The sequence below is a fragment of the Anabrus simplex genome, chromosome 8, assembly GCF_040414725.1.
Source record: "Anabrus simplex isolate iqAnaSimp1 chromosome 8, ASM4041472v1, whole genome shotgun sequence".
NCBI lineage: Eukaryota > Metazoa > Arthropoda > Insecta > Orthoptera > Tettigoniidae > Anabrus > Anabrus simplex.
In genome coordinates, this window is record NC_090272.1 from 113,100,975 (window position 1) to 113,173,063 (window position 72,089).

Below are 72,089 nucleotides of genomic sequence, written 5' to 3' on the forward strand. Positions count from 1 at the left end.
AAGATGTTACGGAAGTGGCCAGGAGACAAGAAAATCAGCAGTTTATATATCCTCGCGGAAAATTCGAGACGTTTCAAGAATGTGAACCCACACCCCCCTCAACTTTATTGGCTAGCGTCAAGCAACATATCCATATCGGAGAAGACACACATTATTGGTTAAAAATTAATTAAAGAAATTCGGGATTGGCTAAATTCAAAACAAGCGGAAAGAGAAGGGTTATACTGCCAACCCAAAAAATGACTGAAAGAAATTTAACAAAGGACAAACTTATGAACACAAAATTTCTCAAAAAACAGTTCCTTCACTTCGCACCAGGGTGCGCTATTGTAGTTCTTAAGTGGTGCCATCTAGAAGAGAATGTTCACACTTCTCACTACAGAGAAAACAAATATAAATCGAAAAAGACACAGTTCAGAACTCTTCAAAATTTACAATAGCGACATCTTCTGAGAAACTTTAGAATTAACATGGTTGTTAAAGTTCAGGCTTCCTCCAGTAGAGGAGTTTCAACTGGCGCAATGTTTGAATTAGCGGCGTGGAGGTGTATCGCCCGGTACAATTATTATTATTATTATTATTATTATTATTATTATTATTATTATTATTATTATTATTATTATTATTAGTATTATTATTATTATTATTATTATTATTATTATTATTATTATTATTATTATTATTATTATTATTATTATTATTATTATTATTATTATTATTATACGTAGTAGTAGTACGGCCGTAGCCGTGTTGAAACACCGGATCCTGTGAGATCTCCGAAGTTAAGCAACATTGGGGGTGGCCAGGAGTTGGATGTGTTGCCACGTGCTGTTGGTGGTGGTAAGGGAATGGAGAAGCGGAAAGGAACTGGCCACCCTACCGCACGTAAACTCCGGCTCAGGAACACCACTGCGGAGGTTCGGACCTGCCTTCGGGCAGAATACACCCTTACCTTACTTAGTAATTGTAGTAGTAGTAGTTGTTGTTGTAGTAGTAGTAGTAGTAGTATTGCTACGGTGTTCATACCTTCATACGAGTAACACATCTGAAATATTGAATATTGTGTTTAGTTCTGTAAATAATATGATTTCAAAGAAACACGCCACAGTTGTACACTATGCACCAAATCAAACTACTGGAAATGGATATTTAACTTCAATAAGCATACACACAACTCGTATTTAACGTTTTAATTTTCTGCTCACTAACGTTCTCTATAAGAAAACGTATTCCAAATGCTTTCCGTTAGCTCCACACGATTCTCATAACGTTCACGCTGAAACATGTTTAGCAAATATTTACGAAGTTCACGCACGCTCCGATATTTTCTTGCAATATCACAGTTTTTTCCATCGGATTCTCCGAAAAAAATAGACTCCTTGAACATATCTTATACGTACGCAACGGGAGGTGTAAGGTCAGATGAATATGATCGATAAGGAAAATTCTTTTCACAGGGAATGGTGCGTTCAATAAAAGGTTGCTGGAAAAAAAATGGGTGTGATTCTGGCAAAGCGTCAGGTAGCTCCATCTTGGTGGAACCATTAATAATATCCGACTCTGATGTCTCTTCTGGTTTCGTATTTGCAGCACAGAACTGTTCGTAAGATATATTAACTTTCACTGTTAAATCAGGAGTTCCACAAGGCCCCATGCTGTTTCCCTTATTTGTAAACGACATTGCCAATGAAATTCAGTTCTCAAAAGCTGATGATTTTAAAATACATAAATCCATTTCAAGTGTACATGAATGTTTAGAACTCCAATCTGATTTAAACGGAACATGGAACTGAATGGCCAAATGGAGAAAAAATTTGAAGGCTTCCCTTCAATACCAATAAATGTAGGAGAATCTTTTCCTTTCAACGAGAGAAAAGAAAACAAATTTCACGTACTCAGTCAATGATGCCGAACAGGAACAAATAAATACATTAATGATTTAGAAATAATGTTAACTACCTGTCCGCCTCTGTGGTTTAGTGGTTAGTGTAGTTATCTGCCACCCTTGAAGGCTCGGGTTCGATTCCCGGCTCTGTCACGAAATTTGAAAAGTGGTACGAGGGCTGGAACGGGATCCATTCAGCCTCGGGAGGTCAACTGAGTAGAAGGGGGATCGATTCTCACCTGAGCCACCCTCGAAATGATTTTCCGTGATTTCTCCACCCAGCAAATGCCGAGGTGGTAGCTAACTTAGGACCATGGCCGCTGCCTTCCCTCTTCCTTGTCTATCCCTTACGATCTTCCCATCCCCCCAGAAGCCCCTGTTCAGCATATCAGGTGAGGTCGCCTGGGTGAGGTTTTGGTCCTCCACCCCAGTTGTATCATCCAACCTAAGTCTCACACTCTAGGACAATGCCCTTGAGGCAGTAGAGGTGTGATCCCTCGTTAAGTATGAGAGAAAAACCAGGCCTGGAGGGTAAACGGGTAAACGGATTAAGAAAGAAAGAAAGAAAGAAAGAAAGGATTAACTACCTATTAGTCATTTAACTTTCACTTCTCACATAGAAAATATTGTGAATAAAGCATACATGAATCTTGGATTTATAATTAACTAGCACGTGTCCGCGGGTTTGACCGCGTTTATTAATTCAACCGTTAGATGTTTCCAAACTATTCATTTAAAAACAAATTAAAACATTATACTGTATTATTAACTCACATCGTTTTGACGTAAATTGCATGCATTACATTATTTTATTTTTATATATTGTTACTTTCAATGCTTAAGATACTGGGTATGACTTTCATGACGTCAACCTAATCAGATGAGTTAATGAGATGAAATGAATGACATGATGTATGATAGTAAGAATGAAGAGGATGAAAGCCGGCGCCGGCCGGCACATAGCCCACTCCTCTCGAATAGCTCAGGACATTACGTCCCCATCCGACTGACGAATCACCATCAACAGCGTCATATGCCCTCACCATACAAGACCAAAAACCATTTCTTACGCCATGGACGTAAAATGGATCCTTGTGTTCTCTACCTATCTTATGTATGTACGTCGCCTAGCGACAGCGACTCTGTGCATTTAATCTTGGTGACAGCACGTTGGATTGTCATATTCCAATATACGTTTTCCGATAGTTTTTCGTTCATAACTCACCAACGAAAGCGAAAATGAAAATTCCGGCTTCGAGTGCATTTGGAGCCCCTTCCATCTACCTATGTTCAAAATTTCAGATCTATGCGTGCTGTAGATTTTGCTGGGCATCGCGCACACGCAAAACACAGACAGACAGACAGACAGACAGACAGACAGACAGACAGACAGACAGACAGACAGACAGACAGACAGACAGACAGACAGACAGACAGACAGACAGACAGACAGACAGACAGACAGACAGACAGACAGACACTTCCTTTTATTATTATAGATTAGAAATTCTTATGTCCTAAATAATAAGCCATTATATCGTTTGTATTTTGCATTAGTTCAATCAAATTTAGAATACGCCTCCATTATTTGGAATCCATCAACAAAGTTACACAGAGATTTGTTTGAAAGGGTCCAGAAAAAGTTCTTGGAATACATATATTTCAGACAAACGGCAAAATATCTCAAATATTTATGTACCGAAGAGTACACCTGCCCCGTTCATTTAAATAAAGCGCCTTGAAGAATGAAGTCTTAAAGGTAAAGGTTCCAACAACTAGTGCAAGTAGTTCAAACTGTTTTCTACAGATGTTTCTACTAAAAAACTATGTCTGGTGCGAGAAGTAATTATTAAAATGACTTAAGTAATTTGGTTTCCCCATGTTTCACAAACTGAGTTGATTATGTTTTGTTTTGATGTTCAAAGGTTTACTACACTTTTGTCTCTGCCCGCCGACTTGAAATATTTACCAATAGGAAATTTTGCATATGTATTTTTTAGCCAATAGTCTCCATCTTGTATCTATTTGATTACCCAATAAAAATTGGGGTGTATCGGGCCTTAGAGTAGAGCTCTCTAGAACCTTCCTCTCGGGTATAAAAGCTGGATCTTTTTCGATCTACTTTTTCTTATTCATCGCTCCAGTATAGTGTGAGGTTGTGAGGGGAGGCGGGGGTTGCTGCTTTCATCGTCCATCTTCTCAAGGTAATGGCAGAACTTTAAACTAACTAATAATCTTTGGCCGCTAGATCAAGGGGAAGGTTTCCGATCTTTAACTATGTAACTTTAATTTTCTGACATGTAAATTCCCCAGTACCATGTAAATTTCAAACTAGTCAAAAGAACTTAGCTGAAATCAGGGAATAGGAAGTGAGGTACTCTCTCGAATTCCCTTTCAACTTGATTTTGAGGTGACTATGACTTTGTACCGTTTCATATCTGTAACTTAAATGTTCTCCATCTAGTCACTTCAGTAGTATAGGCTTAGACTCTGTAACTTCGGGCCAGAAGCCCAAATAAGGGTTTTAAATTTTTAAATCATATTTCAAGGAGTGCAAGTATCCGCCTCCACATCATTTTGATTTGGGGCCAGTAAATGAACCTGTTGTTTTTTTCCACAAACGCCCGGTAGAATGGGTATTCGATACTCCTGTAAAATTAAAGTTCGTTCCTTTATGTTAAGACGTTAGACTGTTGAGCATATTGCTTAAATTTGTGAATGTAGGTTGTGCCTTCATAGGCCTGGAAATTTCTGGAAATGTATTCCTAAGTGAAAATTGTATAGAGCGAAGACGCTCCTCCCATTAATGTAAGGGTTGAATGGTGCTTTTGGAAGGCTGTAATGTCATAAGGTTCGGGGAGTAGTCTCCTAGATAAATTAGTGGAGAAAAGGTGCTCTTTTAGGACTGCATGTTTGAATACTATATTCCTACTAGTGGTGTAAAAGGAACTGGGAGATCTGTCTCCTTGACTGTTTTTTGGAAAGGAGCCGCAGTGAGAGTGTATAATTAGGGAGCTTAAAGCTCACACTTGTTAATTAATTGTTACTCGATTTTCTAGGTTGTTACCCAATCTTGTAAACTTTGTACCTGAATTGTACAGTTGAGATTTTGAAAAGATACCAAAAGATAGTAGAGGAAGAAATATGGCTCTAATTTTAAAATTAATCTTCTCATTGTCTCTTATTGACCCATTCATGCTCGCACGTTCCACACAATCACGGTAACAATTTATTATAGCATGATTACAGAATTTGGGTTTGAAAGGCTAAATACCAGGATAAAATGTCAGTTAACGATGTTTCTCCATAAGCTTGTTAACAATAACAAAGATGATATGAACTAACTTGGCAACTTCTATTAGACGCACCTAGAAAACCGGCAGGTAAATTCAAGAACTTGTTTCTCTTACCGGAGTTAATACAAACAATCATACACATTCTCTTCTATATCGAATGATGTCACTTTATAAAAAATTATATCCTCTGAATATTGATTTATTTCAAGATAAAATATCTAACTTCTTGAAATCTTGCAGGCATTTTTACAGGTTAATTAGGTTAACTATGCGTTGTTTTCTGTTTTTGTTTATATTATTCTATCTATTGTGTTAAGGTGGGGAGGCCAAAATTCCGTCCCCGCATCTAATTACGTCCTCCCTAGGGATTTCCAGTTTGCACGGTTGGTACCTATGTTTAGCCGCGCGAACACGCGTAGCGTCATCGCTTGTCTTGTGAGAGTTGGTTGTGTACGCCACGTTTAATTTCCGTGTACAAGGACTCGTTTTCCATGCTGAACTGAGTCAGTGCAGCATTCAAATTAAGAGCCTATTATTCCTAGAGTGAGCACTGATATGAAATACTGGACTGCATTTCAGTTGTGTGGTGTAGTTCCTGGCGTGTAATCGCTACAGTGAGGTTGTTGGCGTGAGTTACTGCAGCAGCCATTATAATAAATCAGGAAATGTTCTTAATTTCGTCCCCTTCATTTCATTTGTTATTTATGAAGTTTATTGTTATTTTCAGATGGGAAAACTCAAGCAATGGTATAAGGAGGCTATGAAAAAGGCTATTAAGGCAGTGAGGCACCAGATAATGGGTTACAAAAGTGCAAGTAAAGCGTTTGACATCCCACGAACAATGCTGAAGGACTATGTTAAGAAGAATACCAAGAGAACATTTTTCATAAATGGCCTTCAAGTAATTCATTATAGCGAAAGTGTTTGGTAAGGTTATAAAGGAAAAATATACTGAAATTAATTGTAGATTACTTTACATAAATTTAGTGGGGGGCGAAATTACGAACACATTTTTGGTAGTTTCGTTCTTTTAGTCAAATATTGACTACCTTGCGTTATAACAGTTTCATTCTAACTTGCCCGATAGTGAAGAACATATTCAGTAATACACAATTAAAGCAATTTTTACCTTGTCTAAAATATTTCTGAATTTCTACAAGTCCAAATCTGCTAAGGGGACGAAATATGAACCCCCTACTTTACTGTATCGTAACAGATTTAATCATTTTTTGTCTGTCTGTTTTGCTTTTGTATCCAGTTTGCTATTTTATTTTTTTTATTTTTGTAATTATGAGCTAATATTGTAATTCGACTAATTTCTGTATATTTGCATTAAGTAAATAAAATAAAATAAATAAATAAATAAATAAATAAATAAATAAATAAATAAATAAGTGTCACGTACGATGTTCCGTGCAAAATGAAATGTCCGCAAGTCCCGCATATGTTATAGTAAGATTTCTATACTGATCCTGATTAACATTCAGAGGATGTCCAAAATCGTCTTCCACAAAATACGGGCCCAGAACAATTTTTGCAGTTACGGCTTGTGCGAGAACTTCACTACCGTACTGTTTGTTTTTTCACATACTGTAAGTCGCTACCTACAGTAATTTGCTCAAAATTTAAGAAGCTTCAGTTAAAGAGCGACTGCTTAGTTGCAATTGTAAAGATATGCTCAGTTCTCCCGAAAGAGTGTGGGTTCGATTCCCACCAGAAAATTTTAGAAATGAGTTTTTCTGCTTTCGGAGAGGCACACAGCCCCGGATTCCCTAAACCTAAACCAAAAATGAGCACCATGTTAATTCCTAGAGGCAAAGGCGATCGGGCATAGAGCGAAGCGCTCTATCCTACTGTTTACCGAGGTCACTGACAGTCACTCCTCCAAAGACCTTTCGAGTCCTGTGTGGTGATGACTTTGCTTTAGATTCAAGTAAAAAGTTCTTTCTTTTTTTTTTTGCTAGTTGCTTTACGTCGCACCGACACAGATAGGTCTTATTGCGACGACGGGACAGGGAAAGGATAGGAGTGGGAAGGAAGCGGCCGTGGCCTTAATTAAGGTACAGCCCCAGCATTTGCCTGGTGTGAAAATGGGAAACCACGGAAAACCATTTTCAGGGCTACCGACAGTGGGGTTCGAACCTACTATCTCCCGAATACTGGATACTGGATTAAAAAGTTCAATCAGCTATAAGTTGTGTGTAAATCTATATGTGTTGTAAATAAAATGTAAAGTATTTTACTATTTGTTTTACGACGCACCGACACAGGCAGGACTTATGAAAAAAGAAAGGGCAAGGACTGCGGAAGATGCGGCCCATTTGCTTGGCAGGGCTGCCGGCAGTGGGGTTCAAACCGAGTGTCTTCCGAATGCAAGTTGGTAACTAAGTGATCCAAATCGCGTAGCCAACACGGTCGGTAAATGTAAAACTAGTATTGAATATTTTTTTTACCGCCCAATTTGGTGTAAATTGCAGTGTTAAGGTACTGGAAATATTTAAGTTGACTGTGAATTCTGATGCCATTATGTTGGAATCGTTATGCTACACTAATTGTAATGGAATACTTAACATTATAAGTAGCAAAATTTGTTTGGGCGACTATTTTGTAGTTATGTTGCGCTACATGCAAGGGAACATCAATTTTCTGTGGGAATGGTTATTATTATTATTATTTTGTTACACTGCACATAAGGAATTTTTAATTTTCATGTTTATTTTTTATTCTTACTCTTCTGTCATCATGTAATTTCTTGTTTTCTTTTGAATTCTCATTACACGTTCTGTTCATGTACTTGTTACTTGTTATAAAACTGCTGTACCGAGCGAGTTGGCTGTGCAGTTAGGGTCGCGCAGCTGTGAACTTGTATTTGGGAGATAGTGGGTTCTAACCCCACTGTCAGCAGCTCTGAAGGTGGTTTTCCGTGGTTTCCCATGTTCATACCGGGAAATGCTGGAGCTGTACCTTAATTAAGGCCACGGCCGCTTCCTTCTAACTCCTAGCCCTTTCTCATCCTTCCATTGTTGAAACACCTTCGATGTGTTAGTGCGACGTTAAACAAGTAGCAAAAGAAAAAGTAACTAGAGCGCAGATCGTTCCTGAGGGTCAAGACCTTCATCAGACCTCTACAGAGGCCACACAACATCAATCAATCAATCAATCAATCAATCAATCAATCAATCAATCAATCAATCAATCAATCAATCAATCAATCAATCAATCAATCAATCAATCAATCAATCAATCAATCAATCAATCAATCAATCAATCAATCAATCAATCAATCAATCAATCAATCAATCAATCGACTTTGTTTGTTTGTTCGTCCAATCCTTGTCCCGTTTATTTTCGGGATTGGGTATGAAGTATTGTACAGGGTGTCCGAGAAGTCCCCGTACCCCTTGTTTCATACGTTTCATATTATAGTGGAGTAGTTTCATATAAAAACTATGAATCCAAGGAATCTGCATGTGCACTATCATGCCTTACACAGAGTTCTGTCCGTCTCCAAGTTCTCACTGACATCTTGCGGAGCATCTCAGGAGTTATGGAACGAAAGGCTTCCTCCACACTTTGGCGCAATTCTTCATTAGTCGTGTACCAACGTTGAGCCACATGAGACTTGATTATTCCCCATAATAAGTTGTCTGGCGTGATAAGGTTCGGGCTTCGTGGTGGCCACTTCAACAGGGCTGGAGATGTTGGTGAGTCACGGCCAATCCAGCGGCCTTGAAATATTGTTCATCAAGGAATTCGCGCACCTGAATAGGAAAATGTGCTGGAGCCCCATCCTGCATTAACCCATGATTCCCTTGTCTTGAAGCTGAGGTATTAAGCAAGATTCTAACATATGCAAATAAGATTTTCCAATCACATACCCATCAAAGAATATGGTCTGCAGAAGTGTTGTGATGATATCCCGGCCCATACCATAACATGAGGGGGGTTCCTTTCCAACTCTTACACATAATGAGGATTTTCCGTAGACCAGAAAACCACATTTATCCGCACATTCATCAGAAAATAACCCTCTTGGGCGTGACACGTTAGTTGGGAATTGTGCCAACAAAGCACGGCAGGCTGCAACTCATTGTCAGATAATTCATTCACATGCATCGGCCTAAATCATTTCATTTTCAAATCTCTTTTAATGTGGTCATGCATTGTTGACCGCGATACTTGAAGTTCAGCTGCTCTTTTGCGAATGGATTTCAATGGAGACTGCTCGAGCGACGGCGGCACACGTATGAAACTAGGGGTACGGGGACTTCTCGGTGAATCTTCATAGTACGTTTTTACGACCGGATCCCTTCCTGACGTCAGCCTCATCCGAGGAGTTTATAAGATGAAATGAATGACGTGATATATGATAGTAAGAAGGGAGAGGGTGCAAGTGCCGGCACATAGCTTACTCTTGTTGAAAATCACAAAGGGTTCTTCTGAATGCATAACGTCCCCATCCGATGGACGCCATCAATTGCGTCATACGCCCTCATTACATATGAACACTGTGCAGAGAGATTTGGAACTGAATCTAGGCTTTTGGTATGCGGTCAAGACTTAGTGATTAAAAATTGTGTACCTCTTCTTTTATTTTTTTCTACAAGTTACTTTACGTCGCACCGACACAGATAGGTCTTATGGCGACGATGGGATAGAAAAGGCTAGTAGTGGGAAGGAAGCGACCGTGGGCATTGCTAAGGTACAGTCCCATGGTGTGAAAATGGGGAAACCACGGAGACCATCTTCAGGGCTGCCGAGAGTGGGGTTCGAACCCACTACCTCTTCTACCCTGCCGACTACCATTCTGATGATATTTCTTTTTCCACCAATGGGACTTGAACCGAACTAATTGTGATGGTGGTTGTCATTGTTTTACAAGCTGTAGAGCTGCGTGGTGATTAGTCCCTATTAATCATGATGGTAATGAGGTAAGGGTTATTCTGCCCGAAGGCAGGTCCGAACCTCCGCAGAGGTATTCCTGAGCCGGAGTTTACGTACGGAAGGGTGGCCAGGTCCTTTCCGCTCCTCCATTCCCTTACCCCCCACCAACAGCGCGTGGCAACCCATCCAACTCCTGACCACGCCCAATGTTGCTTAACTTCGGAGATCTCACGGGATCCGGTGTTTCAACACGGCTACGGCCGTTGGCATGGTAATGAAGATTATTTTATTATTTAATCCGTTTACTTCCAGGGTTGTTTTTGCCCCAGGACTCAGCGAGGGATTTAATCGGGGAGACAGCTGGGGAAGAAGACCAGTTTCTCGCCCAGGCGGTACCACCTGCTATGCTGCACAGGGGCCTTTTGGGGGATGGGAGGATTGAAAGGGAAGGAAGCGGCCATGGTCTCTAGTTATGTACCATCCCGGCATTTGCCTGGAGAAGAAGTGGGACACCACGGAAAACCACTTCGGTGATGGCTGAGGTGAGAATCGAACCCCCTCTACTCAGTTGACATCCTGAGGCTGAGTGGACCCCGTTCCAGTCCTCGTACCACATTTCAAATTTCGTAGCAGAACCGGGAATCGAACCCGGGTCTCCGTGTGTGGCAGCTAATCACACTAACCACTACACCACACAGGCAGACGGCAATGAAGATGACTATTGAAATGAGAAGAAAGACTTGAAGGATTGATCACTTGGAGATTTTATTTCTACAAGTTGTTTTACGTCGCACTGACACAGATAGGATTTATGATGACGATGGGACAGAAAAAGGCTACGAGTGGGAAGGAAGTGGCCGTGGCCATAATTAAGGTACAGCCCCAGCATTAGTGGAAAAAGGGGAAACCACGGAAAACCATCTTCAGGGCTGCCGACAGTGGGGCTCGAACCCATTATCTCCCGAATACTGGATACTGCCCGCATTTAAGCGACTGCAGCTATCAAGCTCGGTAAACTCGCAGAATTAAGGGGGAAAAAGGAATCATACAGTGAGGAAAGCGTGTGTTGAATGCGTTGATATCGTCGAGCAGGAAAAAAAAAATTCCTATGACCTACAATGGTCTAGGTCCCTCATAGCATGTTGACGTGTGCCTTGTCTCTTCTGCTGCCACTCATCCTCGTTAGATGGCATTTTTGGTGCAATTACGAAAACTAACCCGTCAACTAGTTGGAAAATAAAACACAGTTTCCATGACTGACCATATCACATATGCATATAACTTATTCCAATATTTGTATGTCTCCCGGAAACCAGGGTAGGTATCGTTACTAACTACCTTGTTTCTTATAATCGGCTGTGTTAGAAATGTTTTGTTTTTTGAGGAGTTTTCCTGGTTTGATTATTCCTCTCCATTAAGCTCCATTCCTTCCAAACACATGTTTTCTATCATTCTCGATAAGAACACATTACTTATGTAATTATTTATTGATGTTAGAAACTGAAGAATGTAATTAATTACCCTGCCTAAAGGTTGAGGTGTCTGTTTCACTGACGGACGGACTGACTGACTGAGTATAACTGTTATTGGGGGCGGGGCAATCCCCTCCTCATTTCTCCTCTGAGTTCCAGCCCACGTCAAGCCCAGAATTTATTATTTAAGTGCGTGATACTTAATGAAAAAATTTGATTCACTTCGTTGACGGTCAATAACACGGATTGAAACAGCTGTCCCATGGATTATAAGCAGCTGCACAGGTAATATTATTATATTTAAAATAATCGTGAGACTGAATAATACGAGCATATCGGCTAGGCTGAAGTTGTGGTATCGTTGATATTTAAATCTATTTAACCATTTCGGACCCGGATTTTACATCAGGAAAAGTTTTCTTTGAAAAAATATTACCTTCTGAGTGGATACAAAACAAGCAACAACAGTAAAGAAGGTATTTTCTTAATTATTATTGTTGATATTATCTTACCTGCTATTATAAATATATAAAATAAGAGTTATGCCTCTACATTGCTCAGAATTTAAAAAGAAAGGCGTTTCTCTGTCGGTCGTGTCCACTTTTTAATTCTCCGTCAGGTCTGTCTGTCTGTCTGTCTGTCTGTCTGTCTGTCTGTCTGTCTGTCTGTCTGTCTGTCTGTCTGTCTGTCTGTCTGTCTGTCTGTCTGTCTGTCTGTCTGTCTGTCTGTTTGTCTGTACGGGCATCACGAGAAAATGGCTCAAGAGAATTTAATGAAAATCGCTATGTAAAGTCGGGGATGAGGCAATATAATCTAGGCTGTAAATCATTTTATTCACGCTGAGTGTTATGGTAGTTTAGGCCTAAAATTTAATTCTTAAATATTTATGTTATTAGTGGTCCTATACTACATAACTAAAGTTATACCAAATTAAATTTCTGATTATTTATGTCATACATTTTTACCGTACCGGCTATGATAACAGAGATATTTATTAATTCAATTTTTGTTGCATGTCCATATCAACGCCAAAGCACGAGAAAATGGGGAATAGAACTTAATGAAAATCAGTATATAAATTCAGGGAATAAGGTACTACAGTCTAGGCTATAAATAATTTTTATTCGCGTTGGGTGAAATGGTAGTTGAGGGGAAGCTGCATATTTTTTTTTAACATGAAATAAAATGGCGTATGGCTTTTAGTGCCGGGAATGTCCGAGGACATGTTCGGCTCGCCAAGTGCAGGTCTTTTGATTTGACTCCCGTAGGTGACCTGCGCGTCGTGATGAGGATGAAATGATGATGAAGACGACACATACACCCAGCCCTCGTGCCAGCGAAATTAACCAATGATGGTTAAAATTCTCGTCCCTGCCGGGAATCGAACCCGGGCCCCCTGTGACCAAAGACCAGCACGCTAGCCGGACTTTATTTTATAAATACCTATGTTATTGGTCCTATCGAATTATATTACATAACAAAAGTTGTAGAGAACACAAGTTCCAATCATTTATTTCTTATACAGTTTTACCATACCGACTATGATAATAGAATTCATGAACATGGACTTTTGTTGTTTAGTCCATATCAACGCCAAGCATCGCTAACATGAAAATATTGTTTAACAGTGTTAATAGGCGATGGTTTTTTTCATGATTGTCTTGAGGTGTAAAACTGCGCGGCAATCGGTCAGTAAAAGACAAAAAAAGACACCTCCGTACAGGCCATGAAGGCCTTTGGAGGAGTGGAAGGTAAAGGCTTCCACCATTGTTAACCGCGGCACGTGATGGGGTAGAGTGGTTAGCTCTACGCCCGTCATCGGTCAGTATCGACAAGGAAAAATGTGAAGATGATTACAAAAAATGAGAAAAAAGCGTAAAAAAACGATCGCTAGCAGAATAAGACGAGGGGCAGTCATGAAGGAAGGACTGCCTTTATATTAGATGCTGTAATATCCCAGAGTGGGGAAAAAAACTGTGAAGGCCTATAATATCGAAAGCTCATGAAACAGATCAACAATTGTTGACCATTGTTCTGATATTATTTTTCTCTTCAGCTGCCACTCATCCCCGATAGATGGGATTACTGCTGCGTCCCGAATATATATATTGCTATTTGCTTTACGTCGCACAGACACAGATATGTCTTATGGCGACGATGGGATAGGAAAAGTCTAGGAAGTGGAAGGAAGCGTCCGTGGCCTTAATTAAGATACAGCCCCGGCATTTGCCTGGTGTGAAGATGGGAAACCACGGGAAACCATCTTCAGGGCTGCCGACAGTGGGGCTCGAACCCACTATCTCCCTATTACTGGATACTGGCCGCACTTAAGCGACTACAGCTATCGAGCTCGGTCTTCCCGAATAAAACAGCATGTCTGAATATTGGCAGAAAGTAGCTGGGGAGTTAGATAACTTTGCACATGATTCCCCCGTCAAAGACGTTTACTGCACCCAGTATTGTATATTATTTCTGTTGTATGAATAAAAACCTACAACTTGTTTTCCAGTCAATGACCGGGTCAGGAATGCAATGAACGAAGCCCCCATCTTGCGGCGAGGATAGGAATTGTACCGGCTGCCGAAGCCTGTCGCACTCCTCTAGGGCAATGATTAATGACTGACAGATGAAATGAAATGGTAGTGGAGAGTGTTGCTGGAATGAAAGATGACAGGGAAAACCGGAGTACCCGGTGAAAAGCCTGTCCCCACCTCCGCTTTGTCCAGCACAGATCTCACATCGAGTGACCGGGATTTAACTACTGAACCCAGCGGTGACAGGCTGACGCGCTGCCGTCTGAACCACGGAGGCTACTATTTCTGTTGTAACGATCCCTTAATATACAGAAAACTGTGTCAGCCCGTATGAATGAGGTGTTAATCGAAAAGTTTTCATTCTATTTTCATGAATAATAATAATAATCATTTGAGCTATAAAATACAAATAGAAGGAGAGGGAGAACTTCCGAAAATATTTTCTTGTCTTTTGTACCACCTTCGGGGAATTACCCGAAACCGATTGTTCGAAAGATGCTCAAAAGTATATTTTGAGCCCAAATCTGAGGTTGGTACTTTACGCTTTCGGGAGATACGGCCCTATATGTTCAGTGGAATATTGAAAAAGTCATTATTACTCGGTTTAAAAAAATCCAAACTGAATGACATACTTACCACGACAGAGCGAATGTCGTTTTTGGATTCAGCGCACCGAAATACATGGGGATTCACTTAGAAAAATTCCTGGGTTTCACCAATCCGGCCAAAAATCGGGCGGTATTTTCGAATACTTATTACTTTGGTTGTTTATTACTTCAGAAATGCTCATCCCATTTCGACAATCTTAGTGTCACTTCGAAGCCCTATTCTTTTTATTTATGGCAATGCAAAATACTCAAAAATAGGTCAATTTCCGACAAGGAAAGTATAATACGAATCAGAGAGAGAGACAAAAACACGTTTTTGTTGTGAAACCAATACCCCATTCGTGTTTCGCGTATGAAAGAATAGCGGAGAACCAAATTTGAGACTTTTAAATAATTACTGATTTTAATGTCAAAAGAACACAAAATGTTTCAATCGGTTTCATAGTGCGATTTTCTCCGGTTTTTATCTATGAGCGAAAAAAGAAAAAAAGAAATTTCGGTTCTCATCGCTGTTGCGCGAACCGTAGCGATGAAATTCTCAGTCGTATCAGAAAACTGATACAAAGTGGGAGCTTTGGTTTTTCGAGATGATCATTTAAAAAATACAAAAGTGGCCAAGTGCGAAAGCTTCCCCAATGTTTACTAGTAAGATGCAATAAAACTGTAACTGTCTTGACTATTTTTAACCATTTATGATTTGTGCAGAAGGTAACTTGCATTCAAGATACCTGTACATTTTTTAATATGAAAAAGTCTATTTACTCCCAAAATGAACAGGACTAGGACTACCTCCCCTGGTAGGCTACATGTTCAGGTAGTCTTGTGAACGAGTTTTTTGTGCTTTCCCTTTAAAGCAGTCCTAAAGGAGAGATTCGGATAAATATGCAATGTGTAGGCAAATTGGAAATATGACGCATTTTTGAGAATTATTTTCTAAATAATTGGTCAAAAATTTTCGTGCATTTATTGCTAGCTTGGTGCAGCCCTTGTAAAGCGAATCCTCCGATGAGCGTGTGCCGTGTATAGGACACTAAGCGTTTGTATGATAGAGGGTTGTGCTGCGTGAGGTGTACGAGTTACAGGAATGTGGGGGACAGGAAAACCAGCTAGTCCCCGACCCAGGGCAATTAACTATAAAAAATTAAAATCCTTCGGCCCGACAGGGAGCCGAACCGGGGTGACAAGGACCGGAGACAAAGACGCTGACCACTCATCTATGGAGCCCTATATTATCAAGATAGCATATACTGGAGTAAACTTAAATATTATTTATGCTATATTTAGTTAATATTTTAAAACAGCAATGCAATTTACTTTTTAAATTTATTCAGTTCAATGTAATTGTAATAGAAAATCCACAGCCTATTTCCAGTCATTCGATCAGGTCAGGAATGGAATGAATTAAACCCCCATCAAGCGGCGAGGATAGGAATTGTGCCGGCTGCCGAAGACTGCCGCACTCCTCTATGGCAATGATTAATGAATGACAGATGAAATGATATTCGAGAGTATTGCTGGAATAAAATATGACAGGGAAAACCGGAGAACCCGAAGAAAAACCTGTCCCGCCTCCGCTTTGTCCAGCACAAATCTCACATGGAGTGACTGGGATTTGAACCACGGAACCCAGCTATGAGAGGCCGGCGCAATGTGATTATAATACTTCGGCTAAATCTCCAGTAGTCTGGAAACGAAGTCAAACACATGTTCTTCTTCTTTTTATTATTATTACTACAGTAACGAGGTTGTAAAAATAATGGTCACATCTGTTCATATGGTTGTGACCATGTTTATGACGTTATGTTTTAAACCGATATTTCGCACGCATTGTTAACGTGCGTAGGAACGTCTGTCATGATGTTCAGATCAAAGAAATGCTTTCATTTTTGTCATTGTTTGCTATTTTAGGTCATTTTTAAGATTCTGTGTTATTTTCAGATTCCTTTCTTCGTTGACAAGATACTTTTATGCCATTTTGCTTTCACATTGATAAATTTCAATATAACTGCAACTTTGAATTGGACGACGTCGAAAGGCGTAACATTCACTTAGAACACTGAGACATTATCTTTGTACACCCCTTAACGCTGTTTTGAAAAACTCACGTTCCTCAAGTGACGAGATGCTGGAACTTATCTTCCTATCTATCTGTTCAGTGAAGTGTCTCGTAGCCGTCGACAACCTACTGTCCAAATTCCGATTCAACACCGGCACCTCGGGGATGGGACCCATATTGTCCCGTCCCACACTTGGGCCGACTCTGATCTCCAACTCCGGCTGTCCTATGGCATCATCCGACTCGCCGACGGCATTTTTCCATAACGGCGCGTCCCCTAGGCGCATCGTCACCACACCGTCTTCGGAACACACTGCCTCAGCTATATGCTTTTTTTAAAAATGCTATTTATTCGGGGCGTCGACCTAAGATCTTTTGCTCCTACTTTTCACAATCTGTTGTGAACCTGGGTGTATTTGGAAATGGCGGAAGTGTAAAGTGTTGAATGTGAGGAAAGGAAGATTAAGGACAACACAAACACCCAGTCCGCAGACCAGGGATAGTAATCATTTACAATTAAAATCCCCTGACCCGGCCGGGAATCGAACCTGGGGCCGCGGGTGACAGGCGGATGCCTTGCCCCCCACACCGCGGGGTCGGACCAGCTATATACTATGGCGCTCCCTAAACCGACTTACTCGCTTGGTCGATTTTGATTTGGGCTTGTTGGTTCCCAGGTTTGCGCCTCTTTGCAGTTTGATACGTTCTCGGAGTTCTTTTGCCCGTTTGCTTTACATGTACGTGGACATTTCTCCACCAAGTCATTGAAACTCTGCATTTTTCACATTTGTCGTCTGAAATTTTGGTTATCCATTAGTAAATACAACATGCTTAACAATCCTTGTGTTTTGGTCCATTAGCTTGAAAATGATGCCTTCCAAATTATCTTACCCGTTCCAAAAGTACAATGACACTCATACTCTGAAACAAAGAAAAGCTTCATGAAAATCTGGAGGAAACTACTATACTACAGCGCATAAGATATCTGATATAATATACAAAGTAAGTGCATATTTTGCTTCCTAAACACTAAAGTAAAGAAATACGAAAAAAGGAAAATTATATTATTATTATTATTATTATTATTATTATTATTATTATTATTATTATCTTCGTAGTAGTACTTATAATGTCATGTAATGTTGAGTACTTGAAATTTTTCACATTAAAAAAGTTTTAGTCTCATGTCACAACTGTAGGCGAAAAATATTTCTAAAGTAGGGCGTGAGATGGGATGACTTAAGGTAAGACCGAACGCCAAAATCTGAAAAAAAATGACTCTTCAACTTTGGAGTTCATTTTCTTGAAACTAAAAAAATCTCAATAAATGTTCCTTTTTCTTCAAAAAAAAATGACTTTTTCGTTTATTGACTAATGTTACAATTTGGAATTTAATGAACATTTTGGTGTATCATTCATATGCAAATTCGTCCTAGAAGTATTCTTAATTATTTTTAAAATTTACATCTACACTGCATGGATTTTCGTTTCATGTTGCACCGATTGGTATAGTCATTGATATATCAGGAATTTCTTGACCTAGAAGGCTGTGGTTTGGCTCATTTTAAAGCTCCGGAAGTTTGCTATACTGTTGTGCTCTAAGATGTCTGCCTACCGTTGTTTACAAACAAATAATTGGCGATAAAGTTGTATGTTTATTGAATCCTTCTTGTGGTTTCACATTTTTTTCAGTTTTTAATAATATCATCTGTATTAGGATTTGTGGGATATAATAAATTAATGTTCGTGGACTCAGATGCCTTAAATCATGGGAATTCAGGCAGACTTATGGTTCTTGAAGAACTGGGAGTAGGAAAGCATACAGCATCTGGATTGAAAGTGCTTGAATGGTTAAGGGTGCAAAAAGCAGAATTTGCGGCAAATGTGGCAACAAAAGAAGCAAGAAAGAAGGAAAAAGGAGCAGGTTAGCCAGTGATGAGTCAGATTATGGTACTGGATACTTCTAATTTGTCTAGGAAAACGTATGGAGTAACTTTTAAGATACTTTTTTCACTCTTCAACTTTGGAGTTCATTTTCTTGAAACTAAAAAAATCTCAATAAATGTTCCTTTTTCTTCAAAACTATACAATGTATAACCATGAAATTTTGACAGGTACTTAATGTGTATACAATACAGCTGGGCATCTACAATCAGATCATTGCGACTAATACCTTGAGAGTTATGCCTCATTGTTCATGATATTTTTAATTAGAATATATCTTTTCAAACAAAAATTCATTTCTCCCACATTTATTGAACCACAGTTCCGATTGTAGATCTCAGCATCTAGTAAGAGTTGAGGAATATACTGTAAAAATTTCATGCATTTATCTTTACCAGTTTCTCAGAAAAAGGAACATAAATTATACATAACATTGGCGAGATAGGGCATTCGGTCTTACCTTAAACTGGAAGCCACGGCTGAGTACTATTACTGCTATATTACTAAGATATTTGTGGAGAACGATTTCGGATGCGAGTGTGGCCTAACACACAGACGTTGCGGCAGTTCTGCAACAATATACGATGACATCATTTGTTTTATATTTACGTTTATCGACTTCCGTTTGTTAATGAACATTTTTTTGTTTTTTATTGGCTTTGCCTTGCATCGGCTCAGACAGATCTTACGGCAAGAGTAAGATAGAAGAGGACTAGGGTTAGGAAGTGACCATGGCCTTATTCGAGATACAGCCCAAGCATTTGCCTCGTGTGAAAATGGAAAGCAAAGCAAAGTCATCTCCGAACAGGCCATGAGGGCCCTTGGAGTGGTGGAAGGTAAAAGCTTCCACTATTGATAACCTCGGCACTTGCTGGGGTAGAGTGGTTAGCTCTGCGGCCGGCCGCCTTTGCCCCCAGGAATTAACCTGGTACTCATATTTGGTGTAGGCTGAGTGAACCTCAGGGCCATGTGCACCTCCGGAAGTGGAAATCTCGTTTCTTAAAATTTTACGACTTCCTGACGGGGATTCGAACGCACGTCCTTACGGGCGAACCGACCACGCCTTTACCGCCTCGGCCAGGGAGCGCCTCATGTGAAAATGGGAGGCCACGAAAAAAACAACTTCAGGGCTGCGAACATTGGTGTTCGAAACAACTCTCTCCTGAATGCAAGCTGACCCGAATCGCGCAGCCGCTGGGCATTTCAGTCGGTCAACAGGTGATAAGTTTGAAAATCAATTTCGAATGGCGGGGATGGGGGGTGGGAAGTTAAAAAACATACGAGAAAGCCATTCCACTTGGAGATCGGGGAAGCACAATGTTGTCATCATTGAAAACACCACACAACATCTACTTCACACGTTAATGGAAACTATTGTTCGATTATATTTCACCGTTGGGTGTTGTGGAAAATATACTGTATGCCCCTGAATAGTAAAATGTTTTATAGGAAACAGGAGTAACGTTTCCGGGCGTACAGCAAACCACTCTACCCCATTAGGTGTAGAGGTTACGGGTAGTGGAAGTATTTTTACCTTTCACCCCTCCAAGGGCCTTCATGGCCTGCATGGGGATGGCTGTTTTTTGTAACATCTCACAAAGTGATCAGCATTAGAGTTCACGAAATTATTAAAGAAGTCTTTAAAAATTACGTTATGAGCAGCGAATGAAGAACGAGTTTGGTCAAATTTCACTCCATCTAATCAAAAATGAATTTCTTCAGTGTGGTTAACCATTGAGGACAGCTCTGTCTGTGAATCAGTGTCAAAGAGTCAGTCTTCGGATCACACGATTGCAGGTTCGGATTTTTGAAGGACTAAAAAATTGCCACTCGACAATGCATGTCGTCCGGCTCCATGGCAAAATGGTTAGCGTGCTGGCCTTTGGTTCAAGGGGTCCCGGGTTCGATTCCTAGCCCGGCCGGCTCGGGTATTTCAATCTTAAATGGTTGATTCGGATGACACGGTGGCTGGGTATGTGTGCCATCTTCAGCATTATAATTCATCATCCTCCTAGACGCGCAGGTCGCCTATAAGGTGTCAACCCGAAAGAGCTGCACCAGGCCTCAGCGGCATTATTATTATTATTATTATTATTATTATTATTATTGTACCGGGCGGTACACCTCCACGCCGCTAATTCAAACTTTGCGCCAGTTGAAACTCCCCTACTGGAGGAAGTCTGAACTTTACTTAAGGTGTTAATTTTCACGTTTCTCAGAAGATGTCACTACTTGGAAATTTTATAGTTTCTGAACTGGGTCGTTTTCGACGTATTTTTGTTTTTCCGGTAGTAAGAAGTGTGAACTTTCTCTTCTAGAGGACACTACTGAAGAACTACAATGGTGCACCCTAGTGCGAACTGAAAGAACTGTTTTTTGGAGAAATTTTTATTTCAAAAGTTTGTTTCTTGTTAAATTTCTTTCTGTTATTGTTTAAGTTGGATGTATAACCCTTTCTTTCCCCTTGTTTTGAATTTAGCCAATCCCGAATTTCCGTAATTAATTTATAACCAATCAGGTGTATCTTCTCCAAAGGGGATATGTTGCTTAACCCTAGCCAATAAAGTTTTTGTGGGAGGGTGTTCTCATTCCTCAAACGCCTCGAACTTTCCGCGGGAGTATATAAACTGCTGATTTTAGGGTCTCCGGGCCACTTCAGTACTATCTTTCAGTGTGTAAAGTACATAGCAGGGGGCGGGAAGCGCCTCTTTCTTCGGGCAGCCGTTCAACAACAAGGTAATGGCCGTTTAAGAACTTCTTTTCTTGCTAGCTCAGCAGTTTAACTCTCGGGGCGGGTTCGAAACCTTTCACCATGTAACTTTCCTCTAAAATGTAAAGACACTTAGTTTCAATTCTATCTTTTTAAACTAAAAATTTGGGATAGAGAGTGCTTAACCCTCTTGAACTCCCACGCATATTGTTTTGAGGTGAACTTATTTTTCACAACCGATTCTTCCTTAACGTAATGTAAATTGTTTCTTTCTAAAGTCACCTCTTTAGTATGGGATTAGCCCTTGCATTAGCGGCCTAGAGCCAGTTTAGGTTTTAAACAAATGTATTAGGAGTGCTGATTGCCTCCTCTCAAATTGGTATTTTTAAGGCCATGTAATTAACCTTTTCTCTCTTAATAGGCCTCAGTAGGTTGGGTATTTTACCCCTGTTTTTGTGTCCGTGGAGGACAACTTGAAAGTGGAGTTTGGTGTGGCCTTTGATAGGCTTAAGGTTTGAGAGCGAGTGGCTCTTTCTTGAAAATTGAGGGTTGTATGCCTCGAGGAGGGTTTACTGTGTAATTTTGGAGCAAGTGCTCCTGGGCATGAATGGGGTTTTCTGCCCCTCTGTGAAAACTTATTCTGGAGTAAAGTTGGGCTAATTGCCCAAGAATTGTGAGTTCGGGGCTCGAAGCCCAAATCCTGTAAATACTGTAATTGTACTTTTGTTGCCTTGCTACTCTGTACCTGCCATTCTTGTTATTTCTGAATTTTGAAAAGAAAATTTTACCTTGTTAATTTTTAAATTAACTTTAATTTCGTAGCCTGAGACCTGTTCACCCCCGCACCTTCTTTCACCTCTGCTGTTCCACAGATACCTCGGAACAATTATTATTATTATTATTATTATTATTATTATTATTATTAGCATATAAAAGATGTCTGGTGACACATTTGGTATTTAATCGTTAAAATTAAACTCAGTCAAAGATCAGGCAATATTGTGCCGGTTTACTTTGCCAATTAGTAGAGTAGAACGGACGTCGAAAATGGCCCGAAGGCAGCCTAAATAGCGTGAAATTAAAATACCGGAACACCAAGCGAGTTGGCCGTGCGGTTAGAGCGGCGCAGCTGTGAGCTTGCATTCGGGAGATTGTGGGTTCAAACTCCACTGTCGGCAGCCCTGAAGATGGTTTTCCGTGGTTTCCCATTTTCACACCAGGCAAATTCTGGGGCTGTACCTTAGTTAATACCACGGCCGCTTTCCTTACACTCCAAGCCCTTTCCTATCCCATTGTCGCCATAAGACCTATCTGTGTCGGTGCGACGAGAAGCAACTCATAAGAATTACCTGGCCGCGGTAGCTCAGGCCGTACGATGATTATTGTTGGAGATGGGAATTATAGGCACGAAGGGATAGACAAGGAACGGGAAAGGAAGCGGCCGTGGCTTTAGGATAGGTACCATCCCTGGAAGAGAAGTGGGAAACCACAGAAAACCACTTCGTGGACGGCTGAGGTGCGAATCGAACCCCCCTCTACTCAGCTGACCTTCCAAGGCTGAGTGGACCACGTCCCAGCCCACGTACCACTTTTTCAAATTTCGTGGACTTTCGAGGTGAATGCGTTTTATATAGCGGGATGTCATTTGAACAAGGCGAAATACACCTGTCACAATTACACTGGCAGTAGTTGTGATTAGTTGTGTTTACAAATGTCACAATGTTATTTCCACCAATTAAAAATATACTCGCACAACTGAAGAAACATTCGACAGTACTCTATTTACGTACACAATATACAAGCGGAACACGAATATAAAAAATAACCCATACAAGCAAAACACGAAGATAGGAATTAAACAGTATATACAAGTGAAACAGGAGATTGAAAATAAAATTATACAAGCGGAACACGAAAATAAAAATTTGGGATGTTTAAGTTTCAAATGTCTTGTCATTTTGCCGGTTGAAGATCCCTTTGCAGACAAAATAGAAGAACATACATAGCATTTCACTCTGTCCGGTTTTATTCTAGTAAACATGTCGTAAACAGGTCTCCGGTGCGACAATATTCAAAGTTTACCGTCTTTCATACGGTATTAAGATTCAATGAAAACACTCGTACAAAACAGAACACACGTACCGAAGGCCAGTTGCCGAACTCACGGAACTAAGAGGATACGATGGAACACTGGAACACTCGAGCACATCGCGGCACACCGCCAGTATCGACAGTCACCTAGTGGGCGAAGGGCAGTGCATAGTGACGCTTCTGACGGGATAGCGAGTCACTGTCTCGGGTCTCGCTTGAGAATGTTTCGGAACAACTGACGCTCCGTGTTCCGGAACAGCGGAACATAACTGTGCAGCGGCACAGTGTGCCGAAACAGGGATATAGTGGCCAACCCTACGAGGAAGTCCTGTATATTAATGAGGGTGGTCACGGTACAACCGAGTGATGACGTCACAACTGCTGCGCTCGGCACTGCTCCGTCCCCACCACTAGCTCTCACTGCCCTGTTTGGAGCTCCTGTATGTTCCACATGTGTTTGGATACTCCCAGCACTGAAAGTCATACGCCAATTAAATAAATAAATAAATAAATAAATAAATAAATAAATAAATAAATAAATAAATAAATAAATCTACGATTAGTAAAATACCCAGTTGCTGATCGACATTCGCGTTCGTCGCACGCGATCCCGTCCAGTGAGCCCCAGGCTCCAAACAAGCATTCACGTTTCCATTACGTGGAGAGCTTGTTTGTTTGATGTCGCTGGCGAGATTTCCCTTCCATTAAGAGAAACGGGGCGAGCAATGGTCTAATAGATTTTCGCCTTGAAGCGTTTAGGTATCAGCCGATCACAGAAGACTCCGGTTACTTCACGCCATTTCACGTTTGATGCGTTGAAACCTACTACGGAGGTACTTAAACTTTGTGGTTTTCTTGAGTTCATTTTGATCAATGTCATTCGTCTGGCTCCACTCTCCATAGACTCCGTTTTATGAGCATTAAGCTTCATTCCGCAGGTGTCGAGACGGATCTTCCACTGCAGCACATGCTGCTGCAGTTCTGTGCGATTCTCGGTTGCAGGAAGAGCATCGTCTGCATACAAAATCAACCATGGATGAGGGGACTGAAGGAGCACAACCCTGACACTAATTTTGAGGTGAATTATTATTTATTTATTTAATCCGTATACCCTCCAGGGTTTGTTTCTCCCGGACTCAGCGGGGGATCCCACCTCTGCCGCATCAAGGACAGTGTTCTAGAGTGTGAGACATTTGGGCAGGAGGACCAGCACCTCGCCTGGGTGGTCTCATCTGCTACGCTGAACAGGGGACTTGCGGGCACGGTTGTCAGATACCTGAAACCAAAATACGGGACAGATATACGATTGAGGAAATCAACGGGCTTGTATTCTACAAGTTATAAACTTCGTTTCAAAATGATATGCGTATTATTATGTTGACATCATAGTGCAGTCTATTAATGCATGCCTTTAACACTTAGACACAGACTGAAACTTACAGTACCGAGCAAGTTGTCCATGCGGTTTGGGTCATGTAGCTATGAGCTTGTATTCGGGTGACGATGGGTTCGAACCCCACCGTACCGTGCGGTTAGAGGCGTGCAGCTCTGAGCTTGTATCCGGGAGGTTGTGGGTTCGAACTCCACTGTCAGCAGCCCGAAAGATGGTTTTCCGTGGTTTCCTCATTTTCACACCAGGCAAATGCTGGAGCTGTAGCCTGTCTTAAGGCCACGGTCGATTTCAGTCCTAGCCTTTTTCCATCCCATCGTCACCGCAAGACCTGCCTCTGTCGAGGCGACGTAAAACAAATACGAAAAAACTAGTTTATTTAGTTAGTTTACCAGTTCTTTCCATTTCAATCCATTTTCATTTCTCTGAAGTGATATTAAGAGTTTTTTGTCATTATTAGCAATTTCATAAACATCTCTGCAAGATATTGGAAAAAATTTACAGAAATGAACAGCTCAGACCTAATCAAGTCAACAGAACATAATATTTTTCACAGCTGACAATTTCACAAGGACATTCGTTGGTCTCGGACTACCTCATCTATTACGCGTCTTATTAGTCAGGATGGACAACCCGAAAACTGCAAACAATAAAAAACAAGGGTTAAAATCTACGAACTCACACCAGATAAGGAAACCAAGGAGTGAAGAAATCTATCCTCTCTGAAAGAAAGAAAGAAAAAGAAAAGCTCTTGGTACTTATCAGAGATGGAAACTCTGGCGTATTTCTCTCGAGGTTCAAAATACGGGACAATTGCCGTCCCAGAGAGGAACGGGAAGGAAGCAGAAGTGGCCTTAAGACAGGTAACATCAATGGAGGAGAAATGTGAAACCACAGGAAACCACTTCGTGGACGGCTGAGGTGGGAATCAAAACCCCCCTCTACTCAGTTGACCTCTCGAGGCTGAGTGGACCACGTTTCAGCCCTCGTACCATTTCCCAAATCTCGCGGACTTTCGAGGTGAGTGCGTTTTATAAAGCGGGATGTCAGTTCGAAAAGTTCAGCGAGACGAAAGTGGGGAATATTTTAAAACATTATAAAATACAAACCCCACACAGTACAGTTCAGTTTGCGTAGTGTACACTCGTGTAAACCGATTTAACTGAAATAAAAGTAATGTTATGCAATATACAGTGCAGTATGCAGGGTGATTCAGCTAAATTGTCTACTTCAAATATCTTATGATCCGTTAAAGATATAGACATTCTCTTTTCAAATTATTAAATTGTACGAATAGACTCATAAAATACTATCGTGTCCATCTTGATCACATTCGTAATTACCGAGAAACCGGTAGCAACATTGGTTTTTTAAATGGGACTATACAGTATAAAGAGGCTCATAAAATCAGGGCAGTATCCCCATAAAAAGAATTCACTTTTTTCACTTCCTTTCACACTTCCCCTTAATTCGATGTTCCAGAAAAAATACTTGTTTCTTTATTAGTAAAGGATCTTCTAAATACCAATTAACACGACCGCAAAATCTTCAGTTTTTGAGATATTTGTCCTCATAAAAGGAATTCAACTCCTTTTCACCCTTGTCCCCCAAGATGATTTCCACCCCCAACCCCAAATGCGTTTTTCTTTGTTTTTAAAGGAGGTCCAAATGCCAATATTCACGTCTGTAACAACTTTAGTTTTTATTAGATGTAAGTATATTCATACAATTAATTCAATTAATTTTTCAATTCTTTCACTCCTCTTCTTTGGATATTCCGAAATCAAAGGAATACGTGTTTCTTTACTTTTAAAGCAGATTCCAAATACTAATTTTCATGTCTGCAACATCCTTCGTTTTTGAGATAATAGTATCTTCATACAAATAATTCAACTAATTTTCCATTTCCCCCCGCCCCCTTTAAGTGGATTTCCGAAAACAAAACAATATGTATTTATTTTTAAATGAGATTCCAAATATCAAATTTCACGTCTGTCACATCTTCAGTTTTTTTAGATATCAGTATCCTAATAATAATTCAACCCCGTTTTCAGTCATTTTTACCCCACACACAAGTGGTTTATACGAAACAAAAAATACGTTTCTTTATTTTTAGTAGGGATAAAACTTACCATTTTCCACTTCTCTAACATGTTAAGTTTTTGAGATATACTGTAGACATGCTCATTTTAAAATTTCAACCCCTTTTTAGTTCCCCTTAGGTGGAGTTTCCGAAAACAAATCACCTATGTGTCTTTACTTTTACAGGGGATTCCAAATACCAATTTTTACGTCTGTAACATTTACGTTTCTGAGATATACTGTGCCCTACAGGGCTCTATGGTTCCGGCCAGGCGAACACCGGTCACGAACCACGAGCACAGTAGAGAAAAAACTCCCACAATTGTGAGCTAGTGCACATAGTCTTACCTGAACACATATCCACGCTCGGCCGCACAGTCGCGCACATCTCAGGGATAACAAGGGTAAACAAAGGGCAAAATTACGATAAAACCATAGGATATGTGACTAATCAGGTAAGAATCAGCTAAAATAAAATAATAAAAAATACGAAAAACCAAGCTGCATTCATAAAAAATAACAAAAAGAATTTATTACAAAATTTCTCAAATCCAAAAGAATGTACACAAAGAAATCGAATATCTGATATGTTCAAAATTGATCATGTCGAGGGCCTCCATCTCCCAACACCATCGGTCTGCCAGACTGGAACAAGGGTTGAACAACAGAATAAGACTCAACAGGAAGATAAGATCACTATCTGTGCAAAATGGGGGACAATCAAAAGCAATCTCCCATGCGTAAACGTTGCATCGCACGACCTCGAACTCGTACCCTTCCATAATCAAAGCTATACAGTATAAGACCTGGACAGGATGAAAGCTCACCGTCCAACCCAATAAAGGTATCCACACATATCAATAACAACCATAGATATCCCCGCTCCCTCAATACATGGCTAAATAACAAGTCGCAAGATTAAGTAGACAGAAAAACAAATGTAAGTCAAGCAAACGAACTGCGGTCCAAACCAGCCGCTCTACTCAAGGTCACAAACCAAGGGCGACTCTCCCTAACACTGGAAAAATAAACACATAGACAGAGACAAATCACCTCGCCTCTGACGTCACACTCGACTGTCCTGCTTCACACAAATCACATGGCTGAGTGTTCAACCCGCATCTACATTACGCACAGCTGTTCAACCCTAGGGAATTCTTACCACCTTATGTTAACACACATTTAACCATTTAGTGCTGAAATCATCTATCTCTGCCTTCATTGGGCTTAGACATACATATTACTCTCACCTCCTTTGCCTCCATAGGCTATTTCATCATGACACCTGGGTTCAATCCCTGGCACTACCAAACTTATTCATATTTCACATCTGCCTCCATAGGCCATTTCATCATGACATCTGGGTTCAATTCCCTGGCACTACCAAAATTATTCATATTTCACATCCGCCTCCATAGGCCATTTCATCATGACATCTGGATTCAATTCCCTGGCACTACCACAATTATTCCTCATATCAACAGCACTCTTTCATATAACTTCCATGCGTGCGCTTAGCTATCTCTCATGATTAACACCTCCAGCCATGCTAACCTGTGCAAGTCAAGGGATCCGTCTTCAGTTTGAAAAACTCATATACAAAAAACTAAGGAAATAAAAGGAAATCCACAGCTCCCGAAATTCCCGTGTCTACTAAAAAGACCTAGCTAACGTGACCAATGTATAAAGATGCCACTAACAGAAACAAACATAATATAAGGGGAAAACATAAAATATATAACAAAATCTACCATCCAGAGTTCGAGGTCTGTGCATCCCTATCCTATATCAACCATTATTTACAGGACTATCGTGGCTGACACCACCTTGAATTTTAATATTAATCTAGCCCATGCTACTGAAAAATTGGAATTGCCTGACCTGGGAGTACCGATGACATTGTGAGGCGGCTCTCTATGCAACCATGGAACTTAGCACATGCTGACAGATGACACTGCCCACTGCGAAGGGATGTAGAACACTAGGTCCATGTTGGCTGGTGAAGGATCTTCTAACAGCTCCCGTGAAGGTGGTCCAGTGGCTCTACCAGTATTGCGTTGAGCTCTGCTTCTGGAGTCCCCGCGTCGATGCTCGATTGTCTTGATAGCTGTTCCGTTTCTGTAGCCGGGTGTCCTTCTCTCCCGTTCTCGGTGATGTTTCACGGGGTATACGTGAAGGGAAACTGTAAAAGAGACATAAGTTACCAAGAGTTCTGCTTAGATGTCAGTCTCCAATTACGTCCCATTCCACACGTTTTAAAGCTCCTTTCTAAGCGACGTCAAGTCCACCAAACATACACACATACACAAATAGTGCCTATATTCATTCTTTCTACCACAGAAGTGTTATTCCAAGCGGCCAGAAACCATTTGAGCTATAACCAGATTACGAACCTCGTTTCTAATACTTGGCCCTTAAAGTTATACGAAACTACAAGCGAGATAGTGGAGTTATTGGCAGTACATTTCCATGACAGGCAAACAAACACATGTAGTCAGAAAAATTCAACTTGATTATGCAGATTCTTCACTTACTTCTATTCCCAAGTAGATAGTACTGGATGTTAACAGCTCGCAGCTCAGGTCTGATACACGATGTTCTCCTGGAGTAGTCTCACACCGTCGCAGTCGCGAGACAGTCAGAGAGTCCGGTCTCGAGTGCACTACTACTGCATATTTATAACCCGTCACGCGTACCCAAGCTAAGATTTTTCCCGCGAGATATTCCCCCCGGCGGTCTTCTTGCCGGAAGCGCGCTAAGTAATAATCTGGCATATGCACTTATACTTATGCTAATAACGCATATCAAAATTTTGCTCATTTTACGGAGGTTGCAATATTCTTCTCAGATTGAATGCATTTCTTCTGTGCTTCAAGATATAAATTAATTTCCCTTTCGCTCCAAATCTTTGTTGACACGCTATCTTTGTCAAGGGTTCCGCGTCCTGCGTCTAAATTAAAGCGCTTGGCTTGGGGTCGTAAATTTGTCTTATGAGGTTCCAGAGATTTCTTTAATCGTTTAGCCGTTTCTTTCCCACGAGCACTGCACCACTCACCGCTCCCAGGCAATAAATTAGAATACAATGATCTCTAAGATGTTTCAGGGTGGTCTTGAATGTACGTGATACCACAGGCTAAAATCATGCCTCAATAATAATGACCAATAGGGTTCAATACTGTGGATATAATGTTTCTAAAAATTCACCCCATTTGCCACTCCTGTTTAACCCCCATTAATTGGATTTCCCAAAAACAAAAATACGTCTTTACTTTTAAAGGAGATTCCGAATACCAGTTTTTAGGTCTGTGATATCTTCAGTTTCTGAGATATAACTAACCTCGTTAAAGGCATTCAACCCCTTTTCACCCTTTTCACACCTCCTAGTGGGATTTTACGAAAACAAGAAAATACTTTTTTCTTTATTTTTAAAGGAGATTCTAAATACCAATCTTTACATCTGTAAACTTTTAAAATTTTGAGATAAGGATACACTCATTTTAAAAATTCACCCCCCCTCGCTTTTCATCTCCTTAGCGACGGAAAATCCAAAAATCCTCCCTTAATGGGCACCTACATTTTAATGTAAATGTATCCTCAAAATTTCATTTCTTTATGTCGAGTAGTTTTGGTTCTGCGATGATGAATGAGTCAGTCAGTCAGCCAATCAGTCAGTCAATCAGTCAGGACATGTTCTTTTATATTTATAGATGTTCGACAAGCCGCACATGTAGTTGATGATTACTTATTTTACCCACTGTAAGTTCAGAACTGGGAATTATTTACTTACGCCACTTAGGAATTAAACGGCTCTTTTGACTAGTGCATGAGATTTTAAGTAGTTTCTAATTTCACCATATATTCTCTCGTAGTTCTGTTAATTTTCAGAGAAGCTGAGGCCAGAATTGATCAGGTTTTGAACTGGTTATGACAAAGATGTTTACATTCTTGTTACAGAATGCATCTGTTACAACTCATCATCGCTGTAATTCTCGTTCTTTCTGAGATTCGAGCGCAAGATTCACTGGCTGCACTCGAGAGATATGAGGGCTTCCGTGAGTCATTGTTCAACGCATTTAGAACCAAACCTGGAAACAGGGCTCAACATTTACGAAGAGCAACTGAACTTAGTGTGAGTATCAAGGTGTGAAATAAGGTATAGTAAAAGGACTTGAGAGATTTATATTACAGAGGTCTCCACATACTGTGTATGAGGCCCGTTAAAAGAAATGTTTAACTTTGAAAATAACTCCTTAGAGAGCTTGCCTGTATCCTAGTTATCTTTACCTTCTTCCAAATACTCCCCTCCTCTATTAATGCAAAACCAGCACCGAGAGGCAAATGGAAACGATGAAGGCGACGAAGAACAAGAATTATATTAACCTTAATTTAACACAAGTCTCATTATATTGGAAGTCCAGGCTACTTCCCTTGTTTCAGATGTAATCTTCGTGGGCCAGATTGTTCTAATGCCTTAAACATTTCCTTTAAAATAATTAAAAAGACAAATCGACTCCCATAAAGGTTTTCTTTCACAATTTGGTTTATGTCGCACTGACACAGATAAGTCTTATGGAGACGATAGGATAGGAAAGGGCTATGAGTGAGGATGAAGCGGCCATAGCTTGTTTTTGCTAGGGGCTTTACGTCGCACCGACACAGATAGGTCTTGTGGCGACGATGGGATAGGAAAGGCCTAGGAGTTGGAAGGAAGCGGCCGTGGCCTTAATTAAGGTACAGCCTCAGCATTTGCCTGGTGTGAAAATGGGAAACCACGGAAACCATCTTCAGGGCTTCCGATAGTGGGATTCGAACCTACTATCTCCCGATGCAAGCTCACAGCCGCGCGCCTCTACGCGCACGGCCAACTCGCCCCGTGGCCATGGCTTTAATCAAGGTACACCCCCAGCATTTTCCTGGTGTGAAAGTGGGAAACCACCTTCAGGGCTACAGACAGTTGAGTTCGAAGCCGCTATCCCCCGAATACAAGCCGACAGCTAAGTGAACCAAACCGTGCAGCCATTCACTCGGTAAAAAAAAGAGCTTTTCCACCACCTATGAAGTATAAGTTACAGAGGTGTAGAGCTAGCGTGCCTACCTCTTAACTGGAGGGTCCGGATTCTGTTTACACTCAGTCAAAACATTTTATTTCTGGACTGAGGGCTGCAACAGGTTTCACTCAGCTCCGCGAGAAAAACTGAGGAGCTGTTGATAAGAGAGGCAGGAGACCCGGTCACAGGATGTCGTCACGCTGACCACGTAGCACTCCAATATACAGTGAGTTTCTCTCATCGGTTGGCCGGCAGGCGCGCCCAGCTTATCCGTCTCCCACTGGCTGATCACTCATCGCTACAATGACAGCACTTCGCCCGTTTTCTTGTTTTGTTGTAAGTTTGTAAGTTTTAGGCTGCACACTTACATGGTTAATTAACAGAATGAAGTTAAAACTTCAAGAAACGTAACTCAAGGAAGTGCTGTATTTACAATACAGTATTTGTTGAGTGAGACTGGGAGGAATTTCATTGCCTTTCGCTTGAAGAATTGGTTCATTGATCGGCATATTATTTGTTCTTTGCTGCTTAAACCATATAAGTAAGGATTCTTCAATATCTTCGTGCTCAGATATTCTGGCTCGCTTGATTTTTATATAATTTTCTTCAAAAAGAGACTGTATTTTCTCTCTGTTCATCCAAACATCATTCAGTGTGATACACACAAATCCTTTGCGATACTGACGTTTGTTTTCCAATTTTCTAATCGCCATATTATGTATGACTTTTCTACAATATTAAACACTTTTCGTTTTCTTTGTGACGTCTTCACAGCGATGCTTGCCTTGACTATTTATCAGACAGACCGATTTGAAACCTACAATAATAACCCTCCAGGTTCGGTTTTTCCCTCGGACACAGCGAGGGATACCACCTCTACCGCCTCAAGGGCAGTGTCCTGGAGCTTCAGACTCTTGGTCGGGGGATACAACTGGGGAGTATGACCAGTACCTCGCCCAGGCGGCCTCACCTGCTATGCTGAACAGGGGCCTTGTGGAGGGATGGGAAGATTGGAAGGGCGGCCTCACCTGCTATGCTGAACAGGGGCCTTGTGGAGGGATGGGCAGATTGGAAGGGATAGGCAAGGAAGAGGGAAGGAAGCGGCCGTGGTCTTAAGTTAGGTACCATCCCGGCATTCGCCTGGAGGAGAAGTGGGAAACCACGGAAAACCACTTCCAGGATGGCTGAAGTGGGAATCGAACCCACCTCTACTCAGTTGACCTCCCGAGGCTGAGTGGACCCCGTTCCAGCCCTCGTACCACTTTTCAAATTTCGTGGCAGAGCCGGGAATCGAACCCGGGCCTCCGGGGGTGGCAGCTAATCACGCTAACCACTACACCACAGAGGCGGACTTGATCCAAAATACGTCGCTTAATACGATATATCTCATTAAGCGACGTCGTACTAAGCAAGGTTTTAGACACAAATTTCATATAGGATTAAGACGGGACAGTTAGATTTCGTCGTTATATCTAATACGTCGTTAAAAACAATGTCGCAAAAAAACGGTTTAGACTGTAATAACAATAATAATGCAACCATCAGCATTGTTTTTAACATAATTAGTTTAATATTTTATGATTATTATTATTATTCTCGTGCCAGATACATAAAAAAGGAAAAGAAAACAGTTACAACAATTTCAAGTAACATTTAAATAATCTTGGACCAATACAACGCTAATTCGAGTCCTCTCTTCGTAGCTCGATGCAGGTCATCTTGCGTGCACGAAGATGGACACAGCGGACACTGAAGCATATGCTGGATGGTTTGATCTTCTCCGCAGTCACACTAGGTGTTGTCGCCATTGATGAAGCCCCATCTTGCCAAATTAACTTTGGACCTTCCCACTCCTGATCTCAACCTATTGAGAGATTTCCAGATTGTCCAGCTCTCATTGCAACCGGGTGGCAAACGTTCCTCAACCGCCATCTGCTCAGAGCCTTGGGGGATCTTCGTCTTCCATAGCTGTATCCAAGATCTCACTCAGATCTTTCTGGTCCAATCCAGAGTGTTCCCTTGTAAGAACATGGACCACATTAACAACAAATCATTATCTATGTTTCAGAAAATACAGCAGCCTGTACCACTTCAGAAGGCGTTTCCATGTTCCACTGAGAACAGCCGCTCACCAACTCGTCCCACCAGCGTACATCAGCTCCGGCCAGGTGACATAGACGTGATCGGTGCTATCGGCGACAGTTTGACTGCCTCGTGGGGAAACCAGGCTCTCAACTTAGGGGCTGTCTTGGTGGACAACAGAGGTTCATCTTGGTCCATAGGTAATTAAAAATTCTCATTGTTTCATTCAGAACTCAAATGTAATAATTGTAAAACGCATGGCAGCATGAACCCTTCAAGTATCTCTAAGCGACTCCCGAATACCGTAAGCCTCACCAGTACTGCACACATTAAAAGAAACGAGTCTAACCATCATCTCTAAAGGTTCTAATACAGTCGTAGATTTCTGGAATTTGCCTCCAGAAGTTTGCTGCTGACAACAGACGCTAAGATTTCATAATTAGCCGAGAAGCCACAACATGCAGTTGAATACTTCCTCAGTTGTCCAGACTTTCAACTCTTTTATGTTTACAATTATACACTTTGTACGCTTTGTAAAGTTATTAGTTTAACCAGCAATGGAGGACCCTCAAGATTATACATTGATTCCACAATCTGCTTCTAGTTACTACGATTTTGTGATGCATCTATATAGGTTAGGGCCCCAAGTTACTGGAGGTCTCCCAGCAGTCCATCTTTCTATCGTTTTATGGGTCTACTGAGTTCCTCTTTGTCCATCGGTAAGAACCAGATCTACTGTTACCAAGGAAATGAGTGATCAATGAGAACAAGGAAAAGAACTGGAGTCAGAGAGAAGGATTTTGCGGATGATGTTATTCTGTGTAGAGTAATAAATACTCGTAATTTACAAGATAGTGAGCAACTATAAAAAAGACCTTGGCAATGTTGTGAAATGGACGGCAGGCAATTCTATGACGATAAACGGGATTAAAAGTCAGGTTGTCACTTTCACTAATAGGAAAAGTCTCTCAGTTTTAATTACTGCGTTGACGAGGTGAAAGTTCCTTATAGGGATCACGGTAAGTAAGTAGTAAGGATGGAAAGGAGAGGGCATCTGACTCCGGTAAAACTCCAACTAGAGTATGGTTCCAGTGTATGGGACCCTCGCCAGGATTACTGGATTCGCCAAATGGAAAAAAAATCCAAAGAAAACCTGCTCGATTTGTTCTTGGGGATTTCCGACAAAAAAGTAGTTACGAAAATGTTGCAAAGTTCTGCCTAGGAAGACTTTGGAGAAAGGAGACGAGCTGCTCGACTAAGTGGTATGTTCCTAGCTGTCAGTGAAGAGATGGCGTGGAATGTCATCAGTAGACGACCACATTTGACTGATTTTTTAAAGTAGGAAAGATCAATATATGAAGATAAAAATTGTTCATGAGGGCAAATTGGGGCAAATATTCGTTTATAGCAAGGGGAGTTAGGGATGGAATAATTTACCAAGAGTTGTTCAATAAATTCCTATATCCTTTGCAGTAATTTATGAAAAGACTAGGTAAACAGCAGATAGGGAATTTGCCACCTGGGCGACTGCCCTAAATGCAGATCAGTGGTGATTAATTGATTATACCAACATGGCTTGTGATACATTCTCCTTCATCCTGACCTGTTTCCCAATTATCTGTGGTCGGCATTTTGTATGAATTGAGCCCAGTTTTTCGGCCGGATGTTTTTCCTCATGCCAACCCTATGTGGAGTGATTTATTCACTATTGCGCGTTTTTTTGTGGTTGTTTCTAGTGTAATGCATTTTTGTAAATGAAGACGTGTGTATAGACGAACACAAACACCCAATCCCTGAGCTAGAAGAATTAATTAGACGAATATAAAACCCTCGACCCGATCAGAAATCGAACTCTTGGGCCCTCCAAACTGAAAACAATTACTCCGAACATTCAGCGACTTTTCATTTTTTTTACATTCCAAAATTACAAATATCACTACCACCTCCCCCCCCCCCACCGTTAGCAATACAGCATTAAAGGAACTCGGCCTATCAGGTGACCACCCGAAGACGTGGAGATTATGAGGTGACGCGTGGTCTTGTCTTTCGAGACCGGGGCCGCTATCTTACCGTCAGATAGCTTATCAATTGTTCTCACATAGGCTGAGTGGATCTCGAACCAGCCTTCAGATCCAAGTAAGAGCCTCACATGGCTGAGAGTCGAACCCGATGCTTTCGGAAAGGAGGCATACACGCTACCCCAAGACCACCTGGCCAGTGTATAATTAACTCATACAGTTTAATTTAAGAAGAGTTAGAGCATTAAAAATGTGAAAATACTGAAATGTATAGATTGTTTTTGAGAAAATATTTAAAGAATGTTCTGATCAAATTGATTTACACTAGAACCTCGTTAATGCGGACTAATTGTTCGGAGAGGCGTAAGTTGCTCGGATTAACTGAACTAGCCTAAACAGGGTAAACATTCCAGTAAAACTCCGTTTACAACAACAAAATATTGATTATCTTACATTTAAAAAATCGCTATGTTGTGATGTCTCCAAAGTCTGTAGAACCAGTTTGAACTGTCTATTTATTTGTCAGTCCTTCCGTGGCAGCTTGTATTTTATTTCTTCTGAATCCACTGAAACGTAGTTGCGTAAACCCCTTGAACACAGAATCATCTAGGGTTTGTTCTGTAGGATTTCTCATTCGCTTCAATTTATATTTTTCTTTGACTACAGAGTCCGACTCGTTGGCTGAACGGTCAGCGTACTGGCCTTCGGTTCAGAGGGTCCCGGCCGGGTCGGGGATTTTAACCTTCATTGGTTAATTCCTACGGCACGGGGGCTGGGTGTATGTGTCGTCTTCATCATCATTTCATCCTCATCACGACGCTCAGGTCGCGTACGGGAGTAAAATAGAAAGACCTGCACCTGGCGAGCCGAACCCGTCGTGGGATACCCCGGCACTGAAAGCCATACGACATTTCATTTTTTGACTACAGAAGGTCGTCGGGATCTCTGGTGACGAGTCTGAAGGCCGCTGGTGTCTCTGTTATCAACTTGAGCACGTCAAAACGGGGAGCGATGATTCACGTCAGAACTGAAAATGTGTGTGTAGAGTTTCGTGACATAAGCAGTAACGATGCCGAAGCGGATTGACCCTTACTGGGAGGGCTACATGACAGCCCTTTCCGATGTTAAATATGGCTATTCTGCAATCCAAGAAATGTGCAAGAAGCATGATTTCAAAGAACGAGTTCAGTGCTGTATTGAATAAAAAAGGCAAAGGCCGACTGGGCTTAATTCAAGAGGGGAAAAAGCAGGCAAATCACAACCAGCCACCAGTCGTACACCAGAAGTGGTGAGGAAAGTGAAGGTCTCAGGCTGTTGGTAACCCTGCCCACTAAAGGACTATCGCACATAAGTTAGGGATGTCTGTTTCAACATTTAACACCATAATCAACAAGGATCTGCAAGTAGAAAAGCGGCATCTTATTTATTTATTTATTTATTTATTTATTTATTTATTTATTTATTTATTTATTCGTCCTCAGCATGTATATAACTGGTGAGTTCAGTATCGTTTGGTTTCTGCAGGCGTAAGTAATCATGCCGCTTCTTTGAGACGACTACGGCCAATCGCCATTGCGGCCGCTGCGCTCGCTGTCACCGCTTATTTGCGCTCCTATGTCTCGGTACTCCGTTACGAAGTCTTAAATTATACTCGCTGTATTATTAATGCGGTCTTGAAGCATGTTCAGTGCGAACCCTTTTCGAATGGAAACGTTCCTGAAGTATTAGAAATTAAACAATCAGTAAAAGTTCGCTTATGTGCTGTAGTGGTACGTGTGATTAGCTGCCACCCCCGGAGGCCCGGGTTCGATTCCCGGCTCTGCCACGAAACACGAAAAGTTGTATAAGGGTTGAAACAGGGTCGACTCAGCCTCGGTAGGTCAAATGAGTAGAGGGGGGGTTCGCTTCCCTTCTCACGCATCTTCGAAGTGGTTTTCCGTGGTTTTCCACTTCTCCTCCAGGCAAATACTGGGATGGTGCCTAACTTGCCTGCCCTTCCAGTCTTCCCATTCCCCCAACAAGGCCCTTGTTCAGCATAGCAGGTGAGGCCGCCTGGGCGAGTTACTGGTCCTCTTCCCCAGTTGTATAATCTGACCCAAATTCTCACGCTCCAGGACAATGTCCTATAGACGGTATGGGTGGGATCCCTCGCTGAGTCCGAGGGAAGAACCAACCCTGGAGATTAAGAAAGAAAGAAAGAAAGAAAGAAAGAAAGAAAGAAAGAAAAACATTCAGTAATATCTGTGGTTGCATACTTTGAGAGAAGAGACCTATGAATGAGATTAAATACATCGTTAAAACAGAATATTACCACTCAGTGGAGCAGTTGGTTTGACATGCTGCAATCAGTTCACTTGCAGAAAGATTCTGCGAAAGCCTTTTTAGAGAACGAGGGGCCCCATCGATAAAATGCTAGGCTATGATCAGGACATTACTGGCCAGCTTATAGCTGTTCTTAAGTCCGACTGCGTAGCGTAACGCTTAGTGTTATTAGATGCCGTCCTCGGGGGTCCGGGTTGGATTCCCGGTACTGCCAGAAATTCTGCTGGTATGTGTTTGAAATGGTACATGCATCTCACCTCCATTGGGGGGGGGGGGGTTGGAAAGAGATGCATCACCTCGAGATGAGGACACTGGTTTAATTTTTTTCTTAAGATATTTAAAGCAGCCTTAACTTACTGATCTTGAGGGTGAAGATGGAATCACCTTAGTGCTACATTTCGTAGCGCAGTAGTAAGAAGAAAGAAAGCAAGCTATCAGCTTGAGTTCAGGAGACAGTGGGTTCGAACCCTACTGTCGGTAGCCCTGAATGTGGTTTCCAATTTTCACACCATGGTTGCTTCCTCAACACACCTAGCCCTTTCCCATTCCATCGTCGGTGCGAAGTACAGCAGATTTAAAAAAAAAACGAAAAAGAAAGAAAGCAAGCCAAGTTGGGCTGAGCTTGACCTGGACAGAAGTGCAGCAATCAGCCTGTAGTGTTTACGTGCCTGCTCTAAAGGCAAGCATGGCCACGCTGAAAGCTAAATCTGTATAACTCTGGCGGTAATACATCTGACTCAATTGCATGTGGCCTTCCCAATTGCGATGTTTGATTGTTATTATCAGAATTTCCTTTCTTAGTTATCTCCTCACGTATCTGTTCCCCCACCTGTGGTCCTAATATCTCGGTCTCCCTGTGCGTCTTAAAAATGAACGGAATAGTATTCTGTTGATCGGTTTGTGTTGCGTGTGTAGCTTCGTGTACGTCACTGGTTTGTGAACTGCGTGAGACGTCTCCAGTAGTCAACACAGTGTGGCTTTGAGCGGAAGGCGCTCTGTAGGTAATTTCCCACTCGCCAAGGTCGCCCAGGTGGGACTGGTACGTTGTTTACGTCCCGGGCATTGATCCCGCCAGTGACCCAGTGCAATACATGACGAACACGTAGTAGATTGAATTTCGTAACAGATCAGGACTTTATCTCCACCGACATCTAAGTAAGACGGTATATGTTGCTTTAATATTAAAACCCTTTCCGGCCGCATTGTTCCAATTCGAATCACTAACTACAATGTTTTCTGTGAGCTTGCTAAGTAATTCCTTCATATTCCCAAAATATTAAATTTGGAATCACTATTCCATTTTCCTTATTTTTCCTAAAATTGTACGGATATTTACACAGAAACTTTATTCATTCCTCTTTGAAGGAGATTAAAAAACGTATTTTTCATGTGGAGAGGGTTAATCGAATTTCTCGTACACCATTGTGAACCTTATACCGGAAACCTGAGTTCCATGTTTCGTCCTCCTGAATCGATAAAATGTTTCCATATTTGCTCATCTATTCCGTAACTAGCTGTAGTACCCTTCGTTGGCGGGGCAATCACATAGCATGAGCAAATCTATCTAACTCCCCAGCTACTTTCCACCAATATTCAGGCACGCTGTTTTACTCGGGACGCAGCAGTAATACCATCTATCGGAGATGAGTGGCAGCAGAAGAGACAAATCACATCACAAAAATGATCAATGTAATGTTCTCGTTAATAGTTTTATGATTAAAGCCCGGATGTTTATGCAGTAACAGGTTAGATTGCAAACTAATTTGGTTAGTAGGAAGTGTCAGCCACCCGCTCTTCCATAATGTAGCATGAGAAACATAAATTATAGGGGTTCTGATGGGCCATACACCTAGTGTTTATGCAAACCTCATAGCATAATCGTTGTGAAGATAGACTATACTTGCTACTCGCTTTTGTAAGTTTGCATTCTAACCAATTAATGCATAAAAAATCCGGGCTCTATATTATGATCTTTCGATATTGTGCACAATCCCCACCCCCCTTCAGCTCGTTTAGTTTTCTTCCGACTCTGTGGTATTACGGCATCTACTGTAATGTAAAGGCAGTCCTTCCTGACCCCCTTTTGTCTTATTCTTCAAGCGATCGTTCCTTTACGATTGTTTTCTCATTTTTTTAAAAACATCTTGGCAATTTTCCTTGTTGAAATGGACCGATGACCTTGCGGTTTTACACCTTAAGACAGTCATTACAAAAACCATCTCCACTTAACACTACTGACAACATTTCCTTGTTGCAATGCTCGGCGTTGATATGGACTAAGCAACAAACGTCTGTGATAGTACATATATCACATATATCATACCTTCGCACTGTATTTAGAAGTGAGAGATATTATTGTCAGTATTCGACTTCTTATTATTATTGTTATTAATATTATTATTATTCCTGGAATTCTGTGGAACGCAGTGGTGAAAGAGCGTGCGGACATGAATGGGTGGATAGAGAAAAAATACAATTTTTATTAAAAACTTTAAAATTATGAATTTTATTTCTTGTCTTTGTTTTTTTTTATTTTCAAATTTTAAGCTTTACTAAGCAATAACAAATAATAAGGTACAAAAGTTAAACTCGTGAGCTCTAGAAACAACTTTAGAAACTCCTAGAACAATTAGACAGCATGATTTAACAACCTGAGTTTGAAGCTGCCCAGTTACAATTTTAACAAGAGCACCAAGGCTCACTTCAATAAATCTGCAAGGAGACTGAGCTCCAAAATTTACAACAGTAGGAAGAGCTTCATTGCTCTACACAATTTCTCTCTAGGAGACTATTCTCCAAACTTTACAAGTTCCAGGCCTCTTAAAGGCACAATCTATATTTTACCAAAACCATACAGTATTCGCTGTCTCGTCTGCACAACAGTCGAATTTTAATAGGAATAAAGTAATAGTAGTATACTTTAACAGGGGTAGTATGTACCCATTCTACCTGGCCTTAGTAAAATGGAAAGGTTAAGGTTATTGGCCGGAAATCAAAATGTTGGGAGGCGAACACTTGCACGCCTCTGAAATACACTTGAAAAATATCTATAACCCTATTTGGGCTGATGGTCCGATGTAAGCCTATGCTACAAAAGTGACTAAATGGAGAGAAATTTACGTTAAAAAATTACGAGATAGGTTTTAAAGATTAAAAAAATCATAGCCACCTCAATACCAAATTGAAGGGGAATAAATGAGGGTATACATTTCTTCCCTAAATTCGATTAAGGTCCTAGAACTTGTTTGAAGATTTACAGAGTTACATTAAAGATATTGAAACCTTCCCCTCATACTAGCTTTCTGAGACTATTACGTGGTTAAAAGATGTCTGCCATTACCTTGAGCTGGATTGCTGTCCGGAGATAGGCGAGGCGCATCCCCTGCCTCCTATAGGCCTATTAACACACTCTACTGCTGGATTTGAACGATCGAAAGACAGCATGGCCCAAACGGTCCCAGCTTTTATAGCGGATAGGAAGATTCCAGGTTTCTCTGAGCCGAAGCCCTGACACACCCACAATCTATTGGCCAATCAAATAAATATCAAAAATTTTTGATTGGCGGATTGAATAAATGTGCAAAATTCCCTATTGGCTACAAAATTAAGTCGGCGGGAAGAGATAGAAGTGCTAGTAACCTTAGAACACCAAAAACAATCTATGAACAATTCAGTTTAGGAAACCTTGACACACAAAATTTCTTTGAAAATTGATTGTTCATCCTCGCCCCAGAGGGCGCACATAAGTTGATAGTAGAGACATCTGTCAATAAATGTTCAAACTCCTTCCGAAATGAGTATCAATGTTCATGTTAAAGATGGCCTTCTAATAGGCGCCTATTTTAAATGCACGGGGCGGGTGTACCTCAGGTACAATTATTATTATTATTATTATTATTATTATTATTATTATTATTATTATTATTATTATTATTATTATTATTATTATTATTATTTCTTTTTTACGTTTATTCTTAACATCATAAGCTGGAAGGTCTCCATATGTGATATGAGTAATTTGTTTTGTACAAACGGATGGGAAAAAAGTGTTATTTTCAACTTGGAAAATTCGTATGAGTCCCATGGAACACTTCAGAGTCCGTTGATGTTATTGTCATCCGGACATTCCAGAGTCCAATGAGGTGGCCTTGTTATTGTCTTGTGACACGGAAGAGGTCCAGGGCGTGGTCTTGACAAGAGGATTTACTCGTGATTGAATGGCCAAGATCAGTCTCGACGTATCATGTGAGAGAAAGGGGAAGCTGAGGTCAAACGGTGGAAGAGAACTTACAACTTCTGATACGGGACTTGACTTCAAACAGCGGAGGAGAGGAGATGTAACGTTTGTGGAACGTGATCTTATTATGTTTGTGAAGTGTGGTAATAACCTACAACTGTGGAGTGCTTAGGCACTTGGTATTATCGCTTGTGGCGGCTTGGTATTATATGTTGGTGAGAGCTATGAAGTGCTGTATTTCGGACTTTCCATAATTTGTGTTCTGGAACAGCAAACGTGTGTTGCTGAAGTGAATGTATCTTTAACCCAAGTGTTAGAGTCAGTGAACACAGTATTATAAATGTACAGTATTAGTATGATATAATAAGTGCCAATTATGAAAATATGCAAGTTGTGTTGATACACAGAGAGAGTGAAGGGTATTCATCCACATATATGTGTGCTTTGTAATGAACATTCAACGGGACGAACTACAAATGGTAGCTTGGTCCTCGCTTTTGGTTTCCCACTGTTGTTGTTGTTGTTGTTGTTGTAAATACGGAGTCTTCCTTCGGTAGTTTGTGAGTGAATTTATGTATATTTTTGTGTGTTGAGGTGCTCATGCAAGGCTGTTATTTATAATATAGTTAGTTATTTTCGAATCAGTGGAGTTATTGATTAACCTAGGTGCAGTTCCTACCTATTCAGTCGTTTGCAGGAGGTTAGGTAGGCCTGAAACAGATGTACCAGAACGCAGCTTGATGTACACGCCCTGCGAGAGAAAGAGCTATCATGCACTATCAAAATTCGAGGGATCCATTCTGGTGAACTCTGACGCCCATACTACGGACATTTCGATTAAATTTTTTTATTAATATATTTTATTTTAATTATGTTAGTAATTCATTCACTTATTTATTCATATATTTTGAATTAGATTACAATTTACGTCCAATCGTGAGGCGATTAAGTATATTATTTTATTTATATTTCATATTTAGACATATTACAAATGGCACCCAAGCGTGGGGCAATGATTATGAATGTTATTATTATTGTTATTTATATATATTACACGTCTATATTCATGAATTCTATTATCATAGTCGGTACAGTAAAACTAAATAACACATAAATGATGAATGATCGGAAATTGTGTTATCTACAACTTTTTATGTAGTACTTTTCGATCATCATCATCATCTGTTTACCCTCCAGGGTCGGCTTTTCCCTCAGACACAGCGAGGGATCCCACCTCTACCGCCTCAAGGGCAGTGTCCCGGAGCTTCAGACTCTTGGTCGGGGATTACAACTGGGACGAATGACCAGTACCTCGCCCAGGCGGCCTCACCTGCTATGCTGAACAGGGGCTTTGTGGAGGGATGGGAAGATTGGAATGGATAGGCAGGGAAGAGGGAAGGAAGCGGCCGTGGCCTTATGTGAGGTACCATCCCGGCATTCGCCTGGAGGAGAAGTGGGAAACCACGGAAAACCACTTCCAGGATGGCTGAGGTGGGAATCGAACCCACCTCTACTCATTTGACCTCCCGAGGCTGAGTGGACCCCGTTCCAGCCCTCATACCACTTTTCAAATTTCGTGGCAGAGCCGGGAATCGAACCCGGGCCTCCGGGGGTGGCAGCTAATCACGCTAACCACTACACCACAGAGGCGGCAGTACTTTTCGATAAGAACCAATAACATGGGTAGGCCTACCAGTATTTACAAATTCAATTTTAGGCGCCTTCCCCTAAACTACCATTTAATACAGCGCGAATAAAATTATTTATAGCCTAGACTAGGGATGGCGAACCTTTTTCAACTAGTGTGCCATTTTAAGTCTGGTGTATTATTCTTAACTGTTGACTGTGCCACTTGTTATTTTCCTTTAAGGAATGCCCTCCCCCCCCCCCCCCACCTGGCGACTTCCTTTCCGAATACCTAATTATTTTTCATAATATGTTATTTATTTATTTATTTATTTATGTTGTAAATACATTTAACTGTATGTTCCGTGCTCGTATTTTGGAAATACTGCAAAAAATACATTTTTAATACTGTAAGCTTGGAATATACAGTACATCTTATTTGTAAATAAATATATAAATAAATAATAAGCACCAGTTTTAACACACTTCATCATTAAATATTACTACCGGGTGAGCTGGCCGCGCAGTTAATGGCGCGCAGCTGTCAGTTTGCATCCGGGAGATAGTGGGTTCGAGCCCCACCGTCGGCAGCCCCGAAGATTGTTTTCCGTTGTTTCCCATTTTCGCACCAGGTAAATGCTGGGGCTGTATCTCAGTTAAGACCACGGCGGTTTCCTTCCCACTCGTAAGCTTTTCCTATCCCATCGTCGCCGTAAGACCGATCTCTGTCGGTGCGACGAAAACAAATTGTAAGAAGATAAATATTATTAGAGATAAAAACCCAAAACACTAATATTGCCAATGGACTTCACTTCCTGCATTAGCTTCATTATCTTTCCATGTTGTCGTAGTTCGTATGCTCAACAATTTGACTAATTTCTACGTCATTACAGGGGCTGCCTGGCCGAGGCAGTAAAGGCGTGCTCAGTCCGCCCGGAAGGACGTGGGTTCGAATCCCCGTCAGGAAGTCGTAAAATTTAAAAAATGAGATTTCCTCTTCCGGAGGTGCATATGGCCCTGAGGTTCACTCAGCCTACACCAAAAATGAGTACCAGGTTAATTCCTGGGGGCAAAGGCGGCCGGGCGTAGAGCTAACCACTCTACCCCATCACGTGCCGAGGTTAACAATGGTGGAAGCCTTTACCTTCCACTCCTCCAAGGGCCTTCATGGCCTGTACGGAGGTGACTTTGCTTTTGCTTTTGCTACCTCACTACGTTTCCGCAAGTAAAACGGAAGAAAACAGCTATCCTTGCCTGTAAGGTCACATCCATGCTTTCATCAAAATATACTGCATACATCTGGGAGTTATTCAACTTAGCTTTCAATTGCTCCAAAGCCTCTTCATCCATTCTTATTACAGCAGTTCAGCTGGCTGGCATTCATTTCGTTCTGTTAATTATTTGTAGTTCGTTAGAGAAGTTTTCAAATAATGTGTCGGACATCAATAAGGAAGTTTATTTCAAGAACTCGCCGTCAGAAAGCGGTTTTCTATGCATGCTGTACTATGCAATAAAAGTAAACTCGTGTCCTCATCCCCAGGTGGCGCAGCTGTTTTCAGGCACACTCCCAATGGAGGTGAGCTGCATGTACAATTTCAACCACATACCAGCCCTCTTGCCATTCTTAAATTTTTGGCAGTACCGGGAATCGAACCCGGGCCCCCGAGGACGGCAGCTAATAACACTAACCGTTACGCTACGGAGGCGGACTACTATGCAGTGAGACACATGGAAACAGCTGCACTGATATTATTCCTTGGCCGAAAAGATGATACAAAAGAACTAGTTCGTTTTGTGTAATATTCGATAATTTGTGACACGAACTCTCTCTTCTTTTGGCATGGAACAAACATATTAATGATTAGTCTCGAAATGTCGCTTTATATTAAATGTGAGGGACACAATATTGTTTTCAAACACAGCCAACACATCTTTCTATCAGTCCGAATTACCTTGTACACTGTTCTTGAAAAATCCGGTCACTTAGTGACACGCGTGGCATAGGTTCGCCATCCCTGGCCTAGACTGTTGTAGCCTGTTCCCTGATTTTATACACCGATTTTCATTCACTTCTGTTCACCCATTTTCTCGTGGTTCGGCGTTGATATAGACTTAAAAATAAAAATAAATCGAAATTCATGAATATTTGTTATCATAGTCGGTACGGTAAGAATGTATGATACATAAACGGTTAAAAATTGAATTCCGTATATCTTGAGTTATGTACTATTTATCGATAGAGCCACTTATAACATAGATATCTCAGAATTAAATTTTAGATCTTCCCCTAAACTACCATTTCACTCAACATGAATAAAATTATTTATATCCTACATCGTAGTGCCTCGTTTTCTGACTTCCCATACCGATTTTACTTAAATTCTCTTCAACTATTTTCTCGTGATGCGCGTACATACATACATACATACACGTGGCAACATACACTCATGTTCATAAAAACCAGAACACCTTGAAATACTACAGCTAGGGAGTTCATATTCACAAGACATGTGCATTAGTATGTTCTGAAGAAATGTTCGTTCATTCCATCCCTGAACCGACTGAATGACTGGAAATAGGAATAATTGAAGTTATGATAAATTATTAAATGTAAGGAATATACAATACCATGCGATCATTTCCATTTTTCGAACGACTATACACTAACCCTTTTGCCCTTTTATTATTAATGGTATTTGTTTTTCGTGGCAACGACACAGATAGGTTTTATGGCGACGATGAGATAGGAAAGGCCTGGGAGTGGGAAGGAAGCGGCCATGGCCTTAATTAAGTTTAAGCCCCAGCATTTGCCAGATGTGAAAATGGGACACCACGGAAAACCATCTTCAGTGCTGCTGACAGTGGAGTTCGAACCCACTATCTCCCGGATGCCATTTGCCCTTTTTAATGTATAAGTTATCTCAGATGCGTTTCCATTATTGTATTATCAATGGAACAAGAAAAGTTCCACCTAATTTAATTTAATTTTGTTATGGAATACTTCAATGTACATTTCTTTAGTGAATACTGTGGGATTAAATGTATTATAAGGGGTAAGCTGGACAAAAAAGATTCATTCAACGTACGAGCATTCCCTTCGTATATCACGTTCCATTCATACCGTTTTTTTACATTGTACCCTTCTGCAGAGGGATCAACAAGGAGTTGTTAAAACGGAGATTGCCTTTGGGCTTACAATAGGACACAGCATGCTCGCGACACGATACAAGTACCGGCAGTAAGGCTCAAGAAGTCGCTGTGTTGCAGTTCACGATATAAGAAGACATAAAAATACCATTTTCTCGAGAAATGCGCACACAGCTACAGACACGAAACGTGCTACATATCTAATGATAAAGAATAATAACTAGAGGACCCGTACTGTTCCGCAGCATTAATTATAAATAGGTCAGACAACTATCGTAGTCATATTGTTTTGACTTCCATTTTCAATGGTGTTATGAACATTTAATAAGAAGCGCGTTATGATTTATGCTGCAGTTCGTAGTCAGAATTCATCCATTTTGACGTCATCCTGTCGCCTTTTCGGCAAAAATCTATCCATATATTCGCTTTTTTTTAAATCCTGCAGTTCTTGATATAAACATTGGTATTATGTAGTAGAAGGCAGTGGTATTTTCAATCGCAGATCTTCTATTTTAGAACTGTTGTCTTGTGAGCTCATAGGTTATTCTCGAAGGAGCGTGCTTTGCCAAGCAGAGTATTTTTTAAAAGCACATAGCCTTCACTCTTTCTAGTGTAGGGCTTCCAAGATAATGTCTAAAGCGGATGTTATGATGGGACCTGTTTGTACGTAGACGTTTTTTCTCTTAGTAGCAAGTGAGTTATTAGGAACGCTCTGTCATCTGTTGACTATATTTGCAAGCTGCGAAAGGTTGGAGAATCAAAGAGTATCTAGCAGGGAATAATATTCTTCCATGATTACAGGAAGTGTATACTCTCTGGCTTTACAGATAGTAATTGTACCGAGAGGTACACCCTAACGCCGTGCATTTAAATCTAGAGCCTAAAAGAACTCCTCTACTGGTGAAACAGTGAAACTGAACCTGCACCAACTTATAAATTTACTCAGAAAATGTCACCACTAAAATATGATGAAATTTTGTTATTGTGAAGTTTCCTGAACTGACTGTATTTCTATTTGTTTTGTTTGCCATTCATCAAGAAGTGTGGACATTATTCCATAGAGGTCACTACTAAAAATTATGATCATGAACCCTGGTGCGAAGTGAAAGAACTTTTGATTTAAAGAAGTTTTATATTCATAAGTTTTTTTTACTAATTGATGTTCATTTATTTTTGGGTTGGCAATATTTATCTTTTCTTTCCACCAGTTTTGAATCCAACGAATCAATAATTTCTGTAATTAATTTTCTACCATTCACAGTCTTCTTCTTATTATTCTCCTTCTTCTTCGATTTTGAGTGTAATTTTTAAATTAACCAATAAAATTGAGATGGTGTGGCTAGTTTAATCTTGAATGGTCTCTAACTTTCCCCGAGGGTTTATAAACTGCGGATTTTCATGTCTCTTGGCCAATTGATCGTCATCTTACTGAGTGTGTGTGTCAAGTAGGAGGCGGGAGGCCTCTACGTCAGCTGCTAGAACTTCTACCAGGTAATGGCCACATAACATATTTCTTTCTTTCTTGCTAGCTCTGCAGTTTAACCCGAGGGAAAGGTCCGAATCATCAATTATGTAACCTTCTTTTCTAAAAATGTAACTTCCTCTAATGTAGTGTAATAACTTCACAAAATCTTCAACTGTAAAGCGAGGATAGAGAGTGATGTATCCTTTCGAGCTCCCCTTCATATTGGTTTGAGGTGACTACGTTTTGTAATTGGTTTTCTTCCTTTCCGTAATGTGTTAATTTATTCTTATACGAGTCACCTCCATAGTTTGGGAATAGCCCCTGTTTCATCGGCCTAGTGCCCTTTAGTTTTTAAGAGTTCATATTTAGGAGTGCAAGTATACGCCTCCATTCATTTTGTTGTTTGGGCCGTTTATTTAACAATTTTTCCTTTTACATAAAGGCCCAGTAGGCTGGGTATTAAATACCCTGTATAATCATTTTCCTATTGTAAGTTGTGCCTTCAGAGCCCATAATTTGTAAGTTGATGTTGCCTTGAGTAGGCTTGGAAAACTGAGAGCCAGTTAGCTCTTTTGCGAGGTTTTAGTAAGATTAATGAATACCTCTTGAAGGCTAGATGTTGTAATTTTGGGAGCAAGTGCTCTTTGAATTAGGGGATTTCAGCCCTTGTATAAATTTGTGCTCTTTTGTAAATTTGAGCCAGTAGCTCAGGATATGTAAGGCTAGGGTTTTAAAGCCCAAAGAGTTAAGATTCTGAATCTTGGATTTTTCCCCATCTGTTTAATGATTGCTAGTTGTACCTGTAAAATTGATAAATTTTGTGTTTTGAAAATATAACCTTCAGTTTACGTTTTAAATTCAATACTTGTCATTGTAGTTAGACCCATTCACCCCGGCACCTTCTTTCACCTCTGCGATCCACGGGTAACCCCGTAACAGTAATCAAACATGGCTGCACGCAATGACATTACTATGGATGAAGATCACATATATCAGAATATTAATGCAAGTGTTGGTTGCTTAACAACTTGCTAAGTACAGAATGTATTGCGGGTTAGGCTAAGCCCTCGGCTGCAATTTATTGGAGTGATCATGTGATGATTTAATTTTATGAGTACTCAAAGCTGATAGAACTTACAGACTATCAATGTCCCATGATTCACTAGCTGGTAATTCCGCAGAGAATAATACAAAAATGAAGCAAATCGGTCCAGTAGATAATAATAATAATAATAATAATAATAATAATAATAATAATAATAATAATAATAATAATGCTATTTGCTTTACGTCCCCCTAACTAATTCTTTACGGTTTTCGGTTATGCCGAGGTGCCAGAATTGTGCCCAGCAAGAGTTCTTTTACGTGCCAGTAAATTTACCAACACTAGGCTGACGTATTTGAGCACCTTCAAAGACCACCAGACTGAGCCAGGATCGAATCTGCCAAGTTGGGGTCAGAAGGCCAGCGCCTCAACCGTCTGAGCCATTCAACCCGGCTGCTACAGATCTATGAGCAGGCGTATTTCCGTACATAATAATAATAATAATAATAATAATAATAATAATAATAATAATAATAATAATAATAATAATAATAATAATAATAATAATAATAATAATAATAATGCTATTTGCTTTACGTCCCCCTAACTAATTCTTTACGGTTTTCCAACCTGTATGTTACCAACAGTAAACTACATATTAGTAAGAGCTAGAAGTACACAAATGTCTCTTTCTGTCACAGCCCTAATTACAGCTACATATTATATTATTTTTTCAGGTGGTGAGAAGACTTGGAGGGATTACGTGACTTTGCCCAATATCCTCAAAGAATTCAACCCAGATCTCGTGGGATATTCCTATGGTGATTCACTCTCCCATCAAAAAGCATCACAGTTCAACGTAGCCGAGGCAGTGGCTATGAGTAGGGATATTCACTTCCAAGCTCGCAATCTATGGAAGCGCATGCGCGGAGACAGCCGCGTCGACTTCAAGATGGACTGGAAGGTACTACTTTTTTTCTTTCAATATAAATTTTAAAGTATTATTATCAATGCTCTAATTAAAACTGTATTTCTTTCTTTGTTCTACCGTGCCTTAGAGAAGGCTCGATATATTTCAGTGAAAGTTTGTTTCGTTTTACATGTGTGACCTATTAAATAGTTAGGGTGTGGCATCTCAGGGCTACCAAGGCTATCGGTAAAGCCTAAACCTCAGATGAGAACGATAGAAGTCTGAAGCACATTATAATGTAAGCATCTGACACACTGTTCCATTTACAAAATTTGAAAGTAATGAGAAGGAACGTCGCACGTATTTCTGACAGCAAGGCATCTAGCAGTCCAGGCTCTGCGTTCCTCTCCCCTCGACTCACCTCACGCGGCATGCTGTTGTTTGTCCGATGGATGCGGGGATCGGGGCGATAGGTGTGCTAGGCTTCGCTCCGTCAGATCGTCACTGTTAACGAAAAACCAAGCGTTCCTCACCTCATACTTCTGACTTTATTACATAGATCCCAGAGTGCTGGTATTTCAATCCCGTTTACTTCTACATCCTTGTAGGAGACATTGAGGGGCTGCTGTTATAGGAGTAATATGGTTTTCTTTTTATAGGTAGATCTGCTAAAATGAAATGCATTCTTTCATATTTAGTGTTCTCTTTCGTTGGTTGGAATCGAACCCGTGATCATGGGTCGAGCAACACCGCTGATCTCCCGAGGAAGCTAATAAATCAGTGAATGATGGGCACGACCGCTGTAATATTCAAAATTTGTGTTTAATAATAATGAATAATAATAATAATAATAATAATACATAACATCTGTATAGGCTTAGCGGTGACCTAATGAGGATAAAATGAATGGGAAGACGTCATTAACATCCAGTCCCCAAGCCAGAGGAATTAACGGTACCGTACGTGGGGGATAATTCTCGGAATTGAACGGGGGCCATCGGACCAAAGCCAAGCATTCTAACCATTTAGCCACAAAACCGGACTTTAATTTTCTAAACATTAGGCTATCATCTCCACTGAACAGGTGTTGAGTATTGACAGTAACAGAGGCTAGGTCAGTAGCACGTGAAGCAGCCTTGACAACACAATAGACTTTTTTTTTTTTTTTTTTTTTTTTTTGGCTATTGCCTCTAGCTCAAAACTCTTAAGGCTTGGCGTTCACAAAACAACCATCTAAAAGTGGTAACCTAAGTCTAGTGGTAGCCCACGTCTTGATGCCAGCATACGCCACTGTAGTTAGGCTATGTTTAATTTGGGTAACGACAGGGCAGCATAGCCGACCCCGTGGTGCGTGCCTCTAACCCGGAGTACCGTGGTTTGATTCCCGGCCAGGACAGGGATTTTTACCTGGATCTGAGGGCTGGTTCAAGGTCCACCCAACCTATGTGATTACAATTGAGGAGCTTTCTATGAGATAGCGGTCTCGGTCTAGAAAACCAAGAATAACGGCCGAGAGGATTCGTCGTGCTGACCACACTACACATCGCAATCTGCAGGACTTCGGGCTGAGCAGCAGTCCCTTGGTAGGCCAAGGCCCTTCAGGGCTGTAGTGCCATGGGATTAGTTAGTTATAAAGGCGAGCATAAAGCGTTGGCGAAGATGGTGTGGAAACCCTAAGAAAACCAAGATTTATACAGTATGTTTCTTTTTAGATAAGACTGACAGTCTACCCATTATTCAGATTTTTTTTATCGAAAACAGTGGGTGCCAAAGCCTGAAAAACTGTTAAGGGTCAGAAAGAAAATGCAATTTAGGTAGAAAATTTATTTGAAGTGCACTTCGCGGTCTCATTAAGAAAAGGAGCAGTTCAGGCAGTGCATTCATTTTAAAAATTCTGGATCACAACTTTAGTAACTTCTACATTTGTTAAATTGCAGCTCGCTTGATATAATAAGATGATGACATATTGTTCCGTACCCAGGGATAAGAACCCTCTAGGACGATGCCTCCATTTCCTGATTAAACATCCGACTAACTCAGGTTGGGTAGAGATGTGGGTAATTTGTCCCGGGTAAGTCAGAATGTCGAATGAGAAACAGTAATATGGGGTAAGATGAGTTTATTACATAAAGTAACCCGAATCATACTACAACACCAAATTAATAAAAACCATATTAATAAAACGGCTTAAAACTGGCAATAAAATGAGACTAAAATCAGCAAATTTGAATGTGGAAAACAAACATTAATATCGCAAAACACATCAAAATAAGAAAATGAAAATTCCAATTACAAATTTCAATATTGACCGGTTATAAATGACTCCACATGATAGTACAACGTTCCTGTTCACATGGAGGATCACCATTATGAGAATCACATTTATACGGATTGATATTCGGGAAAGTTGCCGTGATGAGCGCACTTAACGTAATTCAAAATTGAACGAAATGGGACATGACGGTATGAGCTACGAAAAATACTAGTGGCGTTTCCTTACACTATATTTACAGAAATCAAAACAAGCTAAAATAACCCTAGTATTTACATTGGATCAGGTGGGAGGAAGACTTATACACTACACTGACTCGATGTGAAACGTGGTTCACCAAAAGATCTAGTAAGAACTAGATTAATCATAACCATCCACTCAGCACTCGGGCTGTTCCCCATTAATCAACAAGACAACAAACCAATAACACAATGAAATCACATAAATACACAATCCTGTAAGAGAAAACAAACAATATAATTCAATAAACAGATGGAAAACAACGAGCAACCGTCATATCCATCTTGGTAGCGCCCTTCATCAATTACGTATTTCCTGCTTGGGAATGAGCTGAAAAGAATGTTAAAACTCGAGACTACTCTTGGAAATTGGTCACTGTTTTGACAAGATCACATCACGAAAATTGTATCTCACTTCACAACTACAGTATAACCTTGGCTGATAAACTGACCTGCCCAGCGATCTATTACTTCAACAACTGCTCTTGGAATAACTTACCAAAGAAGATGTTCAACAATTTTCCAATTTTTTTGCGATCATTTAAGAAAAGGCTAGGAAAACAACAGATAGGGAATCTGCCACCTGGGCAACTGCCCTAAATGTAGATCAGTGGTGATTGATTGATTGATTGATTGATTGATTGATTGATTGATTGATTGATTGATTGATTGATTGATTGATTGATTGATTGATTGATTGATTGATTGATTGATTGATTGATTGATTGATTGATTGATTGATTGATTGATTGATTGATTGATTGATTGATTGATTGATTGATTGATTGATTGATTGATTGATTGATTGATTGATTGATTGATTGACTCACATACAAAACGTACATATTGCCAGCATGCTACTATATCTCACCACACATGTAATATTCACTGGCCTGGCATTTACTTCTTGGCAATTCTAATACTCGGTAATATTCCAGAATACAATCACAGACCTATTCTCGCTTCACACAATTCTAATAACATTTCCAAGCATGCACTCTGCCCGCATCATTAACTTCATTTATTTATATTTATTTATATATATTTATATATTATATTATTATTATATTATTATTATATTATATTTATATATTTATTTATATTTCATTCAGCATGCACTAAATTCTCATGTATATCCTGTAATTTCATCAGCCTTTCTCATTACAAATCAGGGTTCGATTCCCTATCCAATCATTGTCCCAACCCACATTAAAAGGACCTATTGTATTCAACGATGCACGTACAGCTCCATACGTTACACAGCACGTGTAATGCATGCAGCAAGCGTCCTATCTGTCACTAATCTCTCAAAGTAAATAAATAAAATTTGGTCTCGACGCTGCAAGTGTGTAACTCGGAATGTTGATGATTTTGGCAATCTATTCCCACTATCTCTATCAAACAAAAACAAAGGAATGACCTTAAGCTAGATAACATGCAAAATTCACACCAATAAACTCAAAATAAACCCTAACATTTCCCTCAATATCCCATCTAGCTAATTATAAAGTAAAAGAAATAAAGAGAATCCATGCAATCCCAACCTGTCCATATTTACATCACAAATATAAAATGAACACATGCCATCAGGCGAAAATTACACTAAAGGAAACCTATAATCTAAACCTCACTAGTATTAATAATAATTTCGTGTGGCTATTTCTAGCCGAGTGCAGCCCTTGTAAGGCAGACCCTCCGATGAGGGTGGGCGGCATCTGCCATGTGTAGGGAACTGCGTGTTCTTGTGGTGGAGGATAGTGTTGTGTGTGAGTTGCAGGGATGTTGGGGACAGCACAAACACCCAGCCCTCGGGCCATTGGAATTAACCAATGAAGGTTAAAATTCCCGACCCGGCCGGGAATCGAACCCGGGACCCTCTGAACCGAAGGCCAGTACGCTGACCGTTCAGCCAACGAGTCGGACTAGTATTAATCGTAATTCATAAAACATGCCATTTAAATCAAAAACATTCGTCTTATCTTGGCAACTCTCAGGACATATGTAACGGGTTACACCCCCGCTACCATGAGGATCTACTCCATGAACGACATAGTTTCAATACATGGATCCACTCTTCTTTCTTCTATAGGCGATGCCATCTTCTTGAAATTAGTTCCTGCATAACAGTAACACACAAGATTCTGGACAGTCTTTCTTCACCGCTTTCCGTGCACGTTGCACCAACCAAACCCTCTGTCAGCTGTAATTACAGGCCAACATGAATAAAATGACACTAACAACACGTTCACAATATATATTAAATATTAAGGGTTTAAGCACAGTCACTAGGAACTCGTGGAACGATGCGAATAGTCTCTCGCGAAACGCGACCGGCCCGAAAATAATCCACGGATGAGCGTCTCTCACTCGATTGCCAGTCTGCGGCTGATATTACCGTCTGTTCCTACAATACAAGAACTTACAGCATCGTGGACTTGGCGAATTATAACTGCACCCAGTTTTCGTCACACTGTTCACAAGGAAGAAATTCACCGTCTTGGTCGGTACGATCTTACAACGTTAGACTCCTGCCCACGTGACAGCATTTACGCGTCCCGCGCACGCTGTAGTAGGACACTAATGCTCACTTCATGACAACACACACAGAAAAAAGAACGCTCCCAACAGGTGGGGCGCTTAAGTAAGTGAGCAGACGCCGTTATGGCTACGGAATTCGCTGATTATTCAACCAATCAGAGCTCTTGTTACACACAATGTCTTTGTAATTTACTAAAATTAATATCAGATGCACTCATGATAACCAGATTACGGCTCAGACAATTGATATACTTCCTTCCTTAATATTTCTCGCTCTCAGACCTGTGGAACACGCTCAAAAACAGAACTGACCTCTCTTTCTCGTGGAACACATTACCCATAAAACAATGTTGGTCATCCTGAAATTTTAATTCTGCGCGGTCCAGAAGTCATAGTAGCCCCACCCACGCTTTCTAATTGGCTGAACAAACCTCGTGGCCTAACGATTTCTCCACGTACTGGGTTGTGCTGACTCTTGGTAAAACTGAACGTTTCCCACGGTCGCAAGCAAGCTTCTCGAAGTATCCAGCGGCATTCTGTCTCCTGGACTTCCGGTCTCAACTGTACTGCTCTTCTGATGCCTGACTTCAATCCATGTTTGTAATATTACCAAAAATGTAACTTAATATTTCATTTGAGTCGCCAGGGTACGGCGCAATATAGACTATAACAGTCATGAAAAGTTAAGAGTTCTATGGGTGAACTTAATAATAATTTATGTTATAGGTTTTACGTCCCAGTAACTAATTCTACGGCTTTTGGAGACGCCGAGATGCTGGAATCTTGTCCCGCAAGGGTTACTTTATATGTATGTAAATCTACCGACACGGGAATGTTGTGTATGAACACCTTCAAATACTACCGGGCTAAGTTAGGGTGGAATTCACCTCAGAAGACATCGTCTGAGTTATAAGGGTGAAAGAATCCTTTGAATTGGTTGAGTGGTTCCCAAGATTAGCCCTGACACACAAAAAACCTCATAAAATACCTCTTTTAACAATATCCGTAATTTATAGATGCAATTCAGTTTAATTCAGCTGAAGTTAAAGTTAAATTCCTTTTTCTTTCTTTCTTAATTCGTTTACCCTCCAGAGTTGGGTTTCCCTCGGACTCAGCGAGGGTTCTCACCTCTACCGCCTCAACGGCAGTGTCCTGGAACATGGGACTTTGTGGGATGAAACTGGGGACGAGGACTAATACCTCGACCAGGCGGCCTCACCTGCTATGCTCAACAGGGGCCTTATTGGAAGATATATAGACAAGGAAGAGGGAAGGAAGAAGCCGTGGCCGTGACCTTAATTCACGTACCATCCCGGCATTTCCCTGGAAGAATTTTTTTGCGAGTAGCTTTACGTCGCACCGACACAGACAGGCCTTATGGCGACGATGGGACAGGAAGGAGCTAGGAGTGGGAAAGAAGCGGCCGTGGCCTTAATTAAGGTACAGCGTCAGTATTTGCCTGGTGTGAAAATGGGAAACCACGGAAAACCATCTTCAGGGGTGCCGACAGTGGGGTTCGAACCCATTATCTCCCGGATACAAGCTCACAGCTGCGCGGCCCTATCCGTAGTGCCAACTCGCCTGGTACTCTCCTAGCTGATAGACTAAAATAGAACATCAAAATTGACGATGTGTTTTTTACTGGATAATTCTTACTCATATAGTTGGAGGGTATCTTTCACGGTTTAGGCAGCGTCATGTCAAGCCTCAGAAATGATCTCCCTGTGCCTAATGTAGGCTTTTCACTAGCAACAAATGCATAAAAAATGTTATCGTGGACGCCCTTTTAAATACAGGTGTTGTGTGTGGTTTCACGGATGCTCAACAATTATCACGTTAGGGTTTGTGGATATTTGTAACGGAGCAGACAGCGTAATTCGAGAAATGTTCGATCTTTAACGGTTAAGCAGCGTTAAGCTCTTCCCGTGCCTAGCGCAAGGTTTCTGCTGTTATCAGCCATAAAAAAATGTTATTGTGGGTGACCTTTTGAAGACCGGTATGCGGTCCCAGGGCCGTTTTTTTGCAGAATTCCTTCCATTTTTAATCGTATAGTTTATCAATATCTTTAACGGTTTAGGTAGCGTAAGCCGAGAAAATGTTCACGAGTCGTCATTTTATTTAAGTTGTTTCGCAGAAACTGTTAGGCCCTTCGTCCACCGGTGCAACGCAACTCAACTTAAACCCCACTTGTTTTGGACAGTTGTATGAGAGTTGCGTTGCATGTTCTTCGTCCAACGACGCAACTCTCCTGTGACAGTCGTATCAACACTGGCAGTCTGCATCATAATGTTAAGCCGTGCGGTACGTAATCGGAATGTTGTTATTGCTTATCGTACTGGTGGCTTCAAAGAAGGTGGAAATTTTGGGTTCATCCTTTCTTTCGTGAGAAATCGAGCAGTTTTAGCTGGTGCGTTAGCCCGGCTATGGCTACGGAGAATTTTTCAGTGTTGAATGCGTGAGCTTTGACTTATCCCAGTTCACTTAATATTTCAGCATATGAAAGGTAGATTTGTGTGTACAGTTCTATTCTCATTCACAAATTCAATGGCAGTTGGGATCTGCCATTATTACTCCAATAGTATTACTCTTATCGCCTCATATAATAAATTAGCTAGGAACTATGTCATAGATCTGCTTTGTTTCTGATGTACGCGACTTTAGTAAATTGAAAACTTGTAGTGTGTTTCTTTTGTATTCAGAGGTGATAAATCGTATTAAATTTATAAATAAACTTTGGTCGGAAAGTGCATCATCTCTAATTGTTGTTATATTATGTTTAGCGATAGGATCACTAATAACATAGATATTTGAGAAATATGTTTTAGGTCTTCTCCTAAACTAGACCTACCATTTCATCGATACACAATGAGCATTGTAGAGACAAAACTCTTATTATATATATGTGTATATACATATATATATATATATATATATATATATATATATATACGCTGTACGATTAAACACCCAATAGCAGAAGGATATTAAACACTTGTACTTACAATTTACAGTATGCAATGTACTTACCACTCGTATCAACTTCTTTGTCTACAGCTTCCCATGCCTTTGCCTGAGCGTTCTTGTTTGAGTATTCTGGCAAACAATAGGGTGCTTTTACACTTTTTCGAGTTGTATACATAACTCCTGATCAAGATCTGACATAATACAATTGAATTATACGAGTGGTGAATTATGAAAAATAGCAGGAGCGTCTGACTCGGTTGGGCCACGCAACTGACAAGCCAGTCGTTTGTGAGTTGATCGACAAATGCGTTGCAGTCGCGCAGATGGACGAGAATTGCGCAGTTAACAGGGATCCGACTGTAAAACCACTTCCGTCGAACGCTCATGTGACATTGTTTTGAGTCGGATCGCAGTTGGCGTTGCACAGATGGACAAAGCGCCGTACTGCCCGACGTTCTTTCATTACAATTCAATGTTCAATACAGAAAACCCTTTCTCGGAAAATTCTCTAGGCAACAGCAAACAACACAATAAAATACACGTCAGTTCAGCGGTTCTCGTATTATAACAGTTTAGACAACGTTCCTTAATAATTAAGGTACAGCCTCGGCATTTTCCTGGTGTGAAAATAGGAAGCCACGGGAAACCAGCTTCAGGGCTATCAACAGTGGGGATCAAACCCGCTATCTCCTGAATGCAAGTTGTTTGCTTACTCGGTAAGTTTCTAAAATTCTAAATTCACTTTTCACTCCATTCTTACTTACTCCAAATTAAAAGGTATGTGTTATAAAATATATGTTACCTCTGTGGATTAGTGGTAGAGTGTCGGTCTCCGTATTCCAAGTTCACGTGTTCCTAAGTGCTGAACTCACGCCTGTACACGCCTACATACCTGTTACTGTGGGCAACCTTTTAAAGACAGGTATATGGTCCTATGTATTTCTGTAGAACCGTGTATGCTCTACAATTCTTTTGCATATAGTTGACGGATATCTTTACCGGTGTAGGCAGCGTAAGCCGAAAAAGTGTTCATTTGCCATCACTTTCTTTGCTTTGTTTTGGCAGAAACCGTTCCTGCTCGGCTTTCTTTAATCTCAGTTCAATATTTAACACACAAAAACTGTTCCTCTGGATTTCCACAACGCAACTACGTATATAAAAATTTGTCCAGCGGGTTTACAGTTACATCGATACAGAATTTAATTTTATATTGGGAAAAAATATTCTGTATGTATGTATGCATGTATGTTGTATTTCAGGTTGTGACTCTCATGATCGGTCCGAATGACTTCTGTCTGGACATGTGCTATGTAAAGAACGCCAGCCAGCTTCCTGAAAACCACCGCCAGGATCTCATCAAGACGTTGGATTTCTTACGGGATAACATGCCTCGTACTATCGTTAACGTGGTCATGGTACCGGGTGAGTAGCTTTTAAATATAATGCATGTTTAAGAAAATCGCAAGACTGTGAAGGAGTCGTGAGGACAGAACCACGATTGTTCTGCATTTTTTGTTATTGGTTTAACGTCGCACTAACAAATCGAAGTTTTTGGTAACGTAATGATAGGAAGATAGATAGAATCTGCCTGGTTTGAATATGGGAATCCAAGGAAAATCATCTCTAGGGCTACCGTCGGTTGGGTTAGTTCACATCGTCATTCGAATGCAAGTTCACAGCTATGTGCCTCAAACCACGTAGCCAGCTAGTTCGGTTTTACTATACATATTACTAATATTGATATATGTTTCGTGACTTATTAATGTTGTAGACATACTTATGAGAGAGCTGTAATGACAACGTATACGTTGTGGTACTGATTATAAGAGGTCTTGGATGTCTTCCTGAGGAAGAGCCTGTCTGACTGCTTGTATGGAAGTCCACAGTTCACTGATGCTTCCTACCGGAGACGTCGATGGCCTAGTTGGCGACCGACGTCGTCCGATACGTGTTCAACAGGTGATATATCTGGCAAACGACAGGCCACAATAGAAACCGTATCCGAAAAAAGCTGGAACATTCCTGGCAACACATGTTCGGGCGCTGCTTTTCTGGAATAGTGTACGACTTCTGTCTCCATAAATTCCCTGATGTACACTTGCTGGTAACGTAACAGCCGAGATCTGAACGATAATTAGGGGTTTTCGCGTTAATTTATGTTCGATTTCACGAAAATGAAACAATTTGGCGCGTTGTTTCGCGAAATAGAGCTGACACCATCGCTTTAATTTCGCGTTAATCATTTCCTAAAATTAGTTATAAAATGTTTAATTCGTGAGATTTGTGAATTATTTATGTGAAAGATAAATAAAGAGAAACAATACCGATAATCACTCATTGTTACTTATGTAATCTTAATTAGAATAATATAGCCCTATTCAAGATTAATAGCAAATTGCCCTTTCAGACTATATGCCTATACCATAAAGGGATTTCCTAGAATATTAATAACCGGGCGAGTTGGCCGTGCGCGTAGAGGCGCGCGGCTGTGAGCTTGCATCCGGGAGATAGTAGGTTCGAATCCCACTATCGGCAGCCCTGAAAATGGTTTTCCGTGGTTTCCCATTTTCACACCAGGCAAATGCTGGGGCTGTACCTTAATTAAGGCCACGGCCGCTTCCTTCCAACTCCTTGTCCTTTCCTACCCCATCGTCGCCATAAGACCTATCTGTGTCGGTGCGACGTAAAGCCCCTAGCAAAAAAAAGAAAGAATATTAATACGAAGAGATATTTCTGTCGAAATGAGAAATCCTTATTCTGTCTACTGTGTCCATTCACACACGTGATATTGGAATACAATTTCGAGATCGTTATTTTCCACTAACTTCGCTGCAGTTTTGTATTTATCGCAAAATAAATAAATTTCGCTTTAAACTGGCCTTGTGGCTTTGATTCACTGTTATTCCCGAAAACAAAATCACTGATTTCTTAACCAGAATCATATGATTCGTTGAGATATCTCAAAATCGCTTCAAAATATTTTTTGTCGTGTATATCATTACTGCGAAAATATCATGCCTCTAACGATACGGGTTTGGCCACTGTGACGCTGAATAGTGTACGCTGATGATACTGCTCACCACGATGTTACGACATGCCACTCTCATCTCTATTACATGGCTTTGCTGATTCTGTACCTAATATATTGTATTTATTGAACTGAACACAACAGGCTTTCGCCAAGTTACAATGTTCCAAATATGCAATTCAAAAAATAAACACTTATAGACTATTTATTAGCTAAGCACTAACTACTTACTACTTAACTACCTCTAAATCTACCGGGCGAGTTGGCCGTGGGCGTAGAGGCGCGCGGCTGTGAGCTTGCATCCGGGAGATAGTAGGTTCGAATCCCACTATCGGCAGCCCTGAAGATGGTTTTCCGTGGTTTCCCATTTTCACACCAGGCAAATGCTGGGGCTGTACCTTAATTAAGGCCACGGCCGCTTCCTTCCAACTCCTAGGCCTTTCCCATCCCATCGTCGCCATAAGACCTATCTGTGTCGGTGCGACGTAAAGCCCATAGCAAAAAAAAAAAAAAAAAAAAAAAAAAAAAAAACCTCTAAATCTACTATGTAGCATCTTGCAGATGGGCGGATAGCCAGCTCCACATGCAACACACCACCTCTACTTATAACAAAACTAACTACTTTACTACATTAAATATATACTAACTCTATCCTAAATATGTCTGGCTGCGACATCACCCCTGGTGAGGAACTGCTACCACCCTTCCCTGGGATGTCACGACCAGACATGTCTCATGAGGCTCGGAAACCGATACCTCATAGACCCCTCAAGCTGTCAATGTTATTTCCTCACCACTCCTTCATGTAACAGCCCACATGTGTGCGGATTGGCCAGCTCTACATGCAGGCTGACACGCCTGTATTCTTCTGCCGAGACGGATTCCATAACTCGGCTCATCTTTCACTGTCTCCTTGACAACTTACTTCCTCTAACCTAACACTATTCACTACCGGTACCTTACTCTTCTCTACACGTGCAGACGTACCCTCTTCCAGCTCTACTGTTCGTTAGCAGCTAAAACAAATTAACTAACAAAAACCAAACCAAACCTAACCCCATGGCACTACAGCCCTTGAAGGGCCTTGGCCTACCAAGCAACCGCTGCTCAGCCCGAAGGCCTGCAGATTACGAGGTGTCGTGTGGTCAGCACGACGAATCCTCTCGGCCGTTTTCTTGACTTTCTAGACCGGGGCCGCCATCTCACCGTCAGATAGCTCCTCAATTCTAATCACGTAGGCTGAGTGGATCTCGAACCAGCCCTCAGGTCCTGGCCGGGAATCGAACCCGGGGCCTCCGGATAAGAGGCAGGCACGCTACCCCTACACCACAGGGCCGGCAACTAACAAAAACAAAAGGCCAAAATAGCAGGCAGACAAACAACGAACAATCTCATTAGAAGAAATACTGTACGGCTTACCTATCAATGAACTGAATCTACTAATTAGAAAATATACAATACGTACGGAACAAAAGAACAAAACTGAACAAATAGAAAAACGAAACATAATACTAAAATTATAATTATTGTCGCCCTTACTTATTAGTGACTTGAACTCTATAATGTTCCATATCTGTGTATCAAAGTTGTTTAATGTACATACATGGTTACAAAACTTCGTTATTATTAGCCCATACAGAGATTATACTTCAGAGATAAATACTTTCCGTATGTTTTCTCCTACTCACTATAATCAATTTTAAGTTGCTTATTTAATGTACGGATAACTGATCGATTTGAAGTCTTCCTCTTCCAACTTCGGTTGTCCGAGGTAGGAGAGCGGAGACTTGGTTCATCCTGAAATATTAGCATCCATTCCTGTATGTGTAGTTTAAGTGTCCCGTAGTATCCTTTTAACCATATGTACTCGTGCTGATTTCGCTGTTTCATTTTCTTAAGCAGCATGTACCATTCCCTCTTTTACCACTTTCAATTTTTTTCGCGCCTTCATCAGCATGTGCCCCTCCCCTCATTCACCACTTTCATTTCTATCTCCCACAAGCTTTATACAATTGTCGATAGTTTCGATAGTTTCCCTGGCCTTCTCCATTCCCTGTTTATTAATTTGACAAGAGTATAGTACTCAGATTCTCTTTCCATTTTATTTATCTCTTCCGCTTCCAAATATTTAACCCGTAATGCTCTTGTACTTTCACACTGTCTCAAGAAATGTGCATTTCCTAACTCCTTTTCACACAATATACATGTATTTGCAACTTCTGTAAATGCCTTATTTTTATAAACTCCTATCAGCCACCATATCATTCCTCTGTATTCTCTTTTGGTTAATTTATCAAGTATTATTTTCATACCTGGATATGTATCCATGAATTCCTCCAGAGTTCTCCTATTATTACCCTCAGCTCTTAGCCTTTGTATTTCTTTATCTGCTACCGTCCGTGCCACTTTCCTACAAACTTTTCTTTCTTCTAAATCGTTGTCCCAAGAGTTCCCCATCCAAATTCCTTCTAGTATTTTCCTTAAGTTGCCCGCCCAGTACCCATCCTGGTACCTCATTTGGTGTCGGTAAGCTATATCTAAAATTTCTCCCCCTCCTCCCCCTTTTAACCTAAACCAATATTTTATTAGTCTCTTAATTATATCCACTTTTACATTAATGTATGTACACAGTAATCTTGCTCCACTATTCGCTGTACATATTGGTAAGCCTGTAATTATTTTAATAAATCTACTAGTGACTGAATCGAGCATTAATATTTCCTTTTCTGTGCCCCATACTTCTGCACCGTATAATATTTTAGATTTAATCACAGCGTTGAATACATTTCTTTGTACCCTAAAATCAATATTAGGCATCCTATTATCTAATATTCTTATACTAGCTAGGGCTGTCGCACCAAACATTTTTGCTCTCTTGACGTGTTCTGACCAATTTCTTTGCTGATTTGATGTTGCATAATATCCAAACAGTCTGCTCATACATCATTGACCTTCTTCTTCTTACTAAATAATCATAATAATAATAATAATAATAATAATAATAATAATAATAGTACACTGAAGAAAATGGAAATTGCAACACCCAGAAGGAGTGGTGCTACATTGTTGCAATGGAACATGCAAGATGTGTGTTCGGTTGTGATTCGATGATTATACTTTCAGGTTCCTCTGACCGCACGTTTGGACAACAATCAATACAGGATGTGCCCACCACGAGCTGCAATACATTGATGAATTCGTCGAGGTATGGAGTCAATAAGGCCCTGGATCGCTTCCTGAGGAATTGTGGCTCATGCTTGCTGCACTGTACGGGTCAGTTGTTCCAGAGTTGTGGGTGGCTGAGGACGGTTGGCCAGTTGTCGACCCATCATGCCCCACATATGCTCAATAGGACTGAGGTCAGGGGATCTGGCGGGCCAGTCTAAGGTTGTGATGTAGTGGAGAGCTTCTCTGGAGATGCGTGCAGTGTGAACCCGGGCATTGTCCTGCTGAAACATCCCATTAGCAATGTTCGCCATCATAGAGACAACCACTGGATTGAGTACCCTATCAACGTACTGTCGAGCAGTCATAGTGCCCTCAACAAGCACTAATTATGATTCACATTAAAGCCAATAGCTCCCCAGACCATAATGCTTGGTGTTCGCCCTGTGTGCTTCTCGACAATAAGATCTGGGCGGCCCCTCTCCCCGGTACGTCGGCGCACACGATTCCGAAGATCACTGCGGGCAAGACAGAAGCACGATTCATCACTAAAGACTACCCTATGCTATTCGTCGACCCACGTCGATCTTTCTCGACACCAGGCCAGCCTTACACGTCGCTGTTGTAGGGTCAATGGAATACCTTCTGCAGGGACACGGGCTCGTAAGCCAGCTGCACGCAGGCGATTACCAACTGCTTGTTGTGTAACGTGGGGTGCCACAGCTGCTCGAATTTGCGCTGCTGTTGCATGGGATTCCATCCGGTCATCCGAATGATGCGGCGTACCTCTCTCATAGTTGTCTGTCGCGCTGGGCCTGTGCCAGGTCTACGAGTATGGGTACTTTCATTTGACCACTGCTGCCATACAGGTTGTACCGTAGATGCCTGTTGGCCAACACGTGCAGCGACAGTCCTTAGCGATAATCCAGCCTCACACAGCCCAATTATCCGAACACTCTCAAACGGCGACAGTTGTTGATAGCGTGCTCTTCTCTGTCGTCGAGGCATGTTTGACGGGGAACACTTCACTGCACAGACTCCAAGTCAACTACGCTACAACAGAGTCCGTACACTGGAGTTGATTCCTCCGCGACGAATCACGTGGGGAGACCTGTAGCAACAATCCAATGGGCCTGAAACTTTGATCGTTTACATATCTACATGGTATCGTTCCATATCTTGAAAATCAACACAAACGACCAATGCCTTCTTGGTGTTGCAATTTCCAGTTTCTTAAGTGTAATAATAACAATAACCATTCAAATATAAACTTAGACAGGTTCACAAAGAACAAGTTCCAACTCGACTGAAGCATGTCTATTCTGATGCATCGAAGAAAGCACACTCCGTAAGATGAAAACTTGGTGGGCCCGCAAGAAGACAAACAGTTGAGGTCTCGCGTTCCTTAGTGGCCCTAACGATAAATAATAATAATAATAATAATAATAATAATAATAATAATAATAATAATAATAATAATAATAATAATAATACATTGGCACTGTTTTTAACATAACGGCTTTGATATTTTATGATGATCATTGACCTTGAAGAAAACAAAATGTACTTTCCTGCACTGGCCTAAGACAATAGAATATTTTTTTTGCCAATGGCTTTACGTCGCACCGACACAGATAGATCTTATGGCGACGATGAATAGGAAAGGCCTAGGAGTTGGAAGGAAGCGGCCGTGGCCTTAATTAAGGTACAGTCCCAGCATTTGCCTGATGTGAAAATGGGAAACCACGGAAAAGTATCTTCAGGACTGCCGACAGTGGGGTTCGAACCCACTACCTCCCGGATGCAAGCTCACAGCCTCGTGCCCCTAACCGCACGGCCAACTCGCGCGGCCATTAGAATAATGTAGCCCTATGTAAGATTACATAAAAATTACCTTTTCAGCTTACTGTATATGGCCATACCATTTAGGGATTTCCCAGAATATTAATACGAAAGATAAATATCTGTCGAAATGAGAAATCCTTATTCTGTCTACTGTTTCCCTTCACACACGTGATACTGGAATATAATTTGCAGATCGTTACCAACAATGACATGGTACTACTGAACATTGTTGGTAGTTGAGGGGTTCACTCCTACAATACTCATATCCACTGTGTGACATTACGACTTCAATTACAAAAGTTAACCCATCAACGACGGGTATATAACAGCTAGACATAATTCATAAATGACACCTCATTTTATTTCACTAAATGTACATCACATAGGCCCTACTCAAAGAATCAACAAACATTTCTGAATTTCAGAGAAACAGGGACATCATTGCGTAAATTTAGCTTTGAGGAAATAGAGGAATTGAATTATCTTTAAATTCGATAAATTCAAGAAATAAGGAAACCATAATTTAATTTCATTGATCTCAAATGTTAAAAACATTCAAGCTCTTTGGATATTTTCAATCGTGAATTTACCAGAGTTTCGACCCAGTGTGGGAGTGGGATTATCAGTTGGATTGCCACACCTTCCCAAGATGCTGGCGGCTAGTACGCCGTTGACACACACTACTATTACAAAATGTTTTCATTTCTGACGCTTGGAAGGTAAAGTCAGACCGGGGAGATTTGGAGCGGTGAAGGCGATGTATGGAGGAGGCGAGGGGTTTGGTGGCAGTGGCTTAGAATATACTAGGAACTGTCCCGACATTGGCATTAGTGTAGGATAATGGAAAACCACGGCAAACCATTCTGAGGACAGCCGGCGGTAGGGACCAGCCCCTCTCCGCCTCCCAAACGCAGAGCCCGTAGAGGCACGGTAGAGCCGTGGCCACCGGTAAGCCGAAACTCACGTTGCCCTGTTGGTCGGTCAGAATGCACAGCTGTAGAGCCACGGTAGAGCCATGGTCACCGGCAAGCCGAAGCTCACTTCGCTCGGTTTCGTCGGTCGGAATGCAGAGCTGTAGAGCCACGGTAGAGCCGTGAGCACCGGTAAGCCGAAGCTCACGCTGCTCTGTTAGTCGGTCAGAATACAGAGCTATAGAGCCACGCTAGAGCCATGGTCACCGGCAAGCCGAAGCTCACTTCGCTCGGTTTTGTCGGATGAATGCAGAGCTGTAGAGCCACGGTAGAGCCGTAGTCAGCGGTAAGTCGAAGCTCACTCTGCTCTGTTGGTCGGTCAGAATACAGAGCTGTAGAGCCACGGTAGAGCCGTGGGCACCGGTAAGTCAAAGGTCACTCTGTTCGGTTGGTCGGTCGGAATACAGAGCTGTAGAGCCACGGTACAGCCGTGGCCACCGGTAAGTCAAAGCTCACTCTGCTCGGTTGGTCGGGAAGAATACAGAGCTGTAGAGCCACGGTAGAGCCGTGGCCACCGGTAAGTCAAAGCTCACTCTGCTCTGTTAGTCGGGCGGAATACAGAGCTGTAGAGCCACGGAAGAGCCAAGGGCAGTGGTAAGTCGAAGCTCACTCTGCTCTGTTGATCGGTCAGAATACAGAGCTGTAGAGCCACGGTAGAGCCGTGACCTCCGGTACGGCCGAAGTCGGTTCTGCATCCGGTTCTTGAGCTCCTGGCCCGCCTGGTGGCCATGATCGTTAAGTCTGTATGGTCTGACACCATGGTTAGCTGGTCTGAGTCCCGCTGATCGAAAACATTTTCACCATCAGAATGTTGGCTGGCAGGGTAATCACTAATCACTAGACTGCATGCCAAAAGCCTGGATTCAGTTCCAAAATATCTCCGCAATGTTCACAGATTGAGGGCGTATGAGGCTGTTAATAGTGAAACGTTCGTCGGGTGGGGGCGTAAAGCTTTGAACAGGTCCTTTGGTGTTATACGATAGGAGCAGGCTTCGTACACCGAATTTCACCTGTCACCATCCCAGATCCAGACGAGCAGGTCGCCTATGGGCGTCAAATGTAAAGACTTGAGTCTGCACTAGACGAGTCGAACATGTCCTCGGAAATTCCCGGCACTAAAAGCCATACGATAAGTAGTACATGAGCATATGTTCAATGTCCGCAATGAGGTGGCTAGGTAAATCTGTAAAACGTATTTTAAATCTTAAAAGTTTACTAGAATGAGTTATTTTTAGAATAAACAACTGTTACATGGCCTCATAATATCTAATGGGAAATTCTTCATGAATCTACGCGCTATTGGAAGATGAATAAACTATGACTGCATCGACATCATTGAATCATTTATACTCCTTTATATTACGGTAGCCGTGGAAATCGTAGTTAGTGATGGCGTCAGTCGGTCTTGTTTTGTTTCTCAGTGCAGTGATAGTGACGAATTGGATCTGTGTTGTAGAATGCTACTGCTACTGAACAGCCAAGTGGAGCATCAGCACACCTTTCCTAGCTGGGGATATTACTTTTAAGAATATGATTCAATATTTAAAAATGTGTTTTTCCTTGTTATATTTGGACGTGCAAAATATTAACACGTATTATTTACAGAGGAATGGAAAGACAAGCTGAAAATGAATTGGGGGAAGACCAGTTTGGCTTCAGTTGAAATGTGGGTACAAGGGAAGCAATCCAAACTTTACGTTTGATCTTAGAGGTTCGAATTAAGAAAGGACACGCCCACGTACATGGCGTTCGTAGATCTAGAAAATGCACTCGATAATGTTGATTCGACCAAGCTGTTTGAGATACTGAAGGCGATCGGGATCACATACCGAGAACGAAGAATTATCTACAATCGATATAAAAATCAGTCTCCAGTGGAAAGAATCGAGGGCTTACGAGAATATAGCAGCAATCCAAAAAGGAATTAGACAAGGCTGCAGTTCCCCCCCTCCCCCTCCTTTTCAATGTTTATATAAAACAGCCAGTAAAGGGAATCTAAGGGGAATTTGGAAAGGGAATCACAATCCAAGGAGAGGAAATCAAAACCCTTTGATTTGCCTATGATTGTTACTTTATGTGAGTCTCCAGAGGATTTAGAGAAATTGCTGAATGGTATGGACGGAGTCTTTGGGTAACGAGTACAAGAGGAAAATAGAAATGTCCAAAATAAAAGCAATGGAGTGCAGTCGAAGAAAGTCTGGTGTTATAGGTAATATTAGGTTAGGAAATAAAGTCTTAAAGGAAGTATATGAATACTTTTACTTGGGTAGTAAAATAACTTCGTCGCTATAAGACCTATCTGTGTCGGTGCGACGTAAAGCCCCTAGCAAAAAAAAAAAAAAAAAAAAAAAAAAAAGTAAAATAACTAACAATGGGAAAAATATGGAGGACATTATTAAAGGTTTTGAACCTTCCCCGCGAGTTAAACTGTGTTAAAGGGCCATTACCTTGTTGAAGAGCTGCTGCCTGAAGAACGAGGCGCTTCCCGCCCCCTGCTACATATTCACACACTGAGAAAGATGTTATACGAATGACACGGAGACAAGAAAATCAGCAGTTTTTATACCCTCGTGGAAAGTTCGAGACCTTTCATGAATGACAACGACCCGTCCTCAAACCTTTATTGGCTACAGTACACAGTTACACACAAAATTGAAGAAGAAAGCCCCGATTGGCCGAAAATTAATTACAGAAATTCCTGATTGGCTACATTCAAAACAGGCGGAAAGAAAGGATTAATATTGCCAACCCACAAATGACAGAACAAAATTTAGTAAAGACAAAACTTATGAATACAAAATTTCTCCAAGAAAGTTCATTCCTTCACAGCAGAGCGCATTATTATAGTTTTTGGTAGAGACATCTGTTTAGAGAATGTCCACACTTCTTGATCAATGAAAAGCAAAAGCAAATAAAAAACACACAGTGACATCTGATAAACAGTAGAGTTAGTTCAGGTGTTAAAGTTCCGGGTTTCTCCAGTAGAGAGGTACTTTAAGGCGGAAAATTCAAATGTGCGGCGTATAGGTTGACCAACCGGTAAAGACATAAAATGCTGACTAGCACAAGCAAGGAAGGCCTTTCTTAAGAAAAGAAATTTGCTCACTTCGAATATTGATATTGAAATTAGGAAGATTTTTTAAGAATTTCGTCTGGAGCGTGACACTGCATGTAAGTGAAACATGGACGATAACTAGCTCAGAAAGAAAGGGAATAGAAGCTTTTAAAATTTGGTGTTACAGAAGAATACTGAAGAAATACTGAAACGAATTGGTAAGAGGAGATCGATTTGGATGAATTTGACGAGAAGACATAGAACAATAGGACACATCTTAAGACACCCAGGCCTTGTTCATTTGGTTTTTGAGGGAAGTAAAGGGGGTAAGAACGGTAGGGGTAGACCAAGGTATGAATATGATAAGGAGATTAGAGCAGGTGTAGGATGCAGCAGTTACGTTAACACGGTATAGCGTATCATGGAGAACTGTTTCAAACCAGTCTGTGGACTGATGACTCAAACAACAACAACAACAACAACAACAACATTTAGAATGCGAGTATTTGCGGTAGGGCTACTCAAATAAAAAATAAAGACTGGAACATAAGAGATGCTACTTCAGATTTAAAAAAAGGCTGGGAAACACAGGTGTACAGTAAAACATAAATCTGAGTTAACTGAGGGTAGAAGCTGGTTGTGGTGATAACTGCTTTCCATCCTTTCGGTAATAATTGGTTCAAGGTTGTAAAAAATGCTGAGAGGAAATATACAAACTTGCAGCAATTTACAATTTTTAAATTCAAGGACACAATTAAGTTAAAAACATTATTAACAAATAATTTTATAACGAATTTGTTTGCATAGTTTAAGTTAATTACATTGCCATTATTTGTTTATTGTTATAAGCATTACTTTAGCAATTTTTTTCTTCTCTTTTAAACTTGAGTATTAATTACTAAAGAATTTGTGGAAAAAAATTAGTATTGTAGACTTTAAATTAACTGCGTGGCGTATTATTTTCTTTGCCACAAATATTAATTTAGTTCAGTATTGTATCAACACCTGTATACGAGGAAACGTTGAAGTGGTTGGAATATCTAGAAAGAACTAAGAGAGACGATTGCTGTGGTATGGCCACATTAAGCGCAAGGGTGAAAACTATGTAGGAAAGAAATGAAATAGCGTATGGCTTTTAGTGCCGGGAGTGTCCGAGGACA